The 72,089-nt window shown below is 30.6% G+C and overlaps 4 protein-coding genes and 1 pseudogene across 9 annotated transcripts; 3 read left to right on the top strand and 2 right to left on the bottom strand.

The window, feature by feature from the left end:
* Positions 1-895: 895 nt before the first annotated feature.
* On the top strand, positions 896-2,322 carry LOC114191987 (zinc finger A20 and AN1 domain-containing stress-associated protein 4 pseudogene; annotated as a pseudogene). Its single transcript, XR_014983887.1, has 2 exons — positions 896-1,058; positions 1,348-2,322. The product of XR_014983887.1 is annotated as a zinc finger A20 and AN1 domain-containing stress-associated protein 4 pseudogene (transcript).
* Positions 2,323-10,770: 8,448 nt separating this feature from the next.
* LOC114192678 (GDSL esterase/lipase At5g03610-like) lies at positions 10,771-16,864 on the bottom strand. The gene is made up of 4 exons (XM_028082457.2): positions 16,698-16,864; positions 16,336-16,527; positions 15,025-15,296; positions 10,771-11,399 (listed from the first exon to the last, which is right to left on the bottom strand). Exons 1-4 carry the CDS (start codon positions 16,765-16,767, stop codon positions 10,884-10,886), a joined length of 1,050 nt encoding a protein of 349 aa, XP_027938258.2. The 5' UTR covers positions 16,768-16,864; the 3' UTR covers positions 10,771-10,883.
* Positions 16,865-41,403: 24,539 nt separating this feature from the next.
* ZPR3 (binding protein) lies at positions 41,404-43,960 on the top strand. Of its 5 annotated transcripts, none has more exons than XR_003606075.2 (2): positions 41,404-42,327; positions 43,423-43,960. XR_003606075.2 is itself a non-coding variant. In XM_028081952.2 (2 exons), exon 2 carries the CDS (start codon positions 43,447-43,449, stop codon positions 43,672-43,674), a length of 228 nt encoding a protein of 75 aa, XP_027937753.1. In that variant the 5' UTR covers positions 42,353-42,600; positions 43,423-43,446; the 3' UTR covers positions 43,675-43,960. The 5 variants fall into 5 exon arrangements, 4 of the variants coding, with proteins under 4 accessions (XP_027937753.1, XP_027937750.1, XP_027937752.1 ...); XM_028081952.2 differs by lacking the exon at positions 41,404-42,327 and adding an exon at positions 42,353-42,600; XM_028081949.2 differs by lacking the exon at positions 41,404-42,327 and adding an exon at positions 42,624-42,958.
* Positions 43,961-56,599: 12,639 nt separating this feature from the next.
* FACE2 (farnesylated protein-converting enzyme 2) lies at positions 56,600-62,456 on the bottom strand. Its single transcript, XM_028082149.2, has 8 exons — positions 62,041-62,456; positions 61,276-61,335; positions 60,902-61,114; positions 60,568-60,679; positions 59,042-59,113; positions 58,812-58,874; positions 57,961-58,038; positions 56,600-57,000 (listed from the first exon to the last, which is right to left on the bottom strand). The coding sequence occupies exons 1-8, from the start codon at positions 62,245-62,247 to the stop codon at positions 56,843-56,845; spliced, it is 963 nt and encodes a 320-aa protein (XP_027937950.1). The 5' UTR covers positions 62,248-62,456; the 3' UTR covers positions 56,600-56,842.
* A 4,345-nt stretch (positions 62,457-66,801) lies between these two features.
* Positions 66,802-67,345, top strand: LOC114192610 (uncharacterized). The gene has a single exon (XM_028082390.2). The coding sequence runs from the start codon at positions 66,815-66,817 to the stop codon at positions 67,166-67,168; it is 354 nt and encodes a 117-aa protein (XP_027938191.1). The 5' UTR covers positions 66,802-66,814; the 3' UTR covers positions 67,169-67,345.
* Positions 67,346-72,089: the final 4,744 nt, after the last annotated feature.

Below are 72,089 nucleotides of genomic sequence, written 5' to 3'. Positions count from 1 at the left end.
TAACAATTACTAATGATTGTTGTGCTATTAAAAATTTGAATCAAACAAGGGTACAAATATTACATTTCTTTAAGAATTGGAAAATACACTTGATGAAGGACAAATCACACACTTAAAAACGCCAACATCCTATTATGAATAAATTTTACTCAACTATTAAAGTTCACCGTGTTTAATTTCTAACTCGCAAATCTCACATACGATATAATAGTTATACACAAAATTATATAATTAGAAGTCAATGCTATATATTTTAAATAATTTAATTCCTAATAACACTTAATTCGTGCCTAATTTATTGACCGAAAACATTAAATTTAAACAGATTGTGAGTAATATTATTAAGAATCACATTCATTACTTGATAAAGACCACATTTAATCAAAAAGCTCCAAATACGAGATGGAGAAAGTAACAAAGAAACATTTGATAAAATAAATAAATAAAAATCACTGTTAGCATGACTTTGAAGCATTATCAACCACCAGTTAACTTAATGTTTTAAATTGCGCTTACACGTCCTAATGGTATAATTTTACCATATGCCTTATATATAAATTAAATTTTGTGTTTGATTTTCCTTTTGTAATGTTATTAATGAAACTGTTAGAATGTTTTTATTATCTGTGTTTTCTTTTTACCTCAAAATTATACATGCTGATAAAATAAATTCAAATTGCCACAAATTGGAATTATTGAAATTGAAAATTTTATAAACACGTAGTTATTAGGTCGCTGTCACCACTTGCGGGGCAAATTTTGTGACTCAAGATTTATCATTCTGGTCTGAGAAACTATTATAATAAATATATTACAACTTATTTAAATATTTTGCATGAATTATTATATTTAATTTAATGGTTAAAAAATATTAATAATTGAAAATGATTATTATGATTTGTCGAGTTTTGCCGTCTTTTCCTTTTTCTCTCTCACACCCTTTGACTCTGTTAATCAATCCTTCTCCGTTAAGATTCTTCTCGCACTTCTCTTTCCCCCGTCGTTCTTATTATCCCCCTCTTTCCCCCTTCCTTCTTCTCATTCTCAACCTCAATAAGGTACTATTTCTATTTCCTTCTAACTCTCTATTTTCTTATTTTAATTTTATTTCTCATTATTTGATCGAATTTCGTTACAGCAACTAATTTCGGCTATTTATAACCCTACTTTGTTTAATTTGCAACCTGTATTTTTTCGTTTTTTCGGTTTCTACTTATATGCACAATTTCCTTCCAGCCACGACCCAGCGTTTCAATTCTTTCCCCTTTAAATTTTCTAGGATTCGAACGGAATCTTAATCGTTTTCTCTTTTTTGTTTCTCTTTCTTTTTCCGGGAAATTCCGGCAGGTTCCAAGACTTTTCCGATTCCTCGAAGAAGAAAGAGACAATAAAAGACCTAAATCGACAGATCCGGACAAAGAACCATGGCGGAAGAACACCGATGCGAGACTCCGGAAGGTCACCGTCTCTGCGCCAACAACTGCGGCTTCTTCGGTAGCTCTGCTACCATGAACCTCTGCTCCAAATGCTACGGCGCGATCCGTTTGAAGGAGCAGGACGACGCGTCGACCAAATCCGCCATCGAAACCGCGCTCTCTTCCTCCGCGAAGACGCCGCTGTCCACGGCGCCTCCGGCGGCGATTGATGTCCTTCTGGAAGCATCGCCTCCGCCTCCGCTTCCTGCAGAAGCTGCGGTCGCGGTTCCGGTCCAGGTCGCGGTGGCGACGAGTTCTTCATCCTCAGGTTCGGCGCAACCGAACCGGTGTGCCGCGTGTCGGAAGCGCGTGGGGTTGACTGGGTTCAAGTGCAGGTGCGGAGTCACGTTTTGCGGGACCCACAGGTATCCGGAGAAGCACGCGTGCGGGTTCGACTTTAAGACGGTGGGGCGAGAGGAGATTGCTCGGGCTAACCCCGTGATCAAAGCAGAGAAGCTGCGGAGGATATGATTCGATCTCATCCGTCCGATGGGACCGGAGTTTGGTGATTTGATAACAACCGTCCACGTGTACTGCGAGCGAGGGAGAGAGATGTCGTTATGTATAATGTTATGAATATGATGATGATGATGATCTGTCTTCTAATTTAAGATAAAACTTAAAAAGTCGGTTTGTCTCGTGTAGAAGGGATTGAAATGAATAAGTCATGTTTTAATTTGGCTTTGTAAAAGGGAGAAAAAGAAAAACAGCACTGAGATTAAAATTTGTAGGTCCACCACCGTCTGGGGTAGTTGAAATGATTTGTGATTAGAGTCTCCGAGCAGCGCAGTGCGGTGGAGCGTTTTATTGTGCTTTCGGTAATGAATGTGAAAGTGAACTTGTCGTACTCGCGCTGTACCAATATTCGTTCTTTACTCTCCACGATTGTATGGTATTTTTCCCTTCCTCAATCATTTGTATGCATCATTCTATGCTCTGTTCTATTCTTTTTTCAGAACATGAGATAATAACGGTGTTGATCTTGGACAAAGTTTTAGATAAATTTAATTAATATGTTTATAAATGAATTAAGTCATTTTTCCTATCAAGTTCGTTGATATTTTAAACTGATGATCTTAGTGTTTCATCTTTCTGATTTTTAATTTTATTAGGTTTGTTTCCTTTTGTGTGTAAACTCAACTTAATTCATATGATGTCGACTTAAGTTGGTTGCGTTTTAATTTTAACTTTTTCTACAATCGAGTATTTAACAATACTTTATAGATGACAGGTAATTATAGAAAAAAAGAAAAAGTGTTTTTTTTTACTGTATGAACTAAGAATCAAAGAAAAATAATAAAAAATAAGGCTTTTAGCTTACATAATAAATTATTAGTTGTTTATATTTATTGAATATTTGAAATTTAGAGTTACATATTCTTGAATAAAAATAAAATAAAATAAAAGAAAAATAAAATTGTATAAAATAAATAAATAAAAATAAAAAAAGGAAAATAAAAATTATTAAATGAGTGTTTCAAAAGTAATTTAATTTGATAAAATTGAGATTAGGATTTCTTGAAATGGTGAAAGAAGAGTTATCAAACACCAAAATAAACAATGAAAAAAGCTTGTAGGTTAAATAATAATTTAAGGAAATTTAGTTAGAATGAAGATGATGTATTAAAAAGATGAGGTAATATCAAAACCCTTATTCGATTTATACAAACATTTTCCTACAAGTTCAAATAAAATAATACTTGTAAGTGTTATCTTCCATATCTTTTCTTGTTTGATTTTATTAGAGATATTGTTACAAACTTTTATTGTTTGAATGGTAATTGTTCAAAGAGAAAGAGAAATATGTGAAAGTTATATTAATTATTTTGTAAGGAAGGCTAAATGAACTTTGTCACAATTAATTTATGTTCAATTTTCATTGAGATATCGCTGAGAGGAAAATTATGACAAGTTACGATAATTGTCTTGTTGGGGGGAACAAGTTAGTCAAGTTTCGATTAAAACATGTGTTGATATTGAAGATTCAATCAATTTTGGTTGAGTTGCTTTGATGATCCAAGCCATTTAGATTTGATGATGGGTGCCTTAAGGAGTTGATCTTGTAGTTAATCTTTGTCAAGTTATAATTCTTAGGTTTATATTGTGTCTGAGTGAATATATGATGCTTGATCTAGATAGTCCACATCCTAAATCTTTGTTTTTTGCTCCATATAGATTTTAATATGTTGAAATGTTCATAACCTTGCCAGAAACAATAGCGCAAAATATCGATAGACTAAATTAGAGTTTTAATCGATTAAAATCCTGGAGTTTTTGTTTAAAATCAAATTTGTTTTGTTTCAACCAATTGAAATATGAATAAATCAAATTCAAACCACTAAAACGGTCATTTTAAGTGATTTTAATTTATTGAAATGAAAATTAATCAATTAAAAAAATTACAATAATGGATTTTGCACTATTTCAATTGATTGGAACAAATTTTAACCTATTCAAAATTGATTTCAATATTTTAAGATCTATAAGAGAAATTAAAATAATTTTTTCATATATGATTTTTATACATCTCAAACACTTCTTTGAAAAGCAAAAGATATTTCTTGAACCTTTTGTCAAATATTTTCTATAGAGTAAGATTTAAGTGTTTCTTCTTGCTATTTTTGTGAATCACCTATCATTACTTCTAGAGGAGAATAATCTTTTGCACTTCATTGTCTGGCTGATTATAATCCATTTTCATTCCTCTAATTTTGTAATTGGTTTCTTGACTTGGGTTGCAAAGATGACTTTCTTGTGACAAGGTTTCATAAGAGGTTAGAAAATATCTATAAGGTTCAAGATATTGTGTTGGGTTTTATTTCTTGTCTTTCTTATAGGGTGTTTGCAAAAGCTTGATTTTAGTGAATTATCTTCATTAGGATGATTAAACAACTAGATGTAGCTTTCTTTGGAAAGTAAACCAATATAAATCTTTGATGTTTTTCTTGTTGCTATCTATATAGATAATTAATATTATCATGCTTTTTATTTTTTATTTTATTGTTAGTTTATTATTATCTTTTAAGATATTTCATGTTTTATTTAAAATTTTTTAGAAAAGATAACTATTTTGTTTACCTATTTATATTTTGCAGATAAGTGGAAATACCAAAGAAATTAAGAAGAATATCAACATAATTTAATTATCAAAGTTATCACCAAGATGAGATATTGATAAAGTTGGTTACTCTAATACAAAATCAAGTACAAAGCTGTAGATCTAGTCCAGTTCAAAAAATCTATAAATAAGGGGGTCTGACATAGGTCAAAACACACTTTTGGGGAGAAGGACACTTGACCTAAAAGGAAAGAAGGTAGAAGCATATTCTGAAGGCTGGAGGTATTCAACTTCATCATTATTCTAGTACTCAAAATAGTTAGGAGTAGTTAACTCCTTCATTCACGGGGGTTGGGTGTTATGTATTCTTAACTCCTTGTGAGTTAAGCTATTCAATATAATTATTTTCTATCACTCTTGTGTTCTGTTCTTGTTTTAACTGCATATTATAGATTGATTGCATATGTGGGAGCACCCGCGGAATGACGGATAGTTTGGAAAACCTGATTATGATAGAACAACTAAGAGATTTCACATGCTAAACATAGATGTTGAACATTTAGTCATTCATAATATCAAGAAACTTATAACAAAAATTTTTAGACACATGATTTTTATTATTCATGTTCAGATTTGTCGGTAAGACATTACGGTTTGTTAGAAAAGGTGTAAATGCTAGAGAAGAAATTAGAAGTATATTGTTTGAGATTTTTACTTTGAATTGAATCATGAAGCTTTTATCATATATTTTCTTAAATCAAATTAGTTATTTTTATTGTGTGAATTTTATTGCTTTCTTAGCTTTAGACTTATTTCTCATTCATCAAAATTTTTCCTTGTTTGAAAATTCTTAACCTTCATTAGTAAATAAACATAATTTTTCTTAAACCACATTAGTCTCTTGAGAAACGATACTTGAACTTTTCACTTTATTACTTTGCAATTTGGTACACTTGCATATTTAATTCTAAAATATATTGCTAACTTATTTTGAATATAAAGAAATTGATAAAACATTTAAAAACCTTGATCAAACATTTCTTTTTGGGGTTGATTAATTTCTCAGAAAAATTGTAGTATGTTTTAAGATTTTAAAAAATTGAAATAATAAAGTGTGGAAATCATGGAAAATACACATAAAGAAAAGGTTGAATTATGTATTTAAGATTTTTGAAATATTTCGCAAAGTATCATTTAATAAGAGTAGTCAAATGAAGTTTAATATTGGATAGACGTATTATCAAGTAGTTTCTTGAATGAGCTACGTTTGATGAAGCTCATCTGATGCAACTTTAAAAGGACAAATGTACGATATTTTTTTTAAACTTGTTTTCAAAAAATTCTTCTTTTATTAGTTGTAGATAAAAGAGGAGGTTGACTAAAACCAAGAGAGCAACCCTTTGATTTCTTTCCCTCCAGACTTGTTCTATGCTAACTCTTGAGGAATATGGTCTGGCGAAGATGCAAACCATTGCTTCTCACATTGCCATGCACACTTCAATCTTATGGTACCTTGATCAATCCTTACAACAACACTCCAACCGCCACTCAAACAATTGTTCTGGGTCTGGTCACAATCACAGCAATCACAGTCGCTTTGGTGGACATAATCAAAATAGTGAATTTCGCTCAATGGTTCATTTGGTTCGTCTGCTTGTCCTACTATAGCTCTTTCTCCATCATGGCAATCACCTCAATCTATTCCTTGGAATCCCTGGGGTTGGACTCCCCTTCCTTAGGGCATGTCTCCTTGTCCTTATTCCACATCTCAATGGACTCACCACACAAGACCTTCGAAGCAAGCCAACATTCTGGGCCAATGTCCTTAGGCCCACACCACCACAACTTCACCACTACCCATCGACATTGATGTTGCTATGTGCACCATATCCATGACACCTCTTGACACCACGTGGTACATGGACATTAGAGTCTTGTCTCAAGCAGTGACACCACAAGGGAATATCACATCTTATTCTAATTTAAGTTGTTGCTAGTGGTCAAGGTATTCCAATTCAGGGTTCCAATCATATAATCTTTCCTACATCAAATCTCCATAAACCTCTTAACCTTAACCATGTCTTGCACACATCGCATATTATAAAAAAATTAATTTCTGTGTGACAATTCACTATTGATAATAATGTTTATGTTTCCTTTGACCCTTTTGGTTTCTACCTTACTGATTTTAAGACGGGGATCCCTCTTATGAGATGTGACATAAGATTTCATCAATCCCACTCCTTTTGGTGGTCTAGCTTCTATGTCTAGCATAACTGTCTTGGTCATCCTAGTTCTTTTGTTTTGAAGTATCTTTGTAGTAATAAGTTCATTTCCACTAAAAATTTGAATTTAAAAACTATTTATGATTCGTGTGTGTTTGGCAAACATGTTAAATTGCCTTTTATGTCATCTAATAATGCTAGTTTTATGCCTTTTGATATTTTTTACATTAATCTTTGAACATCACCTACTTTAAGTTCCTTTGGTATCTCTATTATATTTTGTTTATGGATGATTACTCTGACTTCATATAGACGTTTCCTCTAGGTAATAAATCTCAATTTTTTGAAAAGTTCACATCCTCCACTAATCAAATCCAAACACAAGTTTCGCACAAAGTTAAATGTTTTCAATGTGATAATGGGCGTGAGTAGGACAATGTATTATTTCCTCGATTTTTGTGATCATAATGGTCTTGTTTTCCGGTTCTCTTCCCCCCATACTTCTTTTCAAAATGACAAAACAAAACATAAAATTTGAACCATTAAAAACATGATTCAAACTCTCCTTGCTCATTCGTCCGTTCCTCCTTCATTTTGCATCATGCCCTTCAAATGGTCAATGATCTCCTTAATAATATACTTCCTTAGAAGGCCTTGTCTAATCAGTCTTCCACTCAACTTCTATATCATCGTGATCCCTCTTATACACATTTACGATTCTTTGGTTGCCTTTGTTATCCTTTTTCCCCTCTCCTACCATTAACAAACTACAACCATAATGGATTATGTGTGTTTTCCTAGGCTATCCTCTTAATCACAAAGGTTATAAATGTTTCGATTTGTCCGACGTGACATGTAATTTTATATGAAACACAATTTCCTTTTGCCCATATGCCTTCCTCCCTTATTTCTATTTATGACAATTTCATTGATGACATGCATACATCCCTCCATTGTTCATCCCTGGCCCAACCCTAACCCAGAGCATTTACCTAAAGCACAACTTGTAAGATTACCCTCCCTTTCATCCAGCACACCAACCTCTACGAACAACTTATCTACCTCTCCTACTTCAGACCAACTTGCCCTGCCTCTGAACCTTACCCCATCATCATGACACGCCCCTTTTACTAGGATTATGACCACTCGTAGCATGACCAGTGTCTACGAACCCAGAAAACTATTTAACCTTTGTGTTCCAATTGTTGACCCGATAATATCACCTCTTCCCAAAAATCCAAACCTTGCTTTCTCAGATCCTAATTGGATATCTGTCATGGAGTTTGAATTTGATGCTCTAATTAAAAATAATACGTGGGATTTTGTTCCGTAACATTGTCATGTTAATATCATTCGATGTATGTTTATTTTTAGACATAAAAAGAAATTTGATTATTGTTTTGAGCGTTACAAAGCTCGTCTTGTAGGTGATGACATGTCTCAATTGTAGGTGTGGATTGTGATGAGACATTTAGTCCTGTGGTGAAACCCATGACCATTCACATGGTTCTTACCATTGCTCTCTCCAAATCCTGGCTAATTCATTAGTTGGATGTTTAAAATGTCTTTCTCCATGGTGATCTACATGAAACTGTATACATGCATCAGTCGTTCGGTTTCCGTGATCCCCTTCACCCTGATCATGGTTTTCACCTAAGGAAATCTCTTTATGGTCTAAAACAATTGTCTCATGCCTGGTACTAGAGCACCTATGTTAGTGACATCATTGCACGCGTCGACATGACCTCTTGCAATCCTTCTACTACTTCGATTGATACTAAGTAGAAGCTTAGTACATCCTGACACATTGTATGAGGATCCCACTATGTATTCGAGTCTTGTCGACACCCTACAATATCTCACCTTCACCCGCCTAGACCTTTCATATGTTGTTCAACAAGTATGTCTTCACATGCATGCCCACTACACTGAGCACATGCTAGCATTGAAAAACATTTTACGATATGTTTAGTGTACCTTATAGTATGGTTTGCATCTCTATCTAACCTCTATTGAGAAACTTATTTTTTACTTTGATGTTGATTGGGGTGGATATGCTAACACAAGATGCTCCACATCTGGTTACTGTGTGTTTCTTGGTGACAACCTCATCTCCTGGTCTTCAAAGTGCCAACATACTCTCTCGTTCTAGTGCAGCGATTGAATACTAAAGTGTTGCAAATATTGTTGCTTAATCTTGTTGGCTTCGCAATCTCCTACTAGAGCTTCATTTTCCTCTCCCTCAGGTTACTTTGGTATACTATGATAACGTTAGTGCCATTTATCTATCCGGTAATCATGTGCAACATCAACACATAAAATGTATTGAGATTGATATTCACCTTAATCTAGAAATGGTAGCATGTGGTCAGACACAAGTTCTTCATGTCCCTTTCCGTCACTAGATCACTGACATCTTCACCAAAGGCATACCTCAAGTTCTTTTTGATGATTTCTAGACCAGTCTAAGCTTAATGAATCTCTTGCTTAGATTGTAGGGTGTGATAGAATCCAAATTATTCTTCTGAAATTAAGCCAATTCGCAATTGATCTCATGTAATTAAGCTAATCAAATCCTTGTAATTAGGTTATTAAATATTATGTAAGGTTTAATTATGTCTTTGATCCCCATTTTGGAGTCAAAATCTCAAAATGGTACCCAAATTTTTAAAAGTTTCAAATTGGTCCCATTTTTTGTTAAAACGTCTCACGTTTGCCCTTTCTGTTAAGTCAAGGTTGACGCCGTTAGAGGGAGTGCCATGTGTCAGTTTCTCAATTTTTTGAATTTTTTTATTATTTATTTTTTGAATATTTTTTTTTTGAATTTAAAAAAAAAATCAAAAAATTACCACGTGTCAAGCTGTCATCGTGCCACGTGGCAGTGACAGAGTGATGTGACAGTGACAGTGATACGTGTCAGTATTATGCCAGGTGTCATTTTCTTAGTCTCAATTTGGTCCATTTATTTTAATTTGTCTTAATTTAGTCTCAATTTTTGTAAAAATTAGCAATTTTGTCCCTCTTCAAATTGAAACAAAAATTAATTTTATATAAATGTTATACAAATATTTTTATTAAATTTGATATTTTTATTTAAATTTATATTTTTATTATATATTTTTAACATAGCTAAGTTTATTTAAAATTATGTTTCACATTCAACTTTACTTAAAATTGTTTTCAAATTTTAAATTTATATGTGTTTTATTGTTACATGAACTAGTTAATTTATGAATTTTTTTCTATTAACATTATTTTCTATTAACAACTTTTAAACCATTTTAAATAAAATTCAATGTAAAATATTAATTAAATGAACTTAATTTGGTTAAAAATATTTACTTGAAATATCAATTTTGATGGAAATATTTGTGTACATTTATATAGAAATTAAATTTGATTTCAATTTGGAGAGGGACAAAATTGCTAATTTTTACAAAAATTAGGACTAAATTGAGACAAATTAAAATAAAGGGACCAAATTGAGACTAAGGAAATGACACCTGACATAATACTGACACATGTCACTGTCACTGCCACATCACTCCGTCACTACCACGTGGCACGATGACAACTTGACACATGACAATTTTTTTGATTTTTTTAAAAAAATTCAAAATTCAAAATTCAAAAAAATAAAATAAAATAAAAAATAAAAAAATTCAAAAAATCGAGGAACTGACACGTGACACTTCCTCTAACGGCGTCAACCTTGACTTAACAGAAAGGGCAAACATGAAACGTTTTAACAAAAAAAGGAACCAATTTGAGACTTTTAAAAATTTGGGTACTATTTTGAGATTTCGACTCCAAAATGAGACCAAAGACATAATTAAACCTATTATGTAATTATGTTGTGCATACTTACATTCCTTATTTAGATCATGCTGTTAAGTATATGTACCTATCTCCAACATACAATAAAACATTCAAATCATCTTTCTCTCTTCCAAGTTTTGTAGGATTGAATTATACTTAAAATTCACTACTGTAAAACAAGATTAAAACATGATTATTAAGAAAACCAAAATTAAGCAGATTATCACTAAAATGATTGTCTTGTAATAACATTTAGTTTATGAAAAAAGTAGAAAACCTATAAATAACTACATTGTTGACATGTTTCTAGTGCCGGATTTGCTGAAAAGTTCTTGTGACTTGCAACTGTTGATACACAGCAAGCCAACCTGCTTGAGTTGGGTGCAAGCCATCCCAGAAGAAAGTTGATTCAGGATGGTCGCAGATCTTATATTTCTTAACATTGTTCTCAACACTCCCACAAATGTACCTGATGCTTATCCCATCACAACAAGCCTTGAACTTTTCCTTAATATTACTCTTCGATGGATTGTTCAACACTGACATGAAACTCTCGTAAATATCAAAAACTAGGAAGGTGGATTGATCTTTCACCTGTTGGTTCAACTTGGTCACAGCTTGATTCAATTGGTGATTGTGAATAGCAATGAAGTTGTTCAAGGTATTATTACATTGTTTATACGAATATAAACCTGTGAATGGAGGAAGACATCCAAGAGGGGGTATACCACCCACTGCAACTTTCCTCACTCCCAAACTATGGATGCGACGCATGTTCATGGCGGTTTGATTAACCATTGAAGCAATGAATGATGGATAGTTCTATACAAGTAAAGTCAAAATTCACTGAGAAAACTGAATATTAATAATTTCAAAAATTTAACATGTTAGTTGTGAGTGATTTAGAATAACATGTTAACATGTTTTCTAAAGATATAGAAGATAGCATAATCTGCCGTTTGGAGTGGAAGAACAAGTCATCAAGAAAGAATTCAACTCATTATAATAAAAAAGATAACAGAAATCAATTTATGCAAAATTGAATATTAGAATAATTTTTTTTTTTAATTTTAAGACAATAGAAGAAAAATGGAGTGTTGAAAATCGTAAATCAGGAATTGGAGCAACTAAAATTACTATTTAACTTTATTTACTACAACTTGTGGAGAAAAACACTTTTAATTGTGGACTAGAGTTGTCACTTAACTTATTTGTAAAGAAATTAACTTTATAAAAATAGAAACCATTTAAAATCTAAAGCTTGGTAATTTCTTCCATGAAAGGAGAAAACATTAGATAAGTAGAAAAGTACTATGAATTAATATTACGATTATACAATTTTGTTGTTATATTATTTTTTTTATGTTTTTAGATGTGCTAAAGAATAATTAGTTAGATGGTTAGTGTTCAACTTTCAATTTCAACTTCTACATATTTGATTTTATATATTTTTTATCAACAAATCTATGGTAAGTATTTTTTGTAAGTTTTTTCTTCTTTTAAAAACTCTTTCGCATTATTATAGGATGATAATATGATGAAACACATGCAGATTTATTTTTTTTCTATAGCTAAAATTTATCACCTTCTTATTTTTATACTTAAGAGGTATAAAATTTGTCTTATCCTTATTTCCATTGGATAATGGGTAAATTCATATCACCTTACCTTTCAAATATTGATTAAATAATTTTATGCCAAAAAAATATAATATTATCAAGAATTCAATGTTTAAAGGAAAATCATTTGAAGGATATATGTGATTCAACACTTGAGATTCAGAGACCTAAATGTTGTGACGAAAAAAAAACCTAAAAATATTAAAAAAATAGAAATAATAAAACGTGTAATATAAAAGTTATTTAATTTAATGAAATTAATGTTTTTGTTGGTAGTAGAGCTATAAATTTGGTCCATCCCACAGGGTTTGGTCTTGCTCAAGTGGGTTAGGGCCAAAAAAATCCCAAAAGGCTCGTCTCGACCATCAACTCAGACTAGTTTGTCTCGACCTTTGATCTTGGCTGACTCGTCCCTATCTTCGATCCCAGTGGACCTATCTCTACATTTGACCTCGATCGGCCAATCTCGACCTTCAGTCTTGGTTGGCCAGCCTTGACCATCGCCCGACCAACCTGTTTTGACCTTCTTCTTGGGTCAGCTGTCTAGAACTTTAGCCTGGGCTTGTTCGTCTCAACCTTTGACTTAAGCTTGCATGTTTTGACTTTTGGCCTAGGCGACCCATCTAATTCTTCAAACCAAGACAACTCGTCTCGTTCTATTGCCTGGACCGAACAATCTTGACCTTCAACTCGAGCTGACTCGTCTCATCCTTCAGCTTGGACCAACCAATCTCAAATTTTGTCCCAGAACAGCTCGTCTTAAATTTTGGGCAAAGACGACCCATCCCGACCTCAACCTGGACCGATCTTTCTCGGCTTTCAACCCGAAATAGCCCGGCTCGACCTTTGACCCAAGATGAAACTATTGTTTTTAAGAATTAATTAAACTCTTGTAGTGGGGCCAAACCCACCTTGACTTTGACCCTAACTCACTTTTAGAGGGACTTTGGGGGCTAGACTTTTTTTTCCCCTGATTTTGTACCCCCTAAAATGGGATTGTTCTTGCATAAGCTGAAATGGATGCCTAAGTTGGAAACACTTGTTATGTAAACTCTCTTTCACTCTCTGGTCTCTAGTATCAGTTGAAAATCTACACTGCTTAATGGAAGCATCCCATATTTATACAAATCAGACATTTCCATTTTTCTTACGCTCGTTAGACGATTATCCAACCCATGATCGAGCCATCACAAGAACCACCTCTATGTCTTGCGGCACAAATATAGGGAGTGGTGTTAGGGGGCAAGACAATTATGTGATATTGCTCCCTACTTGACTTCTTGATGACTATTGTGGCCGAGCATTGTGATCTCTTGCCTGTTAAATGGTTATCAAACCCATGATCTACCTATTACAGTAACCGCCTCCGTGTCTTGCGACACAAATATAGGGAGTGGTGCTAGGGGGCAAGACAGTTATAGGATATCACTCCCTACTTGACCTCTTAATGATTGTTGTGACCAAGCATCATGACCCATTCCCATAATACAATACCTCGACCTCTAACCGACATCCGAAGGGAGGAGGGAGATATGTTTCCCTTGCTATGTAAGGTCGTAACCATTATGTACATGACGATGATTACTTACTCCCGCCCCAAGGCCAAGGCACGAACCACTAGCCTCCAAACTCAAAATTGCATTAGTGAGGGGTGTGTAGAACATAAGAGTGAGATCAGTTAATCTCGCCCTAAGGTCAAGGTACGAACCCCTAGTCTCCAGGCTCAAACTTGCATCAATGATGGGAGTGAAGATCTTAAGAGTGAAATCACTTAATCTTACCCCAAGGCTAGGGTACGAACCATAGGCTTATTCAATGGTGGGTCATGGCCATGGGTCAAATTAACAACTCTAGTGGGAAGTAGTTCTCCAAAATTAATTTTGAATATGGTTTAATTGGATATAAACCAACTAATAGTAATGTCATTCATTTTGTAAGGTTGAATTCTTATGAAGGACACCTCCTACTTCTTTTAGGAGAATGATGGAAAAACTCATATATTTGATGAGTACAACGCTTGATACTATTTTTGTTGTTCTACAAATTACCTCCCTTATAGGTAGCATTAATGAACTAAAAATATTTGAAAGGAAGCCTATGAATTAGATTGTTTTATTCATGTTATAATACTAAGTGGATTCAAGCCTTTTCCCATTTAGATTGGGATACGTCTAAAGTTATCATAAAGAATGTTGTTGGATATCATGATTTCTTTTATAGATATTTAATTTTGTTAAAATTCAATAAGTAATGGTTTCATATGACATAATATTTTGAGATCTAAACTTTTTTTCACTTATTTGACACTATCCTTCCAATTTTGTCTTTTCTACAAATACAAAAAAAAACTCACTTTTTAAATGACTATTATACTCCTAAAAATATATTTTCAAAAAACCATTTTCAATATATAAAATCTCATTCTACTCTTAACTTTCATTACAATCGCAAGATGATATATATATATATATATATATATATATATATATATATATATATATATATATATCATCTTCATAAAAAATATATATCCCAATCTCTTTTAAACAAATGTATGCAAGTCGAGGTCTTGTAACATCCGTGACTCATCTAGAAAGAGGATATGAGGTATTATAATAATTGAGTTTTGTTATTAGCCTTTTATTATGTTGTTATATATGTTAGAAACCAACTCAATTAAATAGTTAGTTTTGAGTTTTAGTTCAAGTTACTATAGTTGATTTTGTACTCCTTTTATTGTACTATTAATTAATAAATGTACGACAAAATTCTCTAAATCTTTTATTTTTCATTGCAAAAAACTCTTTCAATCAATAAAGTTAATTTACCTTAGTAGAGCCATCTTTGATCATGAAAGTAGTGTAATCATTTCCACAAATGGAGAGATAGGCAACTGATTTATTGAGACTTGAGGTGGTGTACACACCTTCTTTGATCAACTGCTCTAGGTAACTGATTTGGATTGTCATATTTGGCCTATTCACCAATGTGTCAAACACACCACTTCCACCATATGCAAAATTTATCCCGTTATGCAATTTATGCTTCATCAGTTTCCATAATTTATATGGACCTGGGGATCTCAGTCCCAAATACCTAGCTGATGAAATATATAGAAAACTTTAGAACAGGGAAAATTATATTTCTACACATTAAATACAACTTTTAAATGGTGTAGGCTCTCATGTCCTTAAAAATCCTGTTTTCGGTACCTCTCCGCGTAGATCGTGAATTCAAAATTTTAAACTTCATTTAGATTCAATCAAGAGTGTGTCACATGTAATAATTTCAAATGTTACAATAAGATCTGATACTACTTTCCTCTCCATGTAAATCATAAATTTAAAATTTTAAACTTCATTTAGATTCAATCAAGAGTGTATCACATGTAATAATTTCAAATGTTACAATAAGATCTAATACTACTTTATATCACAATCAAAACCACCCAAATTGCCACACTACATAAAATCAATGAACTCACATTTCAACTTAACATGTAATAATTTCAAATGTTATAGAATGATGTGACACTGTTTTATATCACACTCAAAACCATCCAAAGTGTATCACCAAACGAACCCTATGAACTTTATGAAGAAGAACTTGCCAAAGCAATCTCCAAAAATTGTTGGATGGCACAAACCTACCGACATGATAGAATAATGAAAGTCTCACATCGATTAGAGATAAAGTCAATTTATAATATACAAGTGACCTCGTATTGAACTTGAAAATTCCAACGAAACTTGGGCATCGATGCCTCTAGCATTGGACATAAAGTCGACGTGGAAGGAACATTTTTTTTACTAGGCTAACCATCTAAGAAACGAAAAATGGTCGAAACCTCCCCCAATAACAGGAAACTGAAAGACTTAGATGGAAAAACGTTGGAGATTATGAAGATGGTGATAAAGTTGAAAACTTTACAATTATTAAACGTGACATGTTTTTATTAAATCTACGTGAAAGGATTAAAATTTTTTTCAAGGGCCAGGGAATGATTCACCCTTTTGAAATGTTTTGAAATTTTAAAATCCTTAAAGTTAAGAAAAGAGCATCTGAATTGGACAGAGAAGAGTCTGAATTTGCATAGTTTTGTTAATTGTGTGGAAGAAGAGAAAGAGAGGAAAACGTACCAATGTAATCGGTGAGAACTCTACCGTTGGAGAATCTTCCGGATGGTTTTTCGGGAAAAGTTACACCGTAAGGGTCTTTCCAGGAACAGGGTTCGCTTAATTTCAGGTTCCCGGTATCAGCGTAGGAGTCTCCAAAAACGAACAACGTTGTCGGGGAAAGATACTGCATAATACGTTTCGATTGAGCCTCACCTAATTGCACACAACCCTATATATGTCATTTTCTTTAATCTCTTCTAACATCGTATCATTTTAAAACATAATGTTATGATACCTTTTCTTGGTTTTGAACCATAGGCCCATAGTTATGATATGTTTCTGGTATAAAATGTAATGAGAATGATGCATAGATAGATAGATACCTGAGAGAAGTAGAAGTGTTAGAGAAAGACATAGGACAGAACATAGTTGTTTTTGAGTGCCCATCATCATCAATTATTGTTGTTTCAGTTTTCAAGTAAAGTTGATCAAGGAATAGTTATTGCTTAATTTGTTGAGGGAAAGGATTCTAAATGTGCTTGATTTAGAGTAGGAAAAGTAAAGATGCATAATCGTAAATTATGATGATTGATGGATGTGAGTTTTCATAGTGAAAGGCGAAAGACGTGGCCATCGCTTCCACTTTCCTCATTTTCACACCAAGAATTCAATTTTGAGTGCCGTTTCATTTGTCTTAGGCTTAAATATATAGATTTCAATTTTTTATATTCTCAGTAACTAAAAATAAATAATTAATACCTTTTTCATATACTAAAGTTTTTTTAAATAAATATTCTTTTTGTTCTTTCTTATTTTAAAGATAATTTTCTACTTAAAAAAATTCAATAGGCAACGATGATGTTGTCTTCAAGGAAAACTCAGGCCCTCTTCCGGCGCTTCTGTACTCGTAAATTGTATTGGGCCAAAGAGGCCCAATTATCACAAATTGGATCTTTCCATATTTGTATGAGAAAAAATGGTACAAAATGTGTTCTCCCCACTCATGATTCATGTCATGAGCAGTGATGTATGTGGCTCGGTGGCTCGGTTTAACATATACTTAAGTACTCCTTTAGCACCAATTAAGGTTGTGGAAATTTACAGCATCAATATAAAATGTTTTTTTCTGAGAATAAAAAAAAACAAATAATGTTTGGACTTTGTAATATGTAAGCACAGTCCTCCCTAGTTAAAAAAAAGTAAAAAACTAGAGTATGTAGTTCACCAGTCTCACCATTTAATGTTTGTTTTAATATTTTATATTTTATATATTAAATTCTTCATAACTGGAGTGATACATTTTTTTTACTATCACGATAAAATCATTAATGTTTACAAGGTAAAACGTGTGATGGGACTCCGCGTTTTCGTTTAAAGTTAATTAATCATCCTTTCATATAATTAATTTTCCATAAAATAAAATAAAATGTTAAATTGTATGAAAAGAAACGAAATTTATTGAATAACATAAAACATAAGAAGAAAAGGCATTTGGAAAAATATTTGTTGGGAATTAGTTGTCAGACTCATGATGGGCACTCGATAGGATTGCGACAAGAAGTTAGAGAATGAAAATTTATGATTAGGAAATGGCATCCTTATAATGAAGGCTATGTAGGCTATGAAATCCGAAGCATAGTTGATTCATGGCACATGCAAAGTGAAAGTGTTACTATTTGAAGTTGAATTCTCATTGATAAGCATCATATCTTGTTCCCAATTGACACATAGATAGATAGGTTGCAATGATTCCGTTGTAGTAATTAAAGGCATTTTTGCCCCCCTTTTGTGCATCCTAAAACAAACTAATTTCCTTCTAGTACCATAACGATGTTCCTAAATAAGTCAAAGATATATATGTCTCTATGTTCTTAATCGTTTCTGATTGCACTTTTTACTTTGATGTGACCTTAAATTTGTGACACCATACCTTCTTTACCCTACCAAATATGATTGGATAAAGTTGTCTTGTAAAACCATTCTAAAGGTTCATTCATTGGTTTTCCAAATAATCTTTAAAGGAGATTCATTTTCTTGTCTTCTTCTATAAAACCTATGAACAAACAATTCTCTACCGCATTATTCTTTTTCAAAAAATAGAACATTATGAAGCGAATAATGTTGGAGCAGAAGAAACCTTTTTAATTTTCAGATTTTTCGAGTGAAGATATCAAGAAGATTTCAAATTAAGAGATGTAAATATGATTACGTAGAAATTAGGACTCTAACTTTAATTTAAAATTTTAAGGTAATGGATTTGTTGGTCTTTTATATTGTTCATCTTAGTTACTTTTATCAACGTTAGACTTTCAACTCGTCTTGAATTTTGTTCTTGCAGGACTAAAATATGCTTACAATTGGTCTCCACAAGAATTACTCCTGGATCTTCCTCTTCTCTGTTGTGGATTTAAGATGTATCATCCTATTTACCTACAAAGATCGATATGTCTTTCCTATGAGCTCTCTAGACCAGATACCTGCAAAGACACTTTGACACTCTAGAATGTGCACGAGACAATAATAAATGTCAGAATGAATACTTAAGAGTTACCTTGTGAATAATGCTATTTATAGTATCTTCATGGACTTTTATCTTGATAGGCCTAAATTACCTTTCTTAGACATTTTAGTGTTTCGCTAATCCATCTTACTTTCTTAATCTTTTTACAAGTCATATTATCCTTCATATGGAAATCCAATATGATCAAGGTGTGCATTGTTGTTGTGACCAAGATGTTTGTTCAATTAGGATGTCATCCTAGGTTAACAACATCATTTCGGTCTTATATGACACAAATTTTTAACCATATCTCTTTCAAGTGTGAATTTCTCTATATTGGAGCACCCAGAAGTATTTTACCGGTAACCAACTTTTAAACATTAGAATTCTTCACCTACTTTGTAATATACTCATATGAGTCGTCATCATAATGAACTATCAATTCTGGTACCACTGTGAAGTGTTGTTAGGGGAGACACCGAGAAGATTCGACACCACTGAATGGTGAATAAACTCATATAAGAGATTAAGACACCACTTTTAACCTAAAACCTTAAGATAATGGATTTGCGAGTCATTCTACTTATATATTCTTTATCTTAGTCATTTTTACCTAATGTAGAATTTTCAACACACCTTAAACTCCTTATACTAGAATATAATTTTGTTTTGTATTATGAACTTAGTTTATTTGAGTAGGATTAATTTACTATTAAAAGAATAATTGGTTGATTTATTCTTAATCTTAACATTTCATTCTTCTTATTCTTAGTCACATTATGCATTTTTACTACATTACATGTTCACATTAATTAATCAAGATATATGTGTATGTAATTTTCTTTTACAAAATCATTAGCATATCTTTTAGAATATGTGAATATTGAGATATTCTCTTTTTTCTTTGTAAATATATAGTTAACAATTATTCTAACAAGAAAAATAATATTATCAAAATCTTTCGTACCGAGAAATTTAATTTAATTAGACATAGTTATATTATAATTACTTTAAAATTTAATTATAGTAATATTGAAATCAGATATATTTGGATATATTTATTTATAATATTCACATTATGATTGACACAATTTATTATTATCATGAAATTTAAGTGTGTAAAGACATAAAAATTGGATATTTATAAAACTAGAGGAGATTTAACAAAATATATATGGATATTTATTAATAAAAGACTGAACTGTAAATAGGTTTTATGATTAAAAGTTCAGAAAAAAAAAATTTTTGTTCATTTGTCTAAAAACTCTTCTTATCAAATCTTCTTTGACTTCTTTCTAAGCTTCGTCATCCATCTCTCATATGTTTTTCAATAAGAGATCACTTCTGAGCTCACGACAAAAAACTCTACGCATCCATCCAATTAGAATACTCAATAGAGTAAGTTCTTCCTTAACTCCTTTTCTAAAAAAATGATTTGTTTTGTCCAGGCATATGAGCTAAGCAAGTCATGTGTAACTCTTTCTTCTTCAATTTGAGTCTCTGTGTGGTTGTGATCCTTGTAGTGGGGTCAGATAATTGATTTGAGGTTGTTTTATGTAGTTAGAGTTACCAGATGAATGGGTTGTGAAGGGAGAATTCTATAGCTTTAGGTAGAGATGCCAAAAGGGGTTCTAACTCGTGACCAAACCAGGCTCACCATAGGTTTGAGCTGGGTTGGACTGAGAAAATTTCATTTGTTTTAAAAATGGGTTGAACTAAACCCGGCTCACTTAACCCACGGGTTAAACAAGTTCGAGCGAGGTTGAAGATGGGTTGACCCACAACCCAACAACAACAACACTATTTTTTTTATAACTTTTATTTTTTTTATTATAATTATTTACTACTTCTATTTATTTAGGTTCACAATTTGATATTTTTAAATACTAGAATGTTGATCAATAATATTTGAATAATTTGAATATTAAATTTATTTGTTTGTCAAGTTATATACGTTGATACTTTAATCTTTAACTTCTATTTTTAGAATAGTATTTTGAGAATTAGGTGAACACTTTGATTCCACTATTATAACCCAACCTACCAATCAAATTTAAAATCCATTATAACTAAACCTACCCAATTGCTTCTTCCAATCTCCAGACCGGAAACCACAGCCACACCATCACAATCCTTACCTCAATCACAACCACACAAACCTGAACCACCCATATCCCAGACCATGGCTACTTGTAGCATGCATGGGATCTTTAAGCCAAAACACCAATCTAATTTGATGACAATGGTTACACCATCCCCCTTTCTCGTAACCCAGAAGTTGCCTTGTCCGACTCAAATTGGTAAACTACCATGTTAGAAGAATATTAAAAACAAGACTTGGGAGTTGGTGCTTTGTCCTCTTGATGTAAACATCATTCGCCCTATATGGATCTTTCAACATAAATATAAATTTGATAGCTCTTTTGAGTAGTACAAAGTCTGTCTCATTTTTTATGGTAGGTCCCAACAAGTAAGCGTGGATTGTGAAGAAACATTTAGCCCAATGGTGAAACCAATCACTATTCAAACTATTCTAAACATATTTGTGTCCAAATTGTGGCTCATTCATCAACTAGATGTTAAAAATGCCTTCCTGCATGGTCACCTTCATGAAATTGTTTACATGTATGAACGTTCCTAAGATTCAATCAATCTGCAATATGTGTGTCAGTTGAAGAAATCTTTATATGAACTTAAACAAGACCTACATGCTTGGTATCAACAGTTTGTTGATTTTGTCTCCACTATTGGTTTTTCACATAGCAAATATGATCATTCTTTATTTATTTATCAACAAGGAAATGACATGGCATACATACTCCTTTATGTTGATGACAGTATTCTCACTACATTCCCCAATGTTCTTCGCCAATCTATAATGTCACAACTTACTTCTGAATTTGATATGAAGGATTTGGGATCTCAAGTTATTTCTTGGGAATAGGAGTTACGCAACATGCAAATATATTATTTCTTTGTCAAAGAAAATATGCATAAGAGATTATTAAACGAAGTGGCATGACTTCTTGTAAACCTACAACCACGCCAATGTGCACTAAGGCTAAACTCATTATCTATTCAAGATCTTCCTACAAAAATCCCACCCATTATCGTAATTTAGCAGGAGCTTTGTAATATCTTACATTCACAAGACCAGATATATCTTATATTGTGCAACAAATTTGTTTACATATGCATGACGCAGAGGATGAACATATGAATGCTCTTAAACGCATCATGTGATACATTCATGGAACTCATGATTATGAATTACATCTTTACAAGTCTACAGTCTCAGGTCTCATCTCTTACATTGATGCTAATTGGGATGGATGCCCAGATACCTGATGTTTCGTGTAACATCCCTAAGGAATATTACTGATATAAAATAAATAAAATTCGAAATTTCATTAAATTCCACATTGAATGTGAACTATTTCCCAAAAAACACGGGAAATTTTAAAACTTTAACAATTAAAATCCATAAATCCAAGAATCCATGATTTATAAAAACTGGAATAAAAGTCAACGGCTCCTGTCGGGTTTACATAATATTCTCAAAAACAAAATAGTAAACGTATACATATGTATCTACAAAACATCCCATGCTAGCCCTCGCTCCGAGTCTAAGCATCTCCTGGCCCACCTGTCACATCATTTGCTCCCGGATAACAAGTTATCCGATTATCGCCACACACACACAGAAAGGGTGAGCTATGCACAATATATAAATAAAACATGAATATAATTATATTTCCCAACCCAAAAGAACATAATTAACTTCATAATTTCCAAATCACCCAAACCATGACCTCATAGTCCTTCATGAGTCATATGCATGAACTAGGTTTTGAGACTTTCCTGTGCTCCCACGAAACTAACTCATTCGTGGTCCAACCCTATGAGCCTATCCCGCTCATAGTCCTGCCCTACAGACTCCTCGCCTATAGTATAAACATCCAAGTCTCACACTTGGAGCACGCACACAATCACCATACTATGGACTCCTCGCCCAATAGTAGCCGACGGGAACATCACAGTTCCTTGCCCATTGTGCGCCCGACACATGCAATCACCATACTAAGGACTCCTCGCCCATTAGTAGCCGACGGAAACTCAACCAGTTCCATGCCCATCATGTGTCCAACCACCGAGCACATCCCAGACCCCTATTGGACTTAGTCCTTCAAGCCCAGACATCACACCACTTGCATATACAATCTAAACTTGGTATAAACAACCAAAACGCACTCACAAGCACATGTAAAACATAGCAACTCACATCAACTGGCTTAAGCCAGGGACACTCGCCCAAGCTAAGCCTCTAGCCTCGCTTAGGCTAGCTCACCTCGCCTGAGCGAGCTTAAAATAGTTACCTCAGCACGTTATCTCGCCTAGGCGAGATCCCCTCGCCTGGGAGACTCACACTTTCGCCCAACAACAAACAAACCTCGCCTAGACGAGAAAACGACAAAACCAACATGAACACACTTCGAGAACTCGCTTAGGCGAACCACTCTCGCCTAAGCGAGAGTGTCAGTCGCTCAAAATCCAAAGCCTCTCGCCTTGGTGAGAAATCGCGCTCAAACCTCCAAGTTCTCCTCGCGAACTCGCTTAGGCGAGTGCCTCTCGCCTGAGCAGGCGAGAGACTATGTCGCTCAAAACCTCTCCTGGGTCGCCTAGGCGAGACCCACGAATCAGAGCTCAACATGAGACTCTACAATTCTCGCTTAGGCGAGGTGGACCCGCTTGAGCGAGACTTGCAGGGTTTCGAGTCTGATCACGCATCCACTTCGCCAAAACCATACCAAAATACTAACCAAACGCTACCAACACAATGTAATGGAAAACAAACATCAGAACAAGCATTATCTCCAATTAAGCTACCAAAACACAATACTTAGGATTCCACAACCATTCCATACCTAAAACCCTCATTCCCAAAATATATAATGCATTACAGGATTATGTGCACAACATCAATTAATTAAGCTTTCTATCACCACACATAATGTACGAATTTCATGCCAACAGAAATCAATTGAAAACAGAATTGAACCAAAAACCATAACACATGTCAATCAATTTAAGAGCATAAGGACAGCTCCCCTAACCTGTCAATCTTTGCTTCCAAAGGTTGCCTAATCCCTGACTTTGTGATTGCTAGAACCCTCCCTTTTTGCTCTCTCAACCACCACCGCTTTGCTCTTAATCCCGTTTAGCTTTCGCACTCAAAACTCGTAATCCTTTCTCACTCAAATTTTCAGACTTCCAAAATCCTTCTAATGGCCTAATTCTCCCTTTTTATATGACTCCCAATTGTGGTAAAAAAGAATAAAACGAAAATTGACTTTTTAATGCCTATTATTACCTTTCATAAGCTATTATGGACTATTTTTTCCAACTCCCTTAATTTGCTCTCATCAAGGTTTGAACCCGTGACCTTCCACCCATAATGCCAAAGTACAACCACTATGCCAATTCACATTTGATGATACACACAATCAACATATGTTTACATTTCCAACTCCACACTCTTACATATTATTAAAAAAAATCATAAAACAACAACACGAAATTGGCATACATAGGACTCGAACCCAAGTCCTCTCACATAACCAAAGTACTCTCAACCACTTAAGCTAGTACTTTTCCACATCACATTAGACAACAATTAATGCCATAAAGGCGTCTTCTACCCGCATTTATTAATTAATTAATTATTTAATTAATTAATTTTCCCGGGTCTTACATTCTGCCTCTGGATGTTGTGTTTTTCTTGGTGACAACTTGATCTCCTAGTCCTCTAAATGTCAACCTACTTTCTCTCAATCTATTACTGAAGTTGAATATTGAGGGGTTGCTAATGTTGTCTCCGAATCTTGTTGGAATCGAAACCTTCTTTTAGAACTACATTTTCCGATTCCCAAAGCTACATTGGTTAATTATGATAATCTTACTGCAATATCTCCTGGGCAATCTCGTCCAACATTAGCGCAATAAACATATTGAAATGGACATCCACTCTATACGTTAGAAAGTTGCTAAAGGACATGTTTGTGTTCTTCATGTATGTCACACTATCAAATTGTTGACATCTACACTAAAGGACTATCACACATCCTCTTTGATGATTTCCGAGCCAATCTCAACGTCCGACCACCTCCTGCTTCGATTGAGGGGGTTTGTTAGATTATGCAGTGAATATCTGCATAATCTTTTATTACTAATATGCAAATAAATGAGATTATATTTGCATAATCTTTTATTACTAATAGATTATACATTTAATTAGAGCCTAATTTCTCTTATGTACTCATGTATATATTTCACCAATAAATGATAACAAGGCACGCATAATCTCTTACAAGAAAAATATTATGCATAATATTTTTATTACTAGTAGATTATACATTTAATTAGAGTCTAATTTCTCTTATGTACTCATGTATATATTTCACCAATGAACGATAGCAAGGCACACATAATCTCTTACAAGAAAAATATTGTGCATAATATCAAGCATGTTGGTAGGATGATAAAGTAGAGAGCCTATCATACATTTATAAATTGTTTGATCTACTTTCTTTCCATTTTTTTCCTTCCAAGGACTTTAAATGTATGCATCGATGTCTTCATAGGTTTTTCACTTGACATGTTGAATTTCTCCAAATGTCCTCAATATATTTTGTTGATGGATGATGTTCTTTTCTCTTTGCTTGATATGAAATTTGATAAAGAACTTGAGCTCACCCATCATATTGTTGGGAAACACACACTAAGAAAATATTATCCTCAAGCATAAGCACACACAAATAAGAGTATAAATATAAATAAAAGCACACAGTAAATTTACCGTGGTTCGACTCCTTAAGGCTACATCACAAATACTCAACAAAAAGTATTATCACTTAAAGTGCAATTTTTCTAGCAAAAATTGCAAACCTTCGTACATTTTTTATGGACAAAACTGCAAACCTTTCAATAACACACAACTACCCAAGCCCCTTATACACCCAAGAGACTTTCATACACTTTTTATTGACAAAACTGCAAGCCCTTCAATGACACATGACTACTCAAGCTCCCTATACACCCAAGAGACTTATTGAGTTGGGGTGTTAACTCTTAAATCAACTCATCACTTTCATAGTAGTTTCCTACTTTTTCTTTCTTCCCTTTAGTCAATGTGGGACTTTGGTAAATACCCACCTCAAAACAACATATTCCCCCTTCACCAAAAGTCTCACATATCATCTCCATCATTGACTACATTTGTAGAATGAGTACTCTTAGATTTCCCTATCATTCATTCCATTTGTTGCAAGTCCTTTTTGAATTCTCGACATTTAACTTGTACGTGATCAAACTCTCCACAATAATGTCATTGAACATTAGTAAAATCTTTCGGTTGAAATTTACCTTGTTGGTAACCATATTTATTTTTTTGGCTCACCTTTAGTTACTATCAATTAACTATCTTTTGAACTTTGATCATCACCCATCATTTGTTGACCCTCCTTCAACGATCTCACCACATCATCTAGTCCCAATGTACTTTTCCCAACTAGAATTGACTACACTAGTGACTTATAAGACTTGGGCAGTGATGCTAACAAAAGTAATGATTGTTCCTCATCTTTAATCTTTAATACTCTTATCTCCTACATTCATATGTATGGATATTAATTCATTGAACTTATTAATATGATCAAACACATTACCTCCATCTTCCATCTTCAATGAGTATAAGTCTATTTTCATCATCAATCAATTGGTGAGAGATGTTGATGCAAACTTACTTCCAACAAATTCCATAAGTTCCTTGGAGAGGCCTCTCTCAACATAGTCACTTTAATTTGATGAGCTAATACCAATATAATTGTGCTCACTGTTTTTTTATTGTATTCCACTTTTAAAAAAATGATCAAAACTAACCTCTTTCCAAAAAGAACCCATGTAATGTTGACTTTGCTCAACACTTCAAATTGTTCCTCTTCCTCTCTTGATCAGAACCTCGACTTGGATACCAATATACCAATATTGGGAAACAAAGACTAAGAAAATAATATCCTAAAGTGGAAGCATACACACAAATAAGAGTAGAAATATAAATAAAAGCACACAAGAAATTTAACGTGGTTCGGCACCTCAAGGCCTACATCCACAAATACTTAATAAAAAGTATTATCACTTAAAGTGCAATTTTTCTAGCAAAAATTGCAAACCTTCATACATTTTTTATGGACAAAACTTCAAACCCTTTAATGACACAACTATCCAAGCCCCCATACACCCAAGAGACTTACTGAGTTATGATGTTAACTCTCAAATCAACTCATCACTTTTATAGTAGTTTCCTACCTTTTCTTTCTTCAATTTAGTCAATGTGGGATTTTGGTGAATACCTACCTCAAAACAACACATATCCATCTTGAACTTTCCCTACATGAACTAAAAACTCTTTGTAAAGGAACTCGTTAGTAACACCAAATATTATGTCACCAACATATACTTGGACAATAATAAAGTTATTTATGCTCTTGTCGAAATAAGCTTGTATCAACCTTTCATTTTTTGAAACTATTTTCTAAAAGAAAAATTTTCAAATATGTCATACCAAGTTCCAGGAGCTTACTTAAGACCATACAAATCCTTTTTAAGCTTGAAAGCATAGTCTTATTTAGAAACGTCTTTGAAATCTAGAGGTTGTTTAGCAAAACTTCCCCTTTCATTCAATCATCTAGAAAATCACTTTTAGCATATATTTGATAAAGCTTGTTTTTAAAAGCAATAATAAAATCATTATTGCTTCAAGCCGTGCAACTAAAGAAAAAAAGTTTTGATAAAATCTATACTTTCTTACTTATTGTAGCCCTATGCTACCCATTTGACTTTATTTCTTATCACTTTTTCATCTTTATCGAGCTAAGCTTGTTACCAAAGACCCATCTTGTCCCATTCACACTTTAATTAAATGGAGAAGGCACCAAAGTTTAGGCATAATTTCTAGTGAAATGGTTTAGTTCTTCCTCTGTGACTATAGTCTAGTCTTTATCTGTTAAAGTCTCTTCTATGTTTTTGGTTCAATCTAAGACATCAAATCCATAATAACTTCGTCTTTGAAATAAGATCTGGTTTTGATATTATCATTTGGCGGATTGAGCACTTACCATTAGGTCAAAAGTTATAGCTTATAGTCAAGTGCAACTTTTTTTACTTAAGAACACAACAATAGGAACGTCATGGTTTAATTGTAAAACTCACCTCTATCATGGAATAATTAATGCTCCAAACAACATAATTTCTCTTTCTTAAGATTTGAACTTGAGGATGAAGTGAAATATATCTCTACTCTCTCTTAGGGGTTTGCTTAAATCGAGAAGGATCTTAAAATTAAGATGAGAATTTTATATTTTTATTAAATTTTTGTTGGTATTTGGTTTTATATTCTTTGTACTTAATATGTTTTTATGAATATTATTTTTTATTAGCTAATTAGATGTAATTAGATGTCTCATTTAATGGGTCTACTTAAGATGGACTTAGTAGCTTAAACTATGATTAGAAACTTTTTTTTAGCTTTTAAAATAGAACTTTCAATTCTTATGTTTGATTTTTTTTATTAAAAGAAGTTAATTTTTTTCAACCTATCTAATTGTAACTAGAGATGACAAATAAACCCGTCCCTGTAGGTATTGCCCGAACTCGTCTCCGTTTTGACGGAGAATCCCCGCATTGACTGGGTATGGGTATGGATATGGGGAATCCCCAACTTTTTCAACTGGGTATGGGGATGTACATATCCCCGTCATAATACCCGTCCCCGCCATATCTCGTCATCATTTAAATTATTAAAATATTCACAATTAATTAAATAACCCTATATATATATATATATATATTTTTTAATTTTTTATTTCTTATAATTATTTGGTTTTTCATGAAACTCATTGGCATCTCCAATATATTTTTCATCTTATCATAACATTTATATAATTATGTTAAAATGATGTATGTCAATTAAAAAAAAATTATGTCTCATATTTGAATATTTCTATTATTTTTTAATATTTTTATTTATTGTATATTTTCCTTTCACATGAGTATGTTTAATACTCTCAATTTAAGTGTTTAATAGCATAAACATTTCATTTACTAAGTAATATAAAAAAAATTCTTTACTTATTTTTATTAATTTTTGTTTCATTTGAATAACTCTTTTGTTTTGCTAAAACAATTATTTCTCAACCATTGAGTATATATGTTGATATTTGAAAAGTGATTTTAGATGTCTAAGGTATTTTTCATCTTATCATACCCTTAATTATACATTTGTTTTCCTTTGTGCGATTTCTTTCAATAGTTTCCAAGACATACATTTGTTAATTTTTTAATATTTTTATTTGTTGTTTATTTTCATCATGTAGAATACTATTTCAGTTTATTTTATCTAATTATTTTTTATTTTCTAACTCATTATATCAATCATACTGTAATTTTTTACTATAAATAACTTTTCTTTACTACAATATCAAAATTTAATGTAATTGCCATGAATATTTTTTATCACCATCCAACATATATTGGAGTTCAAAAGATACAATATCCATATTAAATTTTTTTTATTATGTTTATTATTTGTTATTTGCGTCTTTTTGATTAAGTAATGTATTATCATTTTTATTAGTGTATACAAAAAGAGATTCATTAGAATTTAAAAAATTGAAGTAAACAAACATTTAAAATATATTTTAATTTGAATATTTGTTTTTCTTTAAATTTTTTAAAAATATTTTTAAATTTCATTAATGTTTGCAGTTTGCAAATTTAATAAATGTTTTAGTTCTCATGAAATTTTATTTGGTATTCCAATCTAAAATGTAAACAATTATAATTTATTTCAAAATTTTTGATATCGAAGAAACAACCATCCTCCTAATATTGAATATTTGATAATATTATGTTTCCTTTACCGTAATTTTTTATTATTTTATAAAAATTAATTAAAATTTATATTGAAGTAGTAAGGAAACGGGTATGAATATGGGTACGAGATTATACTCGTTACCCGGTGGGGATGAGGGTGAGATAAAACTTGAATACCCGTTGGATTTGGGTATGGGGATGAGGATAAATTGTTTTACAGAAATAGGTATGGGATAGTGAAACTCGTTCCCGCCCCATCTGGTTGCCATCCCTAATTGTAACTGCATTGCATTATCATTCATTATTATAACATTTTTCTCATTTCTATATCCTTTCACATGTTTTATCTTTATTATCCTTGGTGAAAATTGTTGAAGATAATTCATTAAGTTGGATTAAATTAGATATTCATCGTTTTTTTTATCAATTTTTTATTAAAAATAAAAATCTCTATTTCACTCTTCATAATTTTTTTAAAAATATTGTCTTTAATTTTTTTTATTAAACAAATCTTATAATTAATTTTCTTTCTGATCAAATAATAATATAACTAATCACTTTAGATTAGGTAATTGAATTTACATCAATTTATCAATTTATTACTTGCAACATATCAATACACTTACAAAAGAGTCGTCAAATTAATCATGTCATTATCAGAAACTTACATAATATAATAGTTTGTTTTATTCATACTTATTCTTAATAATTTTAAACAGTTTAAATTTTTGCAATTCTTTAATTTTGAGTTGAATTTCATTAGTTCTCTTACCAATTGATGTGATAGATTGTAAGTAATTGACCACTTTGTGAAAGATCACTCATTCATACTCTATATGAGGTTCCATCACTAGAGCAATTGTACATTATAAGAATTGTTGATAACAAGTTCACATCTTCACAATGAGTGAGTTATTTATTCACTAGGAAAAAAATTAAGAATTGTTAACAATGTGTTTTCAAATGTTATGGAGAAAAGTATTGTTTCCGAGTATCTTATAAATCTTTACAAAGAGAAATACATTATTTCTGAGACTTACTATTTCACACACACAAAAAATTACATAATTCAATTTAGGCCCTTATTTTTTGTTTAAAATTTATCCTGTTTCACAAGTTTTCTTGAATTGGCCCATTAACCTAATTCAAGGCCTATATATCCAACTAACGTTAATGAAGACTGATAATTACAAACAACATTTGAAGTATAAAAATAATTATATACATTATCATAGTTAATAAGATGAAAAAAAATGATAAATTCTATTAATGTTAAAAATGATGAATTTAACAAATTTTCATATTAAATATTAGAATCAACACAAAATATATATTAACATCCTTATTATCAATTTGACAGTTGTTATTGTCAAAAAAAATATATTAATTTATTTAAAAAGTAATTAAATTAGAAATACTAAAATTAGTGTGATTAATTAAAAAGAATGTTAATGAAACAAAAGAGGTATTAAACTCTTAATTCTTTAAAATAATGATAAAAATTTATGGTGTTACTCTCCATGTAGAAGGAAATGTATGATGGATGAGGTGATGTAATAAAGATTAATCCTTGTAGTACTATAAATGCGCCTCACATCTTTATATAAAGAAAGAACGAAAGCGTGCCTCGTATCTGAAAAGGCTAAATCTAGGTAAGAAAAAAGACAAAAATAGTTTTTGCCTAAAATTGCAAAAGGGAACTCAGAAACAGAACGTCATATTTTTGTTTTATTTTTTCCATTTTAACCAAAAATATTCTTCAACTCTCATACTTTTTATCATGGTTTTTCTATTTATTATTAAAGAATAATAATGTAATTTCATCAAAATTTTCCACCAGAGAAATTTTGGAACACCTCTGTTTTTTGTTTTTTTGTTTTCTAAACCAAAAGCACATTCTGTGAAATCAATGTTTCTCAAATAGATAAGATCACCATAAATGTCAAAGTAGTCTCTCACATATTAAAATAACTTCTTTCATTCTATCAATAAATATATTAGGTTTATCCGTTTCAAATATAAAATATATTCATTTTTTAAATAAATTAATGTTTTATTAAAAAATAAAAACAAAAAAAAGAATTTTTTCTTTAAAGATCAAAACTGTAACAACTGTAAAAAGAAAAAAAAAATAGAATACTATGTACAATCCCTATTATATTTTTCTTACAATCATACCATTAATATATATATATATATAGCATAGTATGATAAATCACCTTTAGATAGATGTTCCATTTCATCAAATTCTCTTTTTCTGTAAGAAAGTTTAATTTTATATAAAATAATCGAAACTCAATACCATTTAGACCAATACCTTTTATTATAATTACCTTAAAAATTATTAGTAAAAAGGAAAAAAATGTAAAATAATTTTTATGAAGAAAATACAATCAGATGTTTGTGGATGAACAGTTATACACGTACACTCTTATTTTTATAGAGTATTATGTTGACATAAGTTATATTTATTTGACACCAATCTTTTTCTAAGCAAAAGATATTGAAAATAAAGATGTAAAAAAGGAGAGTAACTTGTGTCAAGATTATTTTATATATATTTATTAAATAGGTAAAATTAGTAATGAAGAAAAAAAAAAGGTGTTGGGAAAGCAGCAAAGTAAAGAAGGTGAAACCAAAGGATTTTGGATTTGTTGAAGTGGTCCCCCAAAGCGAAGAGAAGAGAGGCTAAAAAAATTGATGGAACCCCTAAGCTCACGTGTAGGGTTCAATGCACTTACGGACCGTAATAATGTAAAAAACCATCATTAGCAGTGCAGGGATTGGTATTATGCGAAATCATTGTAAATGACCTCAGAAAAAGAAGTAATGGAAGCTTTCAAATATTCATCAAATCATGCCATTTATCTTTCTTTCTTCTTCCACACACGCTCACCCATCATCAGCACACACATAACAAAATTCAAACCCTTTCACGTGTGTGTCTTCGTTTTCCCTCTTCTTTCTCACTGTCTCATGCAATCATCTCTCTCAAAAAAAAAAATTATTTTTTAGTGTAAAAATAATAAAGATGCCTCATTACCACGCTGCATAATTGTAATTATAGACAAGGTATATGATGATGGTGGGTATTGATGAGTGCCAGTTATTTCTGTGGCCATGCAAATATTGTAAATATTTACCACTGTCATACTCATTTATGAAAAAACTAACCACCCTTAAATCATGAATGAATAAACTATTAAATGGGACTTTGCCATCATTGTTTCATTCTGACCAGATTTACCACACCCTTTTTATTAGATTCACACAACCAGCATTTAATCCAATTTACTGTCTCTGTTTTGTGCTTATGTCTTGCTTCTTTGGAGATAGATAAGATACCCTTTTTTGCTTCTTTCACTGCCACCGTCATTATTATTATTTTTATTGTTATCTCACAAGTTGAATGCAATATTGACCGAGCACATGTTTGTGTAGTGAAGGTGTTTGAAGAAATGATGGGGTAGGAACTCATGAGGCTACTACTTTTTGTTGAGCAGAGGAAGCTCTTAGCCGCAGCTATATCGCCGTTACAAAACGCAAAAGATATAGATGGGGTACTCATTTCATTCACACTAAATCAATTATGCTTCACCAATCACTACTGCTACTAATTACAAACAAATTTTACTCCAATTCCTCAAACTAAACTAACCACACTGTGGTAAAAGAAACCAATAATTTAGAACTAACCATCACAGATCATCAATGTTGGAAAATCATCATCATGGTTGTGCTCATAAATTTCCTATTCTAATGAGAAGAATATGAAAAAATTAAAGAGTGAAACTTTTCTTTTTTTATCATGTAAAGTTCATATGGGTTTGGTAATCTCAAGGGAAGCCTCTGTATGAAAGGTGTTTATTAAGATATTTGCTTTCAATAATATTATTATATCAATAGCAGAATTAAACTTATGTTTGTAAAATACGATAATAGTCTTCTGAGTCATATCTTAAAATTAATTTCAACCAAGAGTTACATTAAAAAAAAAAAAACTAAACTACTAAAATGCTATTTTAAGTTGTGATATATATAAACAAGTTGTGAATGATAAAATATATAAATATTTTAAGTAATTATATGATTTTTTTTTCATTCTAAAATAAGAAATTCATTTAATAAATATATATAAAATATAGTTTTTAATTTAAAATTAACATGTTTTCACACAACTTAAATTTTTCAGTGATATGTATATAAAATTGATTACCTAATTTCAATGTGTAACAATCCTATTTTTTTAAGCAAAATTATAGATCATATTTTAACATCTTAGAAATATCATCAATTATAATTAAACTTAGTTTTATTACACTTCTTAAACTAGAAAAAGTTAGGTTCTAAAAATGTGATCAACATAATTCATATCTCAAAAATGTGAACTAAGAGCTTAATACATTTTGTTCAAAAGACTATAAAAAAACAACATATAACATATTTCTATACTACTCCATTAGTAACTCGTTCCAATTATAATGTTACTATCGTCATCAGCTCCTATATTTAAAATACGATCGTCACACAAAAAAATAAATAAAAGACACACAAAATTGCAAGGGTAAGTTAATTATCAAAGAAATGAAATCCAATTCAACAATTCTATAATTTTCACACACAAAAAATTGTCAAAATAAATCCTTGGGATGCATAAAATAAAAATCAGTCAAATATCAAAGTAAAAAGTAATATCTAGATTCAATATTTCGGAAGACTAATGTACTGAATGGACCCATGAGACTTTGCACATGTCAACCCGTCATCTCTTCCTTCTTTACAACTTTTTGTCACGAGTAACTTATACATTTCACCAGTACTGACATGGTTAACTTCACTAGTCTCATAAGTATGACTCTCTTTCATATCATACCTTTTGCCAAGTGAAACCTCATTTGACTTTCATCACCTAGTTATCTTTGTCTATATGAGTTAGATACTAGTAGAGTCAGGATAGTCCCACATAAAAAATTCCCTTTAATACACTTCAACTTACCCTAGATTAGCATTTTTTTCTTAGAAATAACTAATTTGACAACCCAAACACACTAAATCTTCACAATTTACTCATACAATATCAAGCATAACTCAACATAATTGGTAGCATACAAAGAAACTATTTAGTAACATATAAACCATTTCTAATAAAAATAATTTTAGGACATTAAATAATCACATAAATATACTACTTTCTTTATATATATATATATATATATATATATATATATATATATATATATATATATATATATATATATATATATATATATATATATATATATATATATATATATATATATATATAAACATCGTGCCACATTCAATACTACATTATTCGATGCATTCTCCCATCTCTACTTTTTACACACCATGAGGATTATCAATTTAAGCATGTATCTAATTAATTCATCAATTTTATAAGAATCGCTATACCACAATAATACATTCCATCTTTCAAATACCAGTGATAAGGTTACTATAACATCATCAAGGTCACACTCATTCTTTACTTTTCTTATAGCCCAGTTCTTCTTTAACCCCTTCATGCAATATCATATTTCCAATATTTCTTTCACAACTAATTTTTCTATTTCAACTGTTTTCCAACATCATATATTTATACTCCCAGAATTCAAATCAAACACATTATTCAAATTTTTATAACTTTCTCTATTCATAAAAGACCATACCACTAACATTATTCATCAAACTCACTCTTCTCACAAATATTCTCAGCTTTACATTAAAAAGCAATCACACTATTTGTACCACAGTTTTTGAATTTAACTATAAAACATTAAAGTTTCCAAAAAGATTAGTTTCCCTTACTTTGATAAAAATTTTCTAACTCTGCTCTCATCTCTTAAACAACGTCACACATTATTCATCAAACCCACTCTTCTCACAAGTATTCTCAGCTTTACATAAACAAGCAATCACACTATTTGTACCACCGTTTTTTAATTTAGCTATAAAACATTAAAGTTTTTAAAAAGATTAGCTTCTCTTACTTGATAAAGTTTATCTAACTCTGCTCTCATCCCTTAAGCAACGTCACACAAAAATCACTATCTTCAAAATCAAATGTCAAATGTCCGATAAACGATTAAGGCAAAATTTTCAGATCATAAACAAAGAGAAATTCATTAGAAACGAAAGAGGCTAAATATGAACTTGTATGTAAAGGAAAACGGGTTGCTCTTAGAGAATGAGTAAAATTTTCGAACTCACCATTAAGAGAAATTGACCTGAGGGTTTTGATAGAGTTTTTCATGTAAATTACTCTAGTAGTGTTGAATTTTCAAAAAGGATGGAAGCTGATGATAGAACTCTATCCTTTCATTGTAGTTTTTCTTTTTAATATAACCATTTTATTGTAGATACTTTAAATAATATGAGTATATATGTTATAGAAGACACCAATAAAATTAAATAATTAAAAACATTCTAAATTTATTCGACTTATAGAAAGTGAGAATAGTGAGAAACAAAATAATTGAAAGCACACCGTTTGTGAACTAAAATGCTATGGATTTTGTTGTACCAAATAAATGAGAGTACAATGATAGACCAATAACTAATTTACATCTCACATCCCACTATGTAATCATAATTTTAGTCTTGGTCATCTTATCCTTCAATATATATTAGGTTATTTAATAAACTAGTTAGTTAAAAAAAATTAGCTTATAATTAATAAATTAATGTTTATATGATAACCTATTTATTAATAATAAAATTTTACTTAGTTGATAACTATGAAAAAAATACAAATAATATGATTATATAAAGTTTATTATATATAATTTGTGTTTTTAAATAAAAATTTATTATTATGTAATTATGTTTTTAAATTTTTAACATAATTAACTAGTAATTTTATTTACCTTTTAAAAGTTATATATATTTTAGTGACTTCAAAAATAATTTAAATATATTATTTAAATGATAATGAGTATTAACTAAATTTTCTTTTAGGAATTTAATTTTTTTAATTTATAAAATTGAATTATTGATTCTGTTCTTGTATGGTTGGAATCAAGCGATCTCAAGAGCCTTTAGTCTTCTTTCTCCTTCCCTCCTTTCCTTATCATTGACTCTGATCCATCACCGGGAGTGGGGTATCTGCAAGCACTCTGATGCTTAAGTCAGAAATAATCTGATATCCGATATGAATTCAAGATTAGACACCTCTGTTAGTCATTGAATCGTTTCTTATATTACCTGACATCACTCCCGACTTTATTACCTACAGGGCGGTTTTCTTCTTTCATTAAGCACTAAGGAATCAAATGAATGTCATAACTATCCCAGACCTTAGTATAGTAACATTTCCAAATTCCAATTGATGTTGAGCCTTTGAGTTTTTGGACCTGTATGTTATCTCTTCCATCACTGGAAAGATCCTCCCCTCTGCACCACCAGTCCAAGATGTACCCGGCCCTTTAGGCTGAGATATGCATGTTGCCTTGTTGGGCCTTGGAACGCACATTGCCCACAGTGGCCCGGATGTACACGGACACTAGGCCGAGATGTACGCGTTCATCCACACCAAGCTGGGTCCATCCTCTTTTCTCCCTATCTCCTTTGATAAATGCGTCTTAATTTGAACAACATCCTCTCCGGCTGTGCACGTGTCCGGGTACATCTCTCCCACGCTTCCCTACTGTACTAATTAGTGGGACATACATGGACACCCTATACAGATTCATTGGTTCTTTTATAATTTTTATTATCTATAGTTTTTACATAAAATTATTTAATAAATATTTTAATTTTTAATATTAAATTATTTTTAAAATAGATTGCACAAAATTTAAAATATATATATATATATATATATATATATAGTTATTTAATATTTTTTTTAACTTATGAGGAACTGAGTAATTTAATATAATTGAATATAAGTTTATTTAATCATTACAATAATAACTTAATATATTTTAGAAATATTAGTTTTTTTATTTTGAATTAAATAATTTTTTGTAACTCCCAAATTTCAAAGTATTAATTTAAATATTATAGAATAAACAAATTTTGATTTTAGATGTAAATGTTTTTTCAATGTCAATTATTACTTATTTTGATTCCAGTAGTTTAGTGTAAAATATATAAACACAATCTCTTTCAGAAATCTATATTTTTGTTTGGAAGTATCAAATTTGTCATCATACATGTATGATCTTCCTCTAAACAGATAAATCATGAGTGTCATTGATAATATAAATAAAATAAAATGTATATTTAGAGAAATGAAAAATAATAATTTTTTATATAAGGTAGGATAGAAATTAAAAATATATTTAAACTCTAAAAAAAAAGTTATGTTTCTAACATTTTTCTTAAGTAGTATGATTATTATGTAAGGTACAGACATACTTTTAGCATTCAGGAAATATACTCCATGTTTACAATTGAATCATTATATTGAAGATTAAAATATCATTTTGACCTATTAATTATATTTTCATTTCTATATGCTCATATATAATTATATAACAAAATTTAAACAAATTACAAAAATTCAAAATAATTATTTATAGTAATTTTCAATTAACCAAAACTAAAATAAATATTAATTTATTTCCTAGTTATATATTGATAAATAGTTTAATTTGTTTCTCTCTTTTTTTTCTTTGTTTAAACATATTTTTAAATTTTATAAAATGAGTAAAATTTACATATATTGGACAAACGAGTTAATGTCATTAGGATAGTTACCTTTCATCAAATACATAAAAATTTAACAACCTAAAATCCACTTCTGCATTTTATAATCTTACAAAAATGTGCAAATTTTATTCCTAAAAAAATCAACTTTATATTTAATACTTCATTTTCTCAAAATTAAAATAATTTTATTTCACCTTAATATATACTTTAATTAGTAAAAATATTTTATAGTGATGAAACTATTAAAAAATAAAAAATATATTTCACCAAAAGTTGATAAATATCACATTAAAATAGTAACTAAAATTAATAATTTCAAATATTTTAAAAATAATATATAACTGCTTATCATAATTCTAAATTAAATTTAGTCTTTTTTTTGAAAAGCTAAAACATCATTATAATAATAATAATAATAATTTTCATTAATAATAATAATAATAATAATTTTCATTAATAATAATAATAATAATAACATGTTGTGAGTGTTATTTTTTTATAATAATAAATTACAATTTTATTATAAGTAGTTTTTATTTATTTTATAATAAATGTTTTTATTATAAATCATTATTTAGTTTAAAATAATTAAATAAAAAGAATTTAAAAAATGAAGTTAATAAAATAATTGTTTTAATTTAAAATTTTATTAAAAGATAAAATTAATATATAAAAATTAATTAAGCAAACTTGTTATCTAGAATGAGTTAGGGTTTAAAATTAATATATAAAAATTGATTGACTGGAAACATCAACAAACTTCATCATTAATTTTTTTATGGGTGAAATATAAGAAGAAAAATAAATTAATGTTTAGAGCTAAATAGTAATTTATATATAAAATAAGTTATTAAATTTTTTTAAATTTTTTTTTTAATTTATGTAAAAGATAGTTTTAGTTTAGAAAAACTTATTTTATTTCCCGTACTAAAAGTAGGTGAAATTTTTGAAGGAGTGAAAAACATAACTGAAACCTTGCAGATTAATTTTGTACAAGGGTTTTAATGTAATTTGAATTCAGGTATATTTAAATAATTGAAAAATCTCTACAATCTAATTTCAATCAAAGATTTGGTGTTGACTTTGTGTGAAATTAGTTTCTACTTTCAAAACAAAGAACATTCATACAATATCTGATTTGCATGTTATTGTTTAAAATTGCATTAAAAAGTAGTCAATTAAGTTTTTCAATAAAAAATAATCATCAACAAAGCTAATATACTTCATATCAATATTTTTAGAATGAAATAAATTATTAAACAAATAAAAATATTAGTTCAAGATCCAGTGTTCAACCCATACTAATAACAAGTGAATAAAACAATAAAATAATATTAAAGAAATGTTTTATGTCTAAAATACTAGAAAAACTAAAAATAAAACAACAATGCATAAATTTTTAACTTTATATATAATATAATAATAAATTTAGGAGATATAATGAATTAAATTTGAAAAAGTAAAATATGTAAATTGAGGTCAAACTAACATCTCTAAAATAGTTTATAGTGGTTGTGTAATATGTAATCTACTTTTCTTCTAAAATAATTTTTATAAAGTAAAACAATTCAATATTTTTCTAATTTTTTTTTGACATATTGGCGTGTCTATGATTTCTTTTCAAAAAAGACAATCTACATAGATTCACATTTGAATTTTAAATATATAAGGAGACGTTAGAATTCTATTTTCATATCTTTCTTATGTTTTTATTGATTTGAGCTCGAGCTTAAGATAATTTTTTAGAGGTTAATTTTTTTCTAATTTTATTTACATATCAATAATTTAGTATATTCTCGTCATCTCCAAATACACAAATTTTGATAAGAACATATATACTTAATCTCTCAATGATATGGAGACTCATCCTTTCAAAAAATTGTTTTAATGTTTCTACCATTTATTATTTTTAAGATTAATATTTAAAAATAAATAAATAAATATATATGTTTGTTTTGTCTGATAAATTAATTTTACCAAAAAAGTAATATTTTACATAAATTATTAATCTAATTAAAATCATCAATTTAAATACTACAAAATTCACATTTGAATTTAGAATTTTAAAACAAAAAAAAAAAACTAAAAAGCGTGTTAAGGATGAAAGAGTAATTTGAGAAAGAGGCATCCCAGAATTAGATAACATAGATTGATGCAAGCAAAGTCCGAAAGAGGGATTGAAAGGGGGGAGTTGAAGGGGGGCACACCCATCAACTGTTTGACAACTTCACTCACAGAAGAAAAAAAATAGACGCATCCAAAATACCACCATCTGTCAACCATGATGCTTCACGTTTCTACCACTCATAACCCACGAGGCCCAAACTCTCATCCAAACAATTATTATCTCAACCTCATCTCCTTCTTTTGGCAACAAAACCAGTGCTTTACTTAACATACTACCATACACATTTCCTCATAATTATTAGTATTATTATCATTATACATAATAACGTAAAACAAAACACCATCACTGCTTCTAATTAACCTCAATAACCCACCCACAATGTGAATGGAATCTGATTTAAGAAGAGTAACAGTTGATTCTGAAACAGAGCCTGTGCCACTAAAACAACCCTGCTTTAGTATAATCACAATGCTTAACACCCCTCCATCCTTTTCTTTTTTGCCCTTTTTGTGGAACCTTTTTAATGATTTCACATTTAGTTTGTTGAAAAGTTAAAGCACTCTCTCAACCATATAAAAACAAGAAAAGCGAATTAACTCATATCATTTCTTATCATATCTTATGATACACCTACATAAATGAACAAAATCGGGTATGATCACTGAAATGTAAAACTAGGGATATTCATAATTAATATGGGAAACGATGATGGTGAAGAATTAAACACACACAAGTAGCCACTAGTAGTAGCTAAGTAGTGCCGTGCCGTGTAGTGGAGACAAGTCCATAAACAAGTGGCAGTGTTTTCCTTTCTTTCTCTCTCAGGTCTTCACAAAAATCGCCATTTTGAAGAAAAGGAGGAATAACATTACGGTAAGAAGAATGATTACTGCCAACACTTCCCAACACATGAAAATTACAGAAACGAAAGTGTAAATTATGGAGACCTAAAAATAGAAGAACCAGAGCATAAATAAAACAAAAGAGTAATTGATGATAGGGGTGAGGGGGTAAGGAAGGGTGCTGATGGTGGTTTTGGACCCAATCCGAACCATCATTGCATATCTTGGGACGGCCTAGCCCATCATCATTTTACAAACCCTAACTGAAAGCCCCCATTATTGTTCCTTCCACTTTTATTCCCACTCTACCCTCTCTCTCTTAAACCAGATCAGTTTCTTACCAAATTACTTTCGACATAAAGTTAAAGACTCATATCTAAACATACACACTTACTTGTTTCTATGTAATGTAATCTAGATTAAATATATGTGTACCAATCATGTGAAACTATAGTTGGTGCCAAATGTGAATCCTAACCAACATTTTGGGTGATGAAAGAAGAAGGAACGTACCCTTAAAAAAATACAAAAGCAAAATCAAAGGTAGAGCATCATGATTGGCATGACGCCATAAGCATCATCATAGAAGCCAAACATAAAATCTTTTAGGCTACTAACCGGCCGCCTTCCATGCTTACACATGCATGATTGTTGTGTCAGAGAGAAGAGGGGCACGTCCCCCCACCCTTTCTCTCTTTTTTTTTTTTTTTCTTTTTTTTTTAATTTATCAACATCCTTTGTGTCTGTCTGTCTGTGACTCTCTCTGCTCTTCCTCTCTCTTCTGTGTTTTTTCCTCTATAAATTAACACCCTTTGTTCCCTTTGTCCCTCACTTCCTCATCTCAAAAACTCACCCTTTTCACACTGCTACTCCTTCCACAATCCAGACTCTGCTTTCTCCACCAGACCTTCCCAACCAAAACCACCCTTCTTCAAAAGGTGATCTTTTTCGAAAAGTTCAGGAGGGAAAGACAAGGGGACCCCACCTCTTTCTCTCTCTCTCTCACACACATTATCCATCTTCTTCTTGTTGTGTTGTGCTGTTTGTTTTGTTTTTCCTCGTTACTTTCACAAACAAATGTAGACATGGTATTTTAGGCTGCTGTTGCAAAGTTAGTGTTTTTTGGTTTAGATGTCCGAGTCCGAATCACCTGTACTACTACTACTCTTGGTTGCTTCTTCTAACATAACAAGCCTTTCACATAGTTTGAGGTATCTTAGTTAGTTTCACTCCACCTTGTTTTGTGGAGGGAATGTTTTTGGCCTATCAAACCTTTTTCTCTGTAGATTCTGTTTTCTTTTCTTTTATTTTATTTCTTATTTTATAAGTTTTTTTAAAAGAATAAAAGAGAGAAAAAACACCCTCAATGTTTTCTTTGTCTTTCTCTAGCCATAGCCTTCCATTTATTTATTTCCATTTTACTTTTGGCAACTTTTGGCACTACTGAGGATATTAAAAACCTTTTGGAATGCCTCTTATGTGTGCTTGGAACACCAAGAACTGTGTTTTTTCATAGACATACCAACACACAGAAGATCTTGGTGTACGAAGCTTGTCTCTTTTACGTAGGTAGGACCTTTATCCTTTTCTTCCCTCTTGGGATAGCCGAAAGAAGCCATCTTCTTTTTTTCTGCTTTCAAGTCAGTGCCTCTCTCCCCCCCCTGCATCATCCATCTTCTTTAGTTTTTCAGACAACCCCATATGCTCCATTTATTTTACGAGGTGGTCCAAAAGACTCAATTGTTCTGCCCTCCACCCCCCCTATGCTTTTCCCTGTTCATATTACCTTCTTCTCTTAACTGTCATAATTATATCTACCAAAGCAATTCATAAAGCAACACATTCACTAGCAAGCTTGCATATTCTTCTGTCTTTCTTTTTTTTTTCTCCATTGTGTTATTATTAAGGTCCTTCTGTTCCTTTCTTGTTTCCTTACTTTATATATTTTCTTCTTCTTCTTCTTGTGAATCTACTACCCCTTTGGATTCTTTGCTCCATAGGATCAAACAATAACAATCATTTTCTGGTTTCAGGTTCAGTGCAGGAAAATTTGATCAATGGAGAGGTTGAACTCAAAGCTGTACCTGCAGAACTGTTACATAATGAAAGAGAACGAGAGACTGAGAAAGAAGGCACAGCTTCTTAATCAAGAGAATCAGGCACTGTTGTCTGAGCTCAAACAGAAACTCTCCAAGGGAAATCAGAAAGCTAATGCTTCAAACACCATTCTTGACCTGAGTCTGAGCTCAAGTGGCAGTCAAAATCCTTCTAGTTCCTCAAACTAATGTTCTTAGCCATGAGAAGCATTGTGACCCCTCTAGTGACAGTAATTGTTTTTCCTTTTTTTCTTTTAATCTTTTTGTGTAAAACCAATGTCAGCAGTGTAGTTGTAGTTTCTGTTCCATAGGACAATACTAGCAACCCTCTACCAGGGCACTATTACTTCCATTTCCATGTTTAATCAACTTTTCTTTTTTGGGGGGTTAGATGTGAATTTCTCAAACTACAAGGTTGTAAGATGGTGTTTCAGCTCTATCTGCTAGAAAGGAATATAAACTTATTATATGCTTAGCTCTGATTTTCCATGTTTATACTAACATAACCGATTAACATCATGAAATCCAGTTGATTTTAAAAGATTAATATGGAGAATGGTAATTATTATATGAGCCTCTTCCATGAAGCAAAGTGATAACAGGGATCAATGGTGTCGTGTTGCATGCTTTGTTTTATTCTTTTTCACTTTGCTTGGGAAACAAATAATTTTTGCTCGATATCAAGGTATTAGATAAATAAATAAAGTTTATTGGATAAAAAGAAAACGTGGATAGTGTGTCAGTGAGTCCACATTCAAAGTGAAAAGAAATGTTACATTTTTTTAATGAAAATTAGAAAATGAAAATGAAAATGAAGGGTGACAGAGATGGCTTATCGTTCAGATTCTTTTTGTAAGAGATCTTCTTATCAGAAAAGAAGTGATGAAAAGATTCAGGAATGAAAGTCAATGAGGATTGATTAGAATGTGTGAGGAAGAAACAAAGTAACCCAGAAAATATCAGAGTCCAGGACATGACATTGTCAATGCCTCCTACGGTTGACTGTAACGTTGATGCAGATCGTGTTATTATGATTAGTAGGTCAAATAAGTCTTAAAAATTATGTATAATTACCAAATATTAGTATTAAGAGTATTTTCATCCCATTCAGAAAAATAAAGCTCCCTTCTCTATTTATTTACCCCCCTTAAGTACATTATACCATTAAACCTATTTTTTATTTATTTATTTTTGCCTTTTTTAACTTCAAACAATTTTTATATTCAATCTATTAATGTTAAAAATATTATTAACTAAGTCTTAGAAATAGCGGGAAATTTATTTTATATAGTGGGTGAAAACTTTGTTTTACATAGTGGGCAAAAAATAAATCCACTACAAATATAATCCATAATTGTTTTTAATTTATTTTATTTTAAATCTACTTTAATGAATTTATATCAATCAAATCTATATTTTTTTAAGCTGAATCTAATTAATTGAATTTGACTTAATATACATTAAAAATATTTGGACTTTGAAAACTCAAAATTAAGTTGGGTTAAATATGCTCGTTGGTGTTTTAACTTTCAGTGAAAATTAGAATTAGTCAATTTTTGAAACTTTGGTATAATTTAGTACTCTAACTTTAAAAATGAGTGAATTTAGTCCTTTTAACCAAATGTTGTTAAGTTTATTTGATGTTTCAAATGAGTTTCAAGATAGTTGTTTACAATGTTAGTTGAAAAATGCGTTCGAAACGTCAAATAAATTTAACAAAATTTGGTTGAAATGATTAAATAAACACATTTTTTAAAGATGATGAACTAAATTGGTCCAGAATTTCGAAGAGAAACTAATTTCAATTTTTCACTAAAAGTTCAGGGATCAAAAACATATTTAACCCAATTAGGTTGAGTCTTTGATTAGGTCAAATTATGGAATGTTAATCTAAACGCACCTAAGACAAAATTGAGTTGCGTTGGACCTAATTCATGGAAGGTAAACCAAGTTGGCTCAAATCGATTACAAGACAAGTTAGATTGGACCACATCAAAGTCCTACTAAGTTTAGGTCAAACCTAGGTTAGGTAGACCAAGCCAAACACATGTTGGGTCAAACCTAATAAATCTGAGTTGAGTCGAACATAGATCAAGATAAATTTAGGGTCAAGAAGGAGCAAGACAAGTCAAGCCAAGGTAGGCTAAGTGGAGTTAGACCCATCTTGGCCCATGATGAATTGGGTTGGGTTGGGCTCTTGTTAGACTGAGTTAGGTTGATCCCACATTGGATCAAGTTGGATTGAATCAGGTTGATCCTATGTTAGTCCAAGTCAAATCTAGCCTACATCAAATCGAGTTAGAATGAATTCATATCAGGTTGAGTTAGGGTGACCTAGGGTGACCAAGAACGGTTGGGTCAAGTTGAGTCAAGCTCATGTTGAATTGATATGTTTAGCTCACGATGTGTTGATTCCATGTCAAGTTGAGTTGGTTGATCCCACACTTTTTTATTTGGGATGAGCCTAGGTTAGATAAGGATGAGCTAGGTCTACGTTTGGTTAAGTTTGGTCAAGTCCAAGTTAGGTAGAGTTAAGCCTAGGTTAGGCAAAGTCATGTTTAAGTCAAGTCGAGTCAGGTCAAACCTAACTCAGACTAAGTCTGGTTAGACCCAAGTTAAGCCTATGTTAGGTTGAGTCCAAGTAAAAAATTATGCAAAGAAACTAAATATAAGTTGACAAATCAATAGCTAGCTATTAAAACTTTTAGTGTTATATCCGAACTTATAAATCATCTTAACTATTATAATTGAGTTTACAAACAAATCTTATTTAATGTTGTAACCTATTTTAAGCATGGTCTTAGTGGTTTATTTTTAGTTGATACTTTTCAAAGAATACTTTGTTGAATGAACTCTTTCTCAAGTAAAATTCATTTTTGGATGAGTTAAAATGAATTATCTACCCCTCATTTTCAAGTATTTCTACTACATTTCCTTTTTGAAGTCTTTATTCATCTTTTATTTTAAATATGATGCAACACATTAGGATAATTTCCTATCTTTGATAGAGTTTTTATATAATAGTAGTTTTTACCATTTGAGGCTTGTACGATTGAAGATGCAAAACTTATTTACGCTAGTAAATCTAGCCTTTATGGGCCATATACTATGATGCACTGATACTTCAACTTGGGTCACGTATCTGTGTCCGACACGTATCGTGTCTGATACTTTACCGATACTTATAAATGAAATATCTAATTTATAAAGTCATAGTACAATACAATAAAATCTTTGAATAGTGACAAATTTTAGTGAAAAAATAATTAGTCACTATATAGTTTACCGATACTTATCAATGAAGTATCTAATTTATAAAGTCACAGTACAATACAATAAAATCTTTGAATAGTGACAAATTTTAGTGAAAAAATAATTACATCGTATAGTGACCAAATTGAGAATTGGTCAGTAAATTGATAATTAAAATAGTTTCAATGATAAATTGGTCACTAACATTAACTACCAAGTTTTGGCTACTAAAATAATTGGTCTCTAATTTGGAAATTTGGATTCACACATTAACAATCATATATTTATTTGTTTGTAAGAATTATTGTACACTTTTCAATATTCATGTATTATGTATGTATCACGTATATTATCCTATCATTTTGAAAATAAACGTATCGACGTATCAGATACGTGTCGTATCCGATACATGTATCGTATTTATGTATCATAGGTCACATATAGTCTAAGAAACTATCAAAAAAATAATGATTAGGGATCAAATGAAAATAACTAAAGAAGAAGAAAAAAAGAGTTATGCATATAAAAGAATGATACATTTAGTTCAAGGAAGATGATAATGTATCTTAAGAGTTTTTTTATAGTTAATCGTATTGAAAGAGTTTTACTAGCTAAAATTTGAGTAAAAGATTTGTTGGTCCAACACATGTTATCCTTCGATTAAAATTGAACCCTACTTATGAATTGTAACCTATTCAAATTATTGGTCATGGTGAAGGTAATTTGGAAGGGGTATTCCACGAAAGAAGCTACTTAGGAGAAGGAAGAAGATATGAAGTCCCGCTGCTCATATTGTTTTGAGTGGCATAGGTATGTCTTACCAATTTTCTAGGATAAATTAAAAAAGAAGAAGGAAGTATTGTAACATCCAAAATTTTTGTTAACAGAGCATTTGGTAGGAAAGTAACTCAACCTCGTTCAATTGAGTTTATGTCTTTTCTCATTTGGCACAAAATGGAGCTGAGAAATAGAAGAAAGAAAATTTCCTTACCACCCAAGGGGAGTGGATACCAAGGCATCAAGATTACAAGATTTTTCCTTCTTTCTTTTTCCCTTATCTCTCCATCACCTTTTCTTTTCTTTCTCTTCATTTCGTGATTATAGTCCTTTTAATCTAATTATGTTACATTTTTTTTATATGTAAAACATATTTTTCAACCGATATTGAAGCGGGAACATGTCAAATGATATAAACAACTGAAATGTTAACATGAAACACAATTAAAACGGCATAAAAAATTACGTAATTGAATTAAAAGGATTATATTTATTCATTTTTAAAGTTTGAAGATCAAAATATATCAATCTTTCATACAATAAGGAATTTTAAATTTGTGTCAAAGTTCAGAAACTAAACAAATACTTAACCATTAAATTTTATACTAACTTTCAAAAAATTTGATAAAAGAAATTATAAGCATGTTTGTTCAAAATATATCACTTGACTCTAAAAGGATATGAGAGTCGTGTAAGTTCAAATTCACCATATGGGTATAAATATCATGAATTCATGATGCAAAACATTATTCCGTTATAAATAAAAGGAATTCATAACACAACATTATTCCATCAAGACAAAAAATAAAAAAGCTAAAAAGATTTTTATAGACAAACGCACGTTACTATTTAATGAGTTAAATTGAGTTATTTATTTACAATTGAGATATGATTTCTTTATTACTTTTGAAACACCAAGTTATGAAATTTATTATGATTTGTTCATATACTTTGTTTTATTTATTACATTACTAAGTTAAACTTACATAGTATTATGTATTCTAGATTAATAAGTCCAAAAGTGAATTGTTCATTTTGAAGTATACAACAAATTTAGTTCTGGCACAACTTAAAAAGTTTCTTAGTTATCTTTTTGGAAGGAATTTGGTGTATATATATATATATATATATATATATATATATATATATATATATATATATATATATATATATATATATATATATATATATATATGATATGTACAGTTATTTATTTGTATAACATATTTCATTGTTATAATGTATCTTTTGGTTAGTAAACTTAATTCAAGAATATTAATGTAGAACAAATATCATGTTACCTAAATGTCAATTTACTGTTAATTTTATTATTCATATTTTTTATTGTATATTATGCTCGTAACCTCTATATAGTATTATATAAAAAGTCTCAATATTAATTAGGAGTTAAGACTAAGTATATATAATTTATACACTCTTCTTCATAGTCCTCTCCAATTTATATCTAGCATACGAAGATAAATAATTAATCTTAAAAGACTTCAGGTTACAATCTTAACTTCTAAAAAAAAGAAGGAGAGTTCCAAAATTGGAATTCATGTATATTACTTAAAAATTTAAATCAATAATAATTTATATACACCTTATTTTTTAATATATAATATAATATAATATGTTTGAAATGTTTTTTTTGTTATTGTTTGATTATCATAGCTAATAAATATAAATTCTAATATGTTAAATGCATTATTTTAAATGTAAATAGTTATTTTTCTTTATTTTTTAAATCTGAACTGAACTCATGTATTTTTTTTTTTTAAATTTAACCGTCTTGATTAATCTAAATATGATGAGAGACAGATGTCTCAATTTTCATTCAACCCTGTGCAATATCAATAAATAATATTTTTACTTTAAAATATAAAATAATTTAAAATGAATTAATTAGAAGAATAAAAATATATTTTTGGTTAGGTGTTAAATAGGGGTAGAATGATAAAGAGGTTTTCATGAAACCTTCTCATTAATCTAATGACTTACATTTAACTAGAGAGGAGTGGAGAAAATTGTTGCGGAGGTGGATCCATATCCTGCCATAAATGGGTACAACCCCGATAGAAAGTACCATATCTTTAGTGATTTTAAAAAAATTATTTGACAGTTATAAATTGTTAATATGATTTCAAATGAAATTTTTTCAAATAAAAAAAAGAAATTAAATAGAAGTAAAATTAAAGATCTAAAATTGTTATTTATTATTATATTTTTCACTTATATGTATTTTCTTTTAATTTATGAAAAAATATATTTAATTATTTTTATTTTAAAAAGTGAGTGTAACATTCCATTTAATAGTGAAACTATTAAATAAAAAAGTTTATAATTAATAAAGTAAAACATATGAAATTCACGATAGAATATACTTATATAGTTATCTAAAATAATTATAACTGTACATATATAAGAAGGTACTCAAGGTTTGAATCATAAAGGATTTTTATCAAAACTATGCATAAGTCCTATCCTAAGTATCAAGTTGAAGGCTCCACAAAGTTCACCGATGCTTCAATGCTTGCATCGTCCTTTGCTCATTCCAAATGGGTGGTCACAACAAAAGAAAATAAACACAACACAAGGTAGCCAAGAAAATAGATAGGGTAAGCTAATTGAACAAATGATATAGATAAATTTTAAACATTTCATATGTGAATAAGTTTCATGCTGAATATAAAGCACAATCACTCAACATAATCATATTATCAACCAAACTCTTCTATACTCGATATTATCCAGAGAAGTGTACTTGAATTGGACTTATGAAGCCAAACACTTGTGGTGATATAAAATGCTCTACCGAGCTACCACACACAAGGTTAATCCTTGTTATAGTCATAAGGATAATGGAACCACCCTTATGATAGGACCTTTTCTCCTCTCACCACCTAATCATTCTTCTCTAAATGAGTATGAATAGCCAGTAAAGTTCAGGATAGCCTCACAAAAAATGGAATAGTCTTAACCTTAAGGTGTGCTCTAGTGAAAACACATCATCAATGGGATTTTCTCCCCATAAAATACCTTAGCACAGGTAAAACATACCTTTGTTTCATAATACAAACCAATCATACACCTTATTTCACAATTACAGGACATTCAAAGAAAAACAAACAACCAAACAGTAGAAACAAGCAAAATAGGACATTTGTCGCTCAGCATTAGTGCTTAACGCCATTTGTCTTGCAAAACTTGGCGCCCAATGCTAAAGTTTGGCACTCAATGCCCAAAAGTCAAATTACTTTAGACCTATGGTGAACACTAGCGCTCAACGCCACCTGGATGTCGCTCAACACTAATCAATTCCCAAAACGTGGCGCTCAACGACGTAATCTGCCGCTCAACACCATATTAGATAACAACAAATGCATTTTGTGGTTTTGGGATAATCTGGACCTGTTTCATAGCTCAAATTGGTATTCCTCTTTTAGGAAGTGGTCGTAAATAATTTTTAAAACATAGTAGCTGGTACCAATTTGATCAATGACTTAAACTCTATTTTCTCCTAATTTCCACAAAATCAAACAACAACATACAACAATTGGTCATACAATCCAAAATACTAAATCATCTATACCAACAAGATTCATCAACATGCAAAACATCAAATTATTAGATTCACACACAGCACTAGCTTCCTTTACCTGGTGAAATTGCTCAACCTACTCTAACAACAACAAAATCTCTCCCAAGTCACAAGATACTCTATCTACACATAGAAATACCACAGAGACGATCAGATCATACTCTTATGATCATTGATCAAAAAATAACCAAAAAGAAGACTACAAGGACATAGGCGACCTCAAAGAGAGACACGTGCGAAGAACATAAATCAACCAAAAGAAGAGCTTAAAATCAACTTACTCAAACAAAGAAATTGATCAGTTAGACTTGAAGATCTCGCCGCGAGGATCACACAGGCGGTCACGTTCTTCAAACAAATGATCACACAATCAAATATTGTAGAGAAAAGGAAAAGGGTTCTCGAGGATTAGTTTTTAGAGAGATAAAATATTTTAAAGTAATGAAACTCATTTATAAAAATTTTGTTTATATTTAAACATTTATTATTAAAATAATCAAGTTTTATTATTTTAAACACAATACTAATTCTAAAATATTATTTTCTAAGCTTTAATAAAGAAGAAATTTATCTTAACTAACTAAATAAAAATGATATAGATAAGTTTATTAGAAAACAAAGTTCACTAGTGGCACTACTAGAAATTCTCATATTACATGGAAATTTTCTTGCAAATTTGTTAAAAAAAAATTGCAAGAAAAGACTTTTTTCTGCCATTTTTCCTAAGAATTTTAATTGGCAAGTAATTCCTTCGTGGGTAATCATTTCCTACAAAATTATAAAATTTGCAAGTATTTCCTACAAAATTTGTTGCGAAAAGTATTTTATACAAAATATTTTACAAGAAAATTGGTAGCAATTTCTTGCAAAATTTTTTTCACAACAAAATTTGTAGGTATTTCCTACGAAAAAATTTTCAAAACAAAATTGGCAGGAAATATGAGTTTTTTTAGTAGTGTGGATTCAATAATAATAATATAAAATAATAAAAAAGGAAAAACCAAGATTACCTAATTATAGTTTTCATCACTCTTTTTTGAAAAATTGTGAGTAAAAATAGAGTATCATATGCTTAGGAATATTATACCAAAAAAAAAGAGGTTGAGTTAGGATTTAGCATTTCTAAAAAAGAAAAAACGTTTAATTAAAAATTAGAAAAGAGGAAAGGAAATATAGACTAATATTGTAAACATAAGTAATTATTATAGATAATAAATTTTCCTTTTCATATAAATATCCCACTCACTTCTTAAGGAAACAGAAATAATTTGTTATATATTTATTTATAAAAATATATTTTTATTAACTTTCATTTTTACTTAACCTTGGTCAACTTATCTCAATCGTTTCGTTGATCGGATAAGCAGAGGGAATCGAAAACTAAATTCAAAACTTCAACCCAACTTGTTCCTCATCTTTGGTTTGCACAGAGAGTAATTAAACTATCTCATGTATTTATTTTTATTTTTTATTGTTGTTTAATGTCATACTATAGTAATTGTTACGATTTTTATTATTTAAATTATAGAAAAAAAATTGGTCTTCAAATAAGAGGTATAAAATTCAATGCCAAAAATCATACTTACCTAAAATATATTTTATACTGTGAGAATCTAGAAAACGATATTTTACGATTGATAAAATGTTTAAAATAATGAATACTTGATCATTTTAATATTAAATCGTTAAAGTATGAATAAAATTTTTATAAACGATTAAGTTGATCTTCTACCTTTTTCCTCCTACTAGTTTTGATTTCTATGTATGTTGGAACTCTTGGGCCGCATGTGTCATCTTAGTTTCCTTTTTGAATTTTCATTAATTAGTGATTCTAATGATGTTCCTTGATCTTTGTTATGTTGTTCCTTGGTTGAATTGTGAGCTCTATAGCTTTAAAAGAGGTTTTGGTACTCTTTTGAGTTGTTTGAATTGCCTCACAAGTAAAGGAAACTCATTTCATTGTTTTTAAGTTACAAACATGTTAGAATTATAGATTGTATGGTTGTACTGTGATTGGTTGTATCTAAAAAGTAGAATGATTTGTGATATGTGAAAGTTATGGAATATAAGTGTATAAATTTTGTTTGTCTTGAAATGTTCATGTTTAGTATTGAAATTGAGATCAATTGGTATTGATGTTTGTGATAAACTTGAGTTTTATATGTGCTTGACATCTGTAAAGGTTCTTATGTTTTCTAAACTGGCATTAAGTGAACAATTATGCAAAAATCAAGTTCTGCAACATTATGCAGACTCCCTAGGCAAGCAATTACTTGTTGGGCGGATTCCAAGTCAAGGATTCACGAACTTGGGAGTCATTATGCGAGCAATTACTCGTCGGGTGAATTATGGAAGGATGTTCTCCTCTAGAGTCTCAGTGATACACTCGTTGGGCGAGTAATCTGTCGTTGGGCGAAAATGTACTTTTTGCTCATTGAAAAGACGTGCTCGTTGAGAGAGTGGATCAGAATCTGAGCAATTGTTGACTGATTTATTTTAGAAATTTGGTAACGTTTATGCATGATTGATTGCTAGATAATTGATGAATTAGAATTTGTTGGTACTATTTCAATTAGAATTAGTAGTTGATTGGGTAGTATATGCATTGATGTAGGAGTCTAGTTGGAAGTTATCCTAACACTCTAATAACCTTTCAAAATCTTAATTAGAGAGGAATGAGGTATGTGGTAAGAGGTCTTACCTTGACTAAAGGTGTTAACGGACTACTCTTGTATGTTGTAGAGTATAACTTTTTATTTATCATTCTGCAGAGTATAAAATGTCACTACAAGTGCACAACTTACCAGGATCTGATATCAATGCAAGTGTTTGGATAATCGAGTCATAATATTAAGTCTATATATGGAATTGAATGGTAGATTATGTATGAATTGTGTAACTTCATTTATAAAATGATTTAATCTTTTAATTCCATTAACTTACCCTTTTCTCTATGTCTTGTTTTTTTCTAGTTTCTTTTTTTCTTTTGCAATGATCACTTGATTGATGTGAGCAGTTGAAGATTTTATGGCTGGATCAGTGCAAGGAAGAGGAGAAACAAATGTTTAGTTTGTATCTATAATCTCTAGTATATAAACTTTTTCTTTTAAATGAAAAACTCTTAGACTATTATATATAATAATTATATCTCAGATTATCTCATGGATGACTATAATATAATATGTAATATTTTATGCTTTGATTTTGATTTCTATCATCTATGGAATGTATTATTTAATATTTTAAACCATTAAATTAAATGGAATGTTACATTTACGATAAAATATATAAACAAATTATGTTATTTTATATTTGTGAACTAGCTTAAAGTCAACTTAATTATTTTAATGTCTGTGTGAGTCACAAACATAAAGCTAACTATTATAAAGCTAACTATTATGCACATAACCGGATAAAAAGTAGTCACAACTTTAAAAATTTGAAGAACTTGATTAAAGTTTCACTAATAAATAGTAGAATAAAATTGAATAAAATGAATACTCAATTAAGAAAAATAATTTATAAATGCAAAAATATGTATTAACCTTTAATATATACTTAGAGAGAGAGAGAAACTATAAATTTATAGATTATATGATATGATTAGAGAAAATATAAAAAGAAAAAACAAATTTATAATAAGTGTAGATAAAATGAAGGTGCTTGAATTAATTAAGATAGAGAAAAAGAGGATGAAGCATTTTGCATTGAAAATAGAAATGAAGAGTGTCGAATCAAAAATGAAAGGGATTTCACAAATTTTCATCATGTAATTCTGCAGCTAACTGAAACTGACCTCTTAAGGTCACCAAACGAAGTCAGTGTGTGAATTTTTGATATAGAATTAAGGATAAGGGCATCATGACTGAGATTCCCTTTGAAGACCCACAAGTCAGTCAAAATTTTAATAAATGGGTCCAAAAATCACCAAAGATACTTCAAAAAATATTTGATATTATTACAAAACAATAAATAAATTCAGCAATATAACAGAGCATATATATATATATATATATATATATATATATGGCTTAACCAAGAGATGCCTCATAGCATATCCACATATTTATTTACCACTGCACCTCTTGGATTTAACTTAGCTCTATTAAATGTTTCTTCAAACACTATATTCTCTTTGTTTCAGAGTATCTGCAACCTGCAGATTCGGCCATCATAACCATATCTAACACTATATTATGAACTTATAGGACGACTTTGACAAACCAAAATCAATACCAAGCAAACACACAAAATTATATTTGCCTTTTGAAAACCAAAATCATTAACTCAAGTAGCAAACTGAAAATTTAACAGGAATCTCAATAATTTAAAGTTGACTTTCGCTGTCTTTTTGCTGGGGTTTTCAATTGTAATGCTGGATCCAGTTTGCAATTTTTAGTTCACAAATTGGAACATGGAGAAAAGAAAAGTGGGGAACTTTCAAATTATGGGAATGGATGAATATATGAATGATGTTTTGAGTGAAAGTAATAATTAAAAAAATTCCAACCACCTGCCAGTTTTGTAGAAAAAAATACAGTGAAAACTATCATTGCTCCATAGAAAAGGATGTGGTTTGGTGATTGATGCAGTTTTTTAATGCGCATTTGAAAAGAAAAAAGAAAAAAAAAAGACTCATTTCTAACTAAAGAATCAAGACAGTAGTGGTTTGTTGATGCACATGAAGAAACTCACCATTTCTGAGTTTAGAAAATGGGTTGCAAAGAGTTAAGTTGGTAGTTGTGCAATTGAAGGACAAATAAGTAATGAGTGTGTTTTAGTTTAGCGCTTTGTTTTTGAAATGAACGTTTTACTAAACCTTATAATGAAACATGTGCATAAGGTTGTTGCAAAGATACTAAACTGAGTGGTGAGAGAAACCATTGCAAATCAAGTGATGAATGTGTTGCTAATCTTTGTAGCAACAAGAGAAGACATTTTGCATTTTCAAAAATGGAACTTCAAAACGCAAAACACATTCCATGTTTTGGAGTAAAATACATAACAATTATTATCTCTTAAATGAAAAAATAGATTCAAAATGTTAAAAAACTAAGACCAACATATGAAAACAAGTCCCTGAGCTTTTACAACAACTACCTTGTGTCTATCATAAATTGTAATTAACCTTAGTTAGGGATGAAAATTTAGCCTCATCAACCTTTAACAATAAGAATACTCCTCATATATAATAATTGTTTGTTTTAAAAAATAAAAATATTTACACATTTTTATTTATTATTTTATCTTTACGATATTAATATATATTCATTATTTCATCAATATAATATTATTGTACTTTTCATGATATGTTTGTCCTGATTACTTGTAGTTAATAAAAAATTCTTCAAATGTTCATCACTGAAAGAATACAGATTTTAGATGAAAAAATTGTCAACAACCATATTAAAAAGAAATTCCAGTTGCTTTCATAAGTATAAATTAGCCTACACGATAACCCAAAACAATATCAAAATTAAACCCTTTTTACAATATCAAAATTTGAATATTCTAATTATAATCTTAATTGATGATTTCTACATCTTGATCATTACTCTGCACTTTAGAGGAGCAAAATTCTTCAAAACTATAATCATGTAATGATGTGGAGTCTTTCTTAAGCTCTTTGGAAAATTCTAACTTTGAAGCAATTTTAAGGAAAACTCTGCACAAATAGAATTATTTCTTCCTTGGCCACCAAACCCCTCCTAAAAAAAACACTAACATTTACATCTGGGGCATTCTTATCCTTTCTCTCCATGTGCAGTACCCTTGCCAACAACTGCAGTTATCTATTCTATCATTATACAAATCTGGGCCCGTCATTGGGAAAAGAAGCCACAAGAAGCCCAGGAATCCTATTATGAATGTTACACTTACAATCCCTGAAAAAGAAACAGAAACAAATGAATAAGTCCAAAACCACATTTATATGGAAATGAATAGTAAGCCATAGATCACTTTATCCAGAGTTCCACCACAAAATATGAGCAGACCATGAGTACAGTTTATCGTACTAACTAACACTGTTATCCTCCCTGGCCCCCTCTTTTTTATTTTAAATAAAATAAAATAAATCTTCCTGTACATGCACAATATACGTCTTACGAAGAGTGCGAGTTCTTAGTGTGTCAACATCAGATATTAGATCTAAAACTTCAGTAATATCAGAACCATATCTCAACTTTCATGCTAAAGAAACCTCAGTTAAAATAAACATACTTTCAATCACAGAACAGGCTTTTGCTTAAACTAAACATACTTTTACTCTTGATTGATTGTTGGTGTAGAACTTCAGCCAACCATGTCATGTTGTCACGTATGTACCGAACATTAAAAGTTAAAATTTTGTCTATTGAAAGTGAAATTTAAGTTGCCTCAATATTGATCTCACACAAAATTTAGTAACTAACAAGTAACATCAATTTCAGAAAGCTAAAAAATGGTAAGTTATGAAAATACTTTTCTACATTATAGTTCTCCATTCTTTGCTTCATATTTTAGTAAAGAATTCATGATGAGAAGAGATATAGAAGAATATTAATTAATAGTACAAAGTAAGTCATTACTAATAATTTAAAGTTTATAATTATACCTACAGTCAAAGTCCAACTGAAACTAAATTTCTAAGACTATCATAACTGCAGCACTTGTTTAACCTCTACATTATACTAAGCTCAGAATAACTCAAAGAAATGAAGGAAAAAATAAATTGAAAGAAAAGAGACTTGGAATGAAAAAAAAAAAGGGCGGGAAAGAGAGAATAGTAAATAATAGAGTAGTTTGCAATTTACTATTATAACCATAGAAGTCACATTTGCAATTTACTTCAATAAGCAACTTACTACTTCTCTGCGAATACAATACAGGCAGTCCCATAAAATTACAAAATATGTGCGCCACTAAAGGAGCTACAAGGTGTCCTGAAAAACATCAGCCAGAAACAAATATGAGACAGAAAAAAGGAAGAATAGGCCACCCTAAAACCCTATACGTTGGCTCCTCATTAAAACAGAACTAATCCCCAAAAATAACTTACTAGAATGTATCCAATTCCAAAAAATAACTATATCTTTTACTGCTAAGAAGGCTAAATGAACAGCGTGAATATAATGATACCAAGTCATAGTAATATAATTTCATGATGTCTTTCCAATCATGTTAACCTCAACCCACAACAGAGAAACTCTCTGTACATTAAGGCAAGTGCATTACGTTACATTTGTCCAACCAATATTTGGTTCAGTTACTATAGCTTCATCTTTTAGATGTTGGCCTCCATAGTTTCATTCTGTTAAGGTTTTGGTCTCTCTGGTATACCAAACATTAGTCTCAATTGTTGTATGACTTGTCTCTCGAAGAATGTGTGGTTTTATGTTGTTAGTGGCTGGGACAAAACCCTAATAAATCAAACTACAGGGACTAAAAATCAAACTATTATAGGAATCAAACTATTATAGCGACAGATACTAATAAAGGGATCAAAAAGGTATTTAAACCTTATAAAAAGGATTCACTGTATTTTAAACTTAAAGTGAATTCACTGTCCGGAATAAAGGGTAAATTTGAGTCATTTCCCTCATAGTCATTATCCGTTCAATTCGTCAGCAATCTTGAATGTATCTAAATTTGAGTTTCAGAAGCGCATTCTATCATCAATAATACCAGTCAGACCAAATATATTAAAGCCACATACCAGTTCTAATGAAAAGAAAAGATGCATATGACCCAAAGACAACAGTGTAGCCAAGCTGGAGACCTGTAACAAAGTTTATTTTGCAGTGAGAATATCATACAAAAATACTAAGTTGAGATTCTTTGAAATGCCCCAAAATCTTAAATGCTCTATAACAGATACAGCGACTTAGCCAGTGTGACTTTAATATAACAAATCCAGGGGCTGATGAATAACATAAACATCCATACCTATAATCACAACAGCCTTCATTATTCTGTAATTTTGCTTGGCGTAAATCTCCACAAAATGATTTAAATGTGCTGCAAACCAATAATGCAGTAAAATTTCTCAATAAGCCTTGCATTTGAAAAGGACAATAATATCTGCTAATTATTTTCTTCAATCTACAGGCAAATGAAAATTTGCTGAATATTGTAAGGCAATATATCTCACTGTTAAAACATTTATCTCCTATGTGAAACATGCATTAGTTTCACTCAAGTGCATACCAAAACTGTTTCTGTGGGTAACTGCTGAATAGGTTTGTGCACGTCATAGTATGAATGACGGACAGAATTTTATCCACTGTATTTCCTTTTCTTAGGGTACATGTAATCTTTACGATTAGTAGTTAATAATTATCCATGTACTTTGTGTAAAATATAAAGGCACAAGTTATTTTGCTCATATAGTCTAATTAAATGAGACAGTTAAAACATTGTCTGCCTAATTCATTAGAGAAATGCTACCCTGCTAAAAAAGGTACAAAGAAATCTCTTACATAAAGAAGCAAACACATACACAAATGTTTCTCAGCTTACAACCATAAAATAAATTTATTGAGTCCCTTCAAAAGTCTTCCAAACAACAGCAGCAATGGTACATTGGTGTTATATAGGATAGCACATTGGTGTTAAATATGATCAATTTTATATAAATAACCCAATCATATATAAGTTGATAAAAGCATAAGTTCTTAAAGTGAAAACATTTAAAAAAGAGCTAATTTCCTCACATAGTTTGTGATAGGGTCCAAAAAGTAAATGGGCCCAGCGAGCCTCTAGCCCATGAAATGAAGCACGTTTCAAAATGGGGAAGGGTATATGTGAAAAATAAGAGCAGGGGTAATGACATGGTCTGATTAGAATAGTGGTTAGTTAGAGGAGAGAGAGAGGAGGAATTTTTTCTGTTATTAGTATCAGGTGTGGAGAGAAGGGGAGGGGGGTCTTTGTTGTCTGGTTGAATAGAGAATCTTGTTGGTTGCTCTGGAGGAGCCTAGCTCTCGGCAAATGATTGGTTATCTTGCTGTATTTTCCTTTTTTGCGAATAAATCTTAGAGATGTCGTATATTTCAGTCATTTATCTCTTTTGTGGCTTGTTCTAGGTGTGGATCTGTATCAGTTTGAGACCTAAAAAGAGTCAATGTGGGGTTAATATAGGGTAAAAAATACATTGATTTCAAACCTATTAACTGGCTTCATGACTCAATAATTTATTTGAATTTACACGAGTGTGAATAGCTTATGAGTTTACTTAGAAAAGAACGAGTTCAATCATTTCATCTACTTAAGATCATAAACTCATGAGAGTGTAAGACTTAACTCAAGAGTTTGACAACCTTGGTTGCACTACTATGGACTATTGATGACTTCTCTTAAAACATCTTTGAATATTAAAAGACAACAGATATTCATTTACATGTGAGATTAGATAATTCTAATCTATAGCCTTAACAATCTTAAACATCTCCTAGAATTGGCATATAAATACTTACCCAAGCTGAAGAAAATAGGGCAAAGAAGTGTAACACTGTATGTTTTAAATCCTCCACACAGAAGTAAAGGTATCATGCATGCCCTAAACACCAACTCCTCCGTAAGGGGTGCCTGTTAGGTATACCATAACAAATCATTCACGTAATGCATGTGAGATACGAAACTGATCCTATAAAACGCACATCACCTAAGCTGTTTTCACAAGTTACCAAACTAAACTATTTGCTTCAGTGCTTTCAGTTTCTCATTGTAAGCACAGGGGAAAAATAGCTACAAGCTCAGTGGCTTGTTGGAAGTATAAGGATCATGAACAATGATGACAGTGGTACTAACCACAACATACTTTCGCCACACCAAAATATTTGACGAAATCTCAGATAACCAGTCCAGAAACTGCTGTAAGGCAATTTTGTAATAATCAAAGGAAAGGGCATCCCCAGAACTTGCGTGCTGCCTCCAAGAAGCCAGTAACAGAAGACACTTGTCAAATATAGACCCAGCATACATTAGGGAGGTCAAGCAAAGAGGAAGAATCACTGCTTGCCACTGTTTCATACAGAAAATCACGTTTCAGAAAGAAAATTCAGCAATGACCCTTTTTCCAAATCTGCATAAGGTAGCAAGAAATACAACTTGACATCACCACACAAGATAAAATGCTCATTCATCCCTCAATTGAACCAGCGAATCTCATACACATTACTCACAATATGGTCCCTCCGGATGCCAAATACACCAACAATGTGATGCAGTTCCTTAGTTTGCACCTGAACACATAGTAAAATAAAGCCATAAATGATCACAAGACTAAACTCAAACATTGAGACCATCTAAGCTAATATCCCAAAATAACTATAAAATCCTCACCAATTTCAAAAAAGTGTACGACTAAACTTACATGTATTTTGGTATTCTAACTAAAACTGAATGAAGTTTCACCTAGTGAATCCCCATGATATGAATTTGCATAAAAAAAAAACATCAAAACTATAAAAGTGAAACTGTAAGTATAATTGGAAAACACCAACAGTATCTAAACAAATGCATGTAAGTTTTTTGGTTCCAAACATTATTTTCCTTCAACGGCAACGGCAATCCTTCCACTGTTTATAAGGGAATTATTTTAATACAAGACAGACCTCTTACTAAACTCTCCAGTTGCTAAATGCATTTATACATTCAAATAATACATTTATTTTCTACAGTTACAAAAATAAAATAAAAATAGTCTCTGCTTTAAAATATATTTTAGTCCCTTCAAGTATGCTTTTGTATCTATTTCAATCAAACTCAAGGACTAAAAATACTACAATGGCATGTATAAAGACTACCTATAAGGGAACTAAAAATGATAAGTGTAAGAACTAAAGGACAACAGGAAATAAAAGAGAACAATTTTAATGACAGGAACTAAAACTACAAGTAAAAAATTGTAGCCATAACCAAAATAAGGGAGTAAGAGACATCCATACAGGGAGAATGAGTACGGAGAGGAAAAGGGAGAGAATAGTCGAAACGATGGCGCACAGGAAGCGTCTAATCATGTAGGTTTCGAAAGAAGAAGGAGGCGGAAGACGGAGGAGGACGGTGGGAGCGTAGAGGATGGCGACGTAGAAGAGGGCCATTGCTATGCAAGCGATCAACGCCATTGCATTCAAAACAACACCTTCTTCCTCCATTGCGGAAGCTTACTGTTGCAGTTGCAGAAACCCTAAAGAGGAAGAGGGAAAAGGGGGCATAAAACAGGGTTTCTGGAAATTGGGAATCTCAGTCTCAATTCAATTTCAATTTGTTTAGGACTAGGTTGACTATCCGAGAACGGTTACTATATGTTCCTCCACTCAAAAAGCCGTCCAAGGATCAACTTCAAGCAAAGGTTACATTTTGGCCTTTTTTCTCTCTGTCAATTCTTAACTTTTTTTCGTAGTTGTTGAGGTTTGTTTCTGAGTTAATTTATTATTATTATTAATGAAGAATTTTTTTTATAATATAACTATTAATAAAGAAATTTTCTGTTCTCTAATTATATCTAGTTACACTTTATTTATTCATCCTCATGCATTTTTACATACACACATTTATATATAAGCATATTTACATTCTTCTCTGAATAAATGGTTTAAAATAATTTTTTATCTCTTCATAAGGAATCAAATACACGTTATGATATACACAAACTATTATTCCTTACAGTCTATTATTGCTGAGCAATTCTACTTAAAACATCACCCGCTATTGTATAACATAATCGTATAAACTAAAAATAACACAAATTATACAAATATGGCAAGCTAGTATTATTAAAAAATATCAAACACTCATCAAAATCAAAATTCACGTAATCACACCTTTTCACATATCTCATTCTTCATCTAATCAACATCGTTGATAAATTAAATTGTTTAATGATCATTAACAATTAATTTTACTTTCAGAAAATTAGTGCATTCAATAGATAGTAGATATTGCATCTATCATATTATCTTCACTCACACAAAGTTATATGCCATGAACAAAGTTCTTTTATATGAAAAGGTAAAATTTCTTACGACCTACTAGTTATGGTTATTTATCCGTCCACATTCTAAGTTATATAAATCTTCATAAACTCTCAACATGTAATATATGAATTCAATATCAGTATCATCAAAGTAATCTCTTATCAAATCATCATTCAATGCATAACTTAAAACTTTCAATATAATATTTTTTTGTTAAAAATAATTACATTCACATCACACAAATATCATAATATTAGATTATAACACATTTTTTGGATACTTAATCTTACACACACAAAAGTAATAAATTATGAGTACACCTCTGACTCTATTTAGTCACAAACACAATTTTCACTCAACAAGAGGATGATTTACCAAGTGAGTTTGTGAAAAGTATAATTTTATAATTTTATTATTATTTTCATTCCTTTACTCCTTTATTACTTTTAGTTTATATATATATATATATATATATATATATATATATATATATATATATATATATATATATATATATATATAAGATAAGATTTCTTTTATTATTATAGAGATAGGTTTACTTACATTCAAAGAGTTAAGTTGATCAATTGAAGCATCAGAGATGTTATTCACCTTACATTCGGCTCCTACAAACACTAATATTTATTGTTTAATCTTCTACCAAATAAGAGATTAATAATATTTATCTCCTTAATAAAAAAATAAATTGAAAATGATAATGTTGGTGCAAAAGAATATAATGAATAGAGGTTAAATTGAGTTTCTTAAAAAAACAAATCTTATACTTGACAAATTTCTTTTTAAAAACTGAAGATTTTATAAAAAAAATGTATTGAAAGGAAAATGAAATAACTTATACTGCATTTTTGGCATATATAATTATTTGACTTAACCAACCTTTTAAAATGATATTTTTGACTTTGATTTATGATATTGGCTTTTTTGGCGTTAATTGTAAAGTTTACTTACCTTTTATAGTTAGTTCCATTTTGATACTCTCTTTTACATATTCCACACTTAGAACCTCTAGAATCGGATTTCCACGTTTTTTAATTTGTTGGAAAGTCAAGAGGTAGAACTACAATTTTTTGTTTCGAGAGAAATACCATTTTGAACTTTAAGAGGCTAAAAAGTTTAATGTAATCGCGACTCTGAACTTAAATCTTCTTTTTTTTGTTCACTTTTAGAATGTAACCTTAGGTTTTATTTCTTTTTATCAGTAAAAATAAATATAACTAAATAAAAAAAATTAATTGTCCCTATTCATGTATAAAAATTGTCAAAAAAGAAAAAGAAAAAATCTATTAATATATAACCTGTAAAATTTAAGAACTCCGAAACCTATATATATATATATATATATATATATATATATATATATATATATATATATATATATAAAGATTGTACACACTAAACTAGATATATACACCAGTTAAAAAATGAAAAAAGTTGTTTTTGGAACTTTATTTGTAGCGTAGGTCCATGTTTTGTGCTAGAGCAAAAAATATTTTAAAGCTAATATTGTTTTTATCCAAATACTTAAAATTATCGCTACCAACATACATCACCATATTATATTACATTTATTGTTTATTTCTGAACATTCAAATCGATTTAAGTGTATTTCAGGTATATCATAGATATATCATAGTATACTCATAAAATCTCCAACCATACATCACTCATGAAATTGTTAATGTTATATTTTTTTCTCATGACATTGTGATCAAAACTTCATACATGTACACATGCTCTTAGACTTAAATCACTTTACCCATTCCTGTAAATTCTATCCATTTTTTTACCATTTCAAATTTATTTTCTTTTGTACTTTACCAATTCAAAATCAATGCTGTTTTCTTTTCCAAGTCAAGTTTTTCTTTCAATTTTCCTATTTTGTGATTCTTACAATCTTCCTTTCTTTTAATTTTCGTTTGTTTTCAATCTTGCTCTATATTGTTATTGGAATTTTATTTCTTTATTTCGGTTCACATTGTTTCTTGTCCTGAAATTATGATTCTTATAATTGAATATGGATAGCTATTCTTTTCCAACAAGTTCAAGACTCAAGAATTGTAGTGAACAAGGTATAAATTTCTTTTACATTCTTGGTTCATTTTATTTACCTTCAAGATACCGATTGCATTTTAATTAAATTAAGAACTTAGAACGTTAATATTGAACATGCTTAAACACCAAAGTAAACTCACTATAGATTGATCTTTTTCGATGAGAATTATACTACGTGATTTTAGTTATATTTTTTAATGAAATTCTCATAGAATATGATTGTGTTCTTTATTTTTTTTGTTCGAATTAATGTCTCGCACGGTTGAAGTTGGGATCAATTCTAAATATGATATATACAATATTTGTTTCTCTTTAATGGGTGCTTTCAAATATTTTTTGTTCTACGTTTTAATTTTCATAAATGCCTAAAGGTTTGAAAAATCTTCCTCCTCACTCTCGTGTGTGCTTCTATTTTGGACTCCTTATTATGTTTTTGTTTGCTTGTTTGGGCTACTACTGGCCCATCGATTACACACACCACTGGGTTCATAATCATTTTCCCTCCATCGTTATTCTAAATCTGAAGAAACAACATCCTGAATCAATTGTTTAACTATCACTGCTCAAATCACCCACTTATTAGTTTTCATTACTAAAAAAATTATATTTCTTGCTAATTTTGTTTTAATTTTTTTTTCAGAAAATATTTGCAAATTTTGCTATAAAAAAAATTATAGAAAATTATTGTAAATTATTTTGCAAAATATTTTGTATAAATTATTTTTTACAACAAACTTTGTAGAAAATACTTACAAATTTAAAAATTTTATAGAAAATAATTATCTACAAAAAATTATCTGTCAATTAAGATTTTTAGAAAAAGTTGTAGAAAAAAATATTTTTTTGCAAATTTTTTAAACAAATTTACAATAAAATTCTTATGTAATATAAAAATTTTTAGTCATGTTTGGATCTAGTGTTTGCTTTGTTCAGTTAATTTATTTTTATTTGGTAAATATAAAAAGCATGTTCCAAAACTCAATCACGAACATGGTAAAAATTAGTAATTTTAGCCAAAATTAAAATCGAAAATAAATTTCACACCACTAGATAAGTTATTTAACATTTGATATATAGATTTATGGACAATAATATTTTGACACCCAAAAACTTTTAACACTCATTTAATATTATTATTTACCATATATTTTTTTTCAAATGCAAAAGTTCACATTTTTATGATATTTTACTTGTGAAATGATTGTTTTGGTGTGAAAGAATTATTTTCCTAGATAGATTGAGTCCACATTGGGATTGTGAATGTGAATGTGACCTGCTTATACTTTTAGAAATGACAAAGCTTGAATACGAGTTTGGTGACTTGTGTGTTGGTTGGTATTCGTACTAATGTTTTATGTTCCGTCTTCTCATTGCTACTTCATTACTTTCTAACTAAGATGATGGCATCATTTTTCCATTCTGTTGGGTAGGTACCTCTACGTTTGACTCATATCATATGATTTTGGTGAAACTCAATAAAATATAAGTCAACAGCATGAGCGTTGAATTATGGTGGAGCAGCTTTCATTCTTTCATCCTTTTTGACCCTTTCACATTTGTTGGGGAGCGTTATACTTGCCACCATCCACCTCAACATCTTCCAAATTTCCACTATATATATAACCATGTTGTGTTGTAGCATTCCCTATCATGCAACAACACAAACAAGACCATGACAACTTCTTCACTTAGAAAACATCATGGAAAAGTTTCCCAAGATTCTGAACCGGAAGAGGAAGAGGATCTGTTTGAGATTGATCTTGAGGCTGTGAACTGCGTTTCGCCACCTCGTTTCTGGGAAAGTTGCTGCTACACTTCCACCGAGAACGTTGCACTTTTGGCCAATTGTTTGCTGCCAAAATCTGATGTCTCAAGTGCTGTTCCAGCGGTGTGTTCTTCTGCAGGGAACACCAATGTTGTGTTGATTGCAGAGCCCACATCGTTGGGGGAGTATCTTAGGCTACCGTTCTTGGGGATTATACACCAGAAAATGGAACCCAAGTTTCATTTCCAGTTTCAGCGTTAGTTGGTGACTTGTAATATCTGATTACAAGTTTTTATATTTAATTACACACATTTTGTTTAAAGGAGAGGAAAATATCTAATTACCTGTTTTTTTCAATACTTTTTCTTCCTTAATTTTCCCAAAGAGAAACTACTGTTTGTGCAAAAAAAGGTTGTTTCTACAAATGTTGTATCAGACATAGTATTTGTTTCCTTCTGTAATAATCTATAGTTTCTTTGTCTGTGGTTGGATTTAACATCACAATTAAACTTGAACATCTAAATATAGTTTTGAATATGTATTATGGGTATGGACTCCAACCTGCCCCCAACTTAGAAGGAGAAAATAAGAATAACTGGATTTGGGTTTTTATCTTCTTAAAGGTGGGAGATGGTGACGGGTGTTCTACCCTTTTTCTTATTCATCTATGCTCTGCCTTAGCTTGATATTTCTTTCTTTCTCTCTCATATGCTTTTCCTCTCCTATATGCTTTAAATTTTATATCCTTTCATCTTTCTCTGTTTTAATCGTACACATCACTAAAAAAAACTCATATTTTTTATAAATTTTGTTTTGAAATTTTTTTCGTAGAAAACACTTATAAATTTTGTTGTGAAAAAAAAAATTTATAAGAAATTGCTACCAATTTTCTTGCAAAATATTTTGTATAAAACACTTTATGCAACAGATTTTGTAGGAAATACTTGCAAATTTTATAATTTTGTAGAAAATGATTACCTACGAAGGAATTATCTGTCAATTAAAATTTTTAGAAAAATTGGTAGAAAATAGTCTTTTCTTGCAAATTTCAAATTTTTTTAACAAATTTGCAAGAAAAATTTCATGTAATATGAGAATTTATAGTAATTAAAAAATGACCCTAGTCCAATAGAGGATAACTTATCATGCTTCATTCCCAATATAACTTGTTTTTCTCTTAAAGAGATTTTACATTTGTTCTCGATAACTATTGGGTGATACTCTTTATCACACAAATTAAACAAACACGTTAGTAATTCGCAAATAATTTCAATGTCTAATAACATTTATAAAACATGTAAAGTCTTAGTAAAAATATGAGTAGTCCTTGATGATCTATCTTAACAAATTGTAGTCAAGAACATTAATTACTGGATATAATCCAAGTGCTACCTTATCTTAATATCTTTACCTCCATATACTATTTTACCCATAAGAATTGAGATCAACAACTTGTCAAAATACCATGTACTCGACATCTTTGGTAGATAGAGCTATGAAGTTTTGTTTCTTGATTGACCATGATATCATGTAGGATCCAATAAATTGACCTCCTTCACTTGTGCTCTTTCTATCAACTTTTTCTTTAGTATAGTCTACATTTAGGTGGCCTTCCAAATACATGAGACTCATATTTCTCTTATAAAACAAACATAAAGTTGTGTAAAGAAGAGAAAAAGAAGAAAACATCATTTAATGTTGGATGAAGCACATTTAATGTTTCTCAATTATCAAAACTTGACAAATGAAAGAAGAAGACATTCAAAATAAGTTCAAAGTCTCTCAATGACAAGGGATTGCAATAGTTATTTCTTCGTGAGCCTATTTAAAGACAATCCTTACAACCGAGATCGCGGCGGGACGACGAAAATAATTTAAAAAAAAATATAGGAGTCGCCATCATAGTTTATTATGGAAAACTATAGAAAAACCTTAAAAAAGAATGGTCGTCGAAACCAAATTTGGGTTCGGGAGTCGGTTACGTGGGAAGAGTATTAGTACCCTACAACGCCCATCTTAAGACCCAAAAAATCAAACAAAATAAAAAACACATACACAAATAATAAAGATTAAAAATAAAATACTTTTTTTACTTTTTTGGCCCGACGAGGATTGTACCTCGCTCCTACGTATTTCCATTTGGAAAATCAAACATAACGTAGTTCTTTATACAAATATTTGTTGTTTGATATTTTTTTTTAATTTTAGATTTATATACATATATATATATATATATATATATTATTAATATCAAGAGAACCCGAGATTCTACATGATAAAAGATCTAGTTATCAAACAAATCCCAGACTTACATGATATTAAAAATAATTTTTATTTTTTATTTTTTATTATTTTTTTTTAAGAAAAAAGAATTAAAAGCCTACAAAGGAGTGTTTTGATTACCAAGCAAGTCCAAGACTTGACATAATATGCAATACTTATATCAAAAAAATAATATTATTTTTTATTTATTTATTTATTATTATTTTTTTAAAGAGAACTAAAGCCAACGAAAAAAACCTTTTTAATTACCAAGATAATGACATTTCAAATAGAAGGAAAGAGAAGGGTTGAGCACATCAATGACAAACTCAAACCCAAAATCATCTAACATCCAGACTCCCAAACCCCAAACACATTAGTCATACAACATGTCAATCGATCATACATTTGATATTATAAGAGAATTTAAGAAGTACATGAATAACATTAGGAGCAAAGATATATATATATATATATATATATATATATATATATATATATATATATATATATATATATATATATATATATATATATATATATATATATATATATATATATATATATATATATATATATATATATATATATATATATATATAACAAAACAAATACATTTACCCGGACGAAATTGGGTGTTGACAAATAAAAACCATTATATATGCAAGTGTTTAATCTCTTCTACTTTTTCTCTATTTCCTAAAAAGCTTTGTAATAACACTATATTTTGCTCATTCTAGCTAAGTAGAGAAAGAACATGTAAATCTTCTACCCTAGCAAGTTTAAACTATGATCTTTTGATCACAAGGACATTGTATTTGTCTTAATCCAGGAGTGACAATACTTGTATTGAGCTAGATGTGGCTTGGAGAAAGAATACTTTGGTTGAGCCATGAGTGGCTTGTTGAAAGACTACTCGATTTAAGTCCGGAGTGACTTATTGAGAGGATACTTGGGCTAAGCCAAAAATGGTGCTAAAGAATTATGTCAAAAAGTTTCTAAAGAAGTTCAAGTTGGATGATGCTAAATAGATTGACCCATGCATCCTACAACATCTCTTGGTCTTGAGAAATAATCTAATAATGTAAATAACACATTGTATAGCAACATGATCTGGTCTCTCGTGTGTCTAACAACATGTACACAAAATATTGTATTTAATCTGTGTACTCATTTTGAAGAGAAACTAGGAGAAATATATCTTATAGTTGTTAAAATAATTTTTCATTATTTAAAACACACTACTAATCTTTGTTTGTGTTTTAAAGGATGAGAAAATTTTAAATTACAAGGATCTTGTGATGTTGGTTACACACTAGTAGAGGTTGCCACTTCATTGGTTGAAACCTAGAGCCTTTGGCTGATAAGAAGTAAGGAGCAATAGTTCTATCTACAGTTGAAACTGAGTACATATATGCTACTAGTTGTTACTTCCAACTACTATGGACCGAGAATTAACTAGAAGATTAAAACAACCTTCAAAATATTTTAGAATTAGAAAATTATGTATATCATTCTTCATATGTTTCATAGAAGAACTACTTGTGAACCTTACATATCCTATAATAGGGTGCACCGCAATTTGTAATGAAATACTATAAGTTACAATTTCTCATCCTCCAACTCATTCAACTAGTATAAGTTACAACAACTAGTCATATGAGATTCAATAAGACGAGACTTAATAAAAACAATTAAATGAGTTATAGACAACCATTGCAAATATGAAAAAATGTCATGTAGTAAGGATTAAATATGTACAACGGTTTGACATTCAAAGAAATGTTGAAGGGACTCCTCTTTATCTTTATAAGGAGAACACATGGAGCATAAATTCAACCCTCTAAAGTGAATAAAAGTTTATTTTATGTTATTTTGAACACTGATATCAAAGTTACGAAATAAGTTTGTTTTGAAATACGCAAAAAATTCAAAGTTTTTTTTAGTAACATCCTAATGAGGTGTTTCAAAGTGGCTAGCCAAATTTGGAATTTGTGTGACATTGGAATTGGAGTATTGTTAGTACCTTATAATAAAAGTAGGATTATTTCCTTGGATTTAAAACATTAGGGCTTAGTTCTATAGGTAATTATGTCTGAAGGATTGTGTGAGTGTCTAGAAATTAGATATCGCTTTATATCAATATTTAATAAAAGGTTTATTCTCGAAAAAAATTGTGTAATTTTTATATCGCCAAAACAGAAGTCCCTCCTGCTTTTTCCTCGTTAGTAATCAGAATCATTTTCCCCTTTTCAGTTTCTTAACACAAACACCATCATTATCCAAATTCATTCAATTTTTTCTTACTTTTCAACAATCATACTTTAACGATGACCAACTAGGTCTTATTCGGGGGCTCCTTTGGTTCCATGTGTCAGATTTAGCCATCAAATATGCAATGGTTAATCCAATCAATTCCTAGTGTAAGACCCGCAGAATTTAAGACCCACGGAATTGTGGCTCGGGTTGGCGAGTGTGTCGGTGTGAATGTGCTGGTTGTGGCCAGTACGGATGGGTCCAGAGGGATTGCCCTCCTCAGTGGTTGCTGACGAGTTTGGTAGTCCTAGGACGTTACGGACTATGTTCGTATTTGGGAACTCCACCTGGCGTTACGGTGTGTGATCCGTAGCATGTTTTCGCACGTGCTTTATCGGTGTGGCTGATAAGTGTTGCAGCAAGGCACCTAAAGATACTCATTAGAAGATATAGAACACTGCTTACATGGTTGTGGCCATGAGAAGAACTCAAACGAGGTTTCCTGATGTACTTGTTATGCATGGTGGTGGCCATGTGGAGGGAAGGTAACGTGACTTCCATTAAGTGCATCAGTGCACATGGTGGTGGCCATGTGATGGAAATAGAGTAAGATTCTGTGGAAAGAGAAAGGATACCTGATAGGGTTGTGGCCAAGCAGTATAAA

This window comes from Vigna unguiculata, chromosome 7 (genome assembly GCF_037176805.1).
Source record: "Vigna unguiculata cultivar grain cowpea cultivar isolate G323 ecotype 2 chromosome 7, ASM3717680v1, whole genome shotgun sequence".
NCBI classification, from domain to species: domain Eukaryota; kingdom Viridiplantae; phylum Streptophyta; class Magnoliopsida; order Fabales; family Fabaceae; genus Vigna; species Vigna unguiculata.
The sequence above is the reverse complement of the archived record's forward strand: the minus strand, read 5'-3'. Positions and strand labels throughout refer to the sequence as shown.

Coding starts and splice junctions, on each gene's coding strand:
- LOC114192610 (XM_028082390.2), top strand. CDS start 66,815: ATGACAACTTCTTCACTTAGAAAACATCATGGAAAAGTTTCCCAAGAT.
- ZPR3 (XM_028081952.2), top strand. CDS start 43,447: ATGGAGAGGTTGAACTCAAAGCTGTACCTGCAGAACTGTTACATAATG.
- FACE2 (XM_028082149.2), bottom strand. CDS start 62,247: ATGGAGGAAGAAGGTGTTGTTTTGAATGCAATGGCGTTGATCGCTTGC. Junction 58,875..59,041: donor GAAGGCTGTTGTGATTATAG/GTATGGATGTTT, acceptor ACTTTGTTACAG/GTCTCCAGCTTGGCTACACT. Junction 58,039..58,811: donor TTTTCTTTTCATTAGAACTG/GTATGTGGCTTT, acceptor GATGTTTTTCAG/GACACCTTGTAGCTCCTTTA.
- LOC114192678 (XM_028082457.2), bottom strand. CDS start 16,767: ATGATGATGGGCACTCAAAAACAACTATGTTCTGTCCTATGTCTTTCT. Junction 15,297..16,335: donor AGTTCTCACCGATTACATTG/GTACGTTTTCCT, acceptor ATATTTCATCAG/CTAGGTATTTGGGACTGAGA. Junction 11,400..15,024: donor TCAAAGATGGCTCTACTAAG/GTAAATTAACTT, acceptor TTACTTGTATAG/AACTATCCATCATTCATTGC.